Source organism: Macadamia integrifolia, unplaced genomic scaffold, assembly GCF_013358625.1.
Source record: "Macadamia integrifolia cultivar HAES 741 unplaced genomic scaffold, SCU_Mint_v3 scaffold86, whole genome shotgun sequence".
NCBI lineage: Eukaryota > Viridiplantae > Streptophyta > Magnoliopsida > Proteales > Proteaceae > Macadamia > Macadamia integrifolia.
In genome coordinates, this window is record NW_024870559.1 from 379,245 (window position 1) to 448,595 (window position 69,351).

Genomic DNA, 69,351 nt, shown 5'->3' on the forward strand with positions numbered 1-69,351 from the left:
CAGAAGGCCAAAGCCATGGAAGACAAGCCGAAAGGTGAGACATTCCTTACACCTAGGGTGTAGAAGAGAGCGAATCTGTATACGGATTTGGGTGGCCCGAGGAAGAATTTTTGTGGATCATACGAATTTGATCCTTCATATAGGCAGCCCTACGGGCCATCGGGTTATCCTCCTTGATCCTCTAGTAGGCCAAGTACTACATCTTTTCACCTGAATACTAGTACAGTGCCCATAGCTACCAGGCCACCTCGCCCTCTACTTGCTACAGGTCAGGCTCAGAGAGCTCTCGCTCTGGTTCAAGCTTCATAGAACTGTTGCTTTAATTGCCATTCATATGGGTATTTTGCTAAAGATTACCGAGCCTGACTAGCCTTACCAACAAACCAGACTTCTGGGTACAGACCTGCTTTGACTTAAGGGAGTCAACCACAAGGAAGGATGTATGCTTTGTTAGCTCACAAAGCTTAAGCTAGCACAGAAGTGGAAGCAGGTACAATTTAATTTGAGAATTTCCTTCTAGTAAATATTGATAACCTACTATACTTATGTGCATTGCTATATTAGGTGTCCTACCTGTATCAGGTATACCAGCATATTTCTTATTTGATTCATGGGCTTCACATTCATTTGCATCAAAGAGGTTTGTTGAGAAACTTGACATGACACCCAAGATATTAGAGCATAAGATGATAGTTAGCACACCTATAGGAAAAATTACATAGTTGAAGGAGGTATATGGGCCATGCACCATTGAGATAAGTGGAAAGCAGTTAGATGCCTAACTCATCAAATTTAACATGTAGCACTTTGATGTTATACTAGGCATGGATTGGTTATTAGCACATCAAGCAAGAGTGATGTTTGATGTTTGCTGAGAAACAGATCAAGGTGATCGATGATGAAGGGAAGGAAATGATATACCAAGCAGATATAATAAAGTACGCTAAAAGGATCCTCATCTCCGCTCTGCAAGCGATGAAGTTGTTGAAAAATGGGTTTCAGGGGTACCTAGCATCGGTGATTGATTTAGATGCAAAGGTCACACCTCTAGAGGAAGTAGAGATAGTTAAAGAGTTCCCAGAAATATTTCCATATGATCTAACTCAGCTACCACCTGACAGGGAGCTAGAATTTGCTATAGATTGGATTATTGGAATTGCCCCGATGTCCAAGGCTCTGTACAGAATGGCACCAACAAAATTAAAGGAATTGTAAGTACAGTTGCAAGATCTGTTGAAGAAGGGATTCATCCACCCAAGTGTATCACCTTAGGGTGCTCCAGTGTTGTTTGTTAAGAAGAAAGATGGGAGCCTACATGTGTGCATTGATTACCGGGAATTGAACAAGTTAACCATCAAGAACCGGTATCCATTGCCACGCATTAACGATCTGTTTGATCAACTACAAGGTGCTAAGGTATTTTCAAAGATTGACCTTAGACCTGGGTATTATCAACTCAAGATAAAGAGTAGTGATATACCAAAGACAACCTTTAGAACTCGGTACGATCATTATGAGTTCTTATTGTTATCTTTTGGGTTGACCAATGCACTAGTAGCTTTCATGGATTTGATGAACCGAGTGTTTCACGATGTTCACGAAAAGTGGGTCCTTATTTTCATTGATGATATCTTGATCTACTCAAAGTCAGAAGAAGACCATGCAAAACACTTGAGGATGGTACTACAGAGACTGAGAGAGCAACAGTTATATGTGAAATTCAGCAATTGTGAATTTGGTTCAAATAGGTTGGATTCCTAGAACACGTGGTGTCCGAATATGGAATCAAAGTGGATCCAGATAAGGTGAAAGCCGCAGCAGACTGAGAGATACCAAAGAGTGTAATAGAAATTATAAGTTTCTTGGGTTTGGCAGGTTACTATAGACGCTTCATCGAGAACTTTTTTCGGATTTCAGCACCAATGACCAAGTTGACTAGGATGGGTATAAAGTTTGATTGGTCAAAGGAGTGTGAAGACATTTTTTAAGAGCTGAAGAAGTGGCTAGTGTCAGCTCCAGTGTTGACTATTCCTGAAGGCACAGGTGGGATGACAGTGTATATTGATGCTTTCAAAATCGGATTGGGCTGTGTATTTATGCAACATGGCAACGTAGTAGCATATGCAACTAGACAGTTGAAGGACTATGAAAAGAACTACCCCACCCATGACTTGGAGCTAGCAGTGGTCATATTCACCTTAAAGATTTGGTGTCACTAATTATATGGGGAAAGGTGCGAGATATACAGTGACCACAAAAGTCTTAAGTACTTTTTCACCCAAAGGGACTTGAATATGAGACAAAGAAGATGGCTTGAGCTTATAAAAGACTATGATTTTGATAATCAGTATCACCCAGTGAAGGCCAATGTAGTGGCAGATGGATTAAGCTTGAAAGCTCAAACTGTGTCACTTGCCTATCAGTCTAGAGCTCGTACAGGAGGCGATGTTAATGGATGAAATCCTATTGTACGAGGGAGCGACCTTGGAACTAGAGTACCAGTCAGATGATGTCCAACAGTTGACTATGTCCTTGGTAGCTCTATAGGTACACTCATCCATCAGGGAAGAAATCATAATGAAACAACCTTTAAATCCTGAGTTGCAGCGGATTAAAGAGAAAATTCAAGAGCAAACAATGAATGACCCTAACTTTAAATTAGCTAGTGATGGGGAACTATTGTATGTGCCCTGAGATGAGGTGACACAAGATAAAATAGTAAAGGAAGCACACAATTCTAAGTACTCTCTTCACCCTGGAAGTACCAAGATGTACAAAGACCGAACGCAACACTATTAGTCACCAGCAATGAAGTCTACAATAGCTCTGTATGTGTCAACTTGCCTTGCATGTCAAAAAATCAAAGCTGAACGGCACCGACCTTTTGGCACTCTTCAACCACTCCCAGTACCTGAGTGGAAGTGGGATAACATTATAATGAACTTCATCACTGGACTACCACGTACACCCAGGGGAATGGATGTAATTTGGGTGGTAGTAGTTGACAGGCTTACTAAGACAGCTCACTTCATTCTGATTAGGACCAATTACTCCATGGATAAATTAGCACATCTTTACATGGATAATGTTGTACGCTTACATGGTGTACCAGTGAGCATTGTATCAAACAGAGACCCAAGGTTTACCTCCAGATTCTGGAAGAGCTTCCAGCAAGCCTTGGGAACACAATTAAACTTGAGTACGACCTTCCATCCACAGACAGACGAACAGTCTTAGCAGACCATATAAATATTAAAAGACATGCTTTGATCCTGTGCCATGAAAATAAGTGGCAATTGGGAGGAGTATTTACCTCTTATGGAGTTTGCTTACAACAACAGCTACCAAGCTACAATTGGGATGGTTCCATATGAAGCATTATATGGTAGAAAGTGCAGAACTCCTCTATACTAGGACGATGTAGGTGAACGCTAAATGCTTGGACCAGAGATGATTCAGATGACATATGATAAAGTTGATGTCATTACAGAAAGAATTAAAGCAGCCCAGTCACGTCAAAAGAGCTATGCAGATAGCCGTAAGAAGGAAATGGAATTCCAAGAGAGAGAAAATGTTCCTTAAAATATCTCCTACCAAAGGTCTACGTAGATTCCACAAAAGAGGCAAGTTAAGTCTGAGATATATTGAGCCATTTGAGATTTTGAAGTGAGTTAGGGCGGTAGCATATATGTTGGCATTACCACCTTCCCTCAGCAGTGTTCGCAATGTGTTCCATGTATCCATGTTGAAGAGGTACGTTCATGATCCATCTCACGTGCTACCTATGGAACCGAAATACTTAGAAGCTGATATGACATATGAAGAACATTCAGCTGAGATCTCAGATCGGAAGGTGAAAACTCTCCGCAATCGCCTTATCATTTTTATGAAAATTCAGTGGGTAAACCACCCGATCGAAGAGGGATCTTGGTAGAAAGAGGATAATATTCAAGCGTTGTATCCTCATCCTTTCGGACAACCAGGTACCATAATTTTGGGGATGAAATTTTTAAAAAGGGGGGGTAATGTGATACACTACTTTCTAAACCCGGTCTAATTACCCATATTGACTTGGTTTGATCATATAAGGGCTGAACCAGAGAGAACCGACACAAATACCATATGGAATATGGTAGCAAGAGTGACCTTGAACTAGGGTTGGCCTGGCATGATTGAGCGGGTACCAAGTGTAATATGTGCACCCAAGCCTTGCACTTGTGCACACCATGAGGCCATATACAAGGAGCAAAGGTACGTACTAGTATTTGTGGGTGCTTACGTAATTTAATTATGTGTGGGAGATTATTCCTATTGAAGCCTAAGTGGAACACTAACAAATGGGCTGATTGGAAGGTATGACACTAGGGAGCTAGATAGTCACTTGAGATATACTCACCTGAGATACCCACTTGTGATATACCCACCTAAGAGACACCCACCTATAACTAAAATATATTTTGGGGGCCCAGGTATAAAAGGGAGATATTTATTGCTTTCCTCCGTCATTAATACTAGTTGGTTGGTGGGGGAAAGTAAAGAAGAGAGAGAGAGAGAAAGAAGAAAGGAAAAGGAAGAAGAAGGGAATCGATCATAGAGCTTCACCAGAGCCTTGTCTTAGAATTTTGAGGCCGGAATGATGATTAGCTCTTCGGGATCTTCAATTTGAGATAGGTATTGTGCATATTCCAAGGATTCTTAGGAAAATCCCTTTCTTAAACCCTCTTTTGATTTTTGAGGAAAACCCCACTTGAATCTTGCTAATCCTACATGGGTAATCGAATCTAAGGTCTAATGGAAGGTGTTATAATGATTTTGAATGATTTGGAAGGAGTGTTGGTGAAGATCTAGAGTTTTTGAGAGTTCTAGAGCTAATGAGTGAAATTGAGGTTTCATTGGTGTTCTTGAGGAAAGAGGTAAGAATCCCATTTTTTTCTTTTGATTTAATCTTAGATTTAGGTTGTGGATGTATGAGTGGACCTTATATGAGGGATTGGCATTGTCAGATCGACCCCAAACAAGTTTCCCAAGCCGGAGAGAAGATGGGAAGATGATAGCAAAATTCCCGTTTTCTGGCTGGGCAACCCCCATTTATGATTCTAAACCTGATTTGAGTGTTCAATCATGGAGATTTTGACCCCAAAATAGTGAAATGATAAATCATTACATTTATGATAAGTTACACTCGTTATTCGCATACCCACACATTGGATCTCCTATGTACTGGGTGCAAGCACCGCATACTTATACAAGTAAGTGGGGAGTGGACTTTGATTTAATTTCGGAGTGTTTATGCATCACTTAACATGTGTTAGTCTAGACATGTCATCATGTCACTTATGTGTAGACTAGACATCACGCATCAAATTTGGCTTTAGAGATCATGAGATCAGACAAATACAATATGGCCCAATGAAGCAGCAAAGCAAGTACACTACAACGGCGGAGATAGCAGTAATTAGCTTGGAGGGAGAAGAAGACAACCCTTTGCCTCACTTACTCATTCACTAGTCTACTGAACCACTCCTGAACTGGACGAGTATTAGAGAGAACTTTAAGTTCACCCATGCTATTAAGTTAACCAACCAAAGTACCACTAGCATTAAATCGGTCGTCTAGTCTGTTGATGAACCTTATGTTTACAATTCTGTCATCGAGTCTTCTATTTATGAGTCTGTTGTTACTGTAGAGGAAAGCCAAGAGTCTATGTATGTTGGGTCTATTACTCCTTCATTCATAAATGAAATTTCCTATTCCGAGTATGACTTGCCTCCTTTTTCCAATGATTATCTCAATGAATATCAAAACTTAATAAAACAATGCAAACCAAAGAAAACCCAGCCCATCCTTGAGGATACCCAGGTTATTAATTTCAGAACGGACCAATGCCCTCGAGAGGTAAAAATTGGTAGCACCCTAGAAGATAAAGAAGCATAATAGATGATCAGCCTCTTGAAGGAATTTGCAAAAGTCTTTTCCTGGTCATATGAAGATATGCTTGGAATCGACCCCAATATTGTACAACATCATTTGCCGACTTACCCTAGGGAAAGGCTCATCAAGAAGAAGCTTAGAAGGATGCGTATTGAATGGAGTGAGAAGATTAGAGAAGAAGTTATGAAGCAGTGGAATGCTGGACACTTACAAGTGGTGAAGTACCCCTGATGGTTGGCTAACATCGTACCAGTTCCAAAGAAAGATGGAAGGATACGTATGTGTGTGGATTTTTGAGACTTCAATAAAGTGAGCCCGAAAGATGATTTCCCATTACCTCATATTGATGTATTGGTCGATAGCACCGCAAGGCATGCCTTGCTATCATTTATGGATGGATTCTCAGGATACAATCAAGTGAGTATGCACCCAGAGCATCATGAAAATACAACCTTCACTACTCCATGGGATACTTATTGTTATAAGGACATGCCCTTCGGATTGAAGAATGTCGGGGCAACTTATCAAAGAGCAACTACAACTATCCTACAAGACATGATTCACAAGGATGTGAACATCTATGTGGATGATATGATTATGAAGTCGAGAGATTGACTGGGGCACATTCTCGCGTTGAGACATTTCTTTAAAAGGATCAAGTATCAGTTGAGGTTGAACTCCAAGAAGTGTGTGTTTGGAGCAACAGTAGGAAAGTTGTTGGATTTCTTAGTAAGTGAAAGAGGCATCGAGGTATACCCCATCAAGAACAAGGCAATCCATGAAATGCCTGCACCTTAAACGGAGAAGCAGAGATGAGGATTCTTGGGTCACATCCAGTACATCAACAGGTTCATAGCCCAGTTGACTATGACCTATGAGCTGATCTTCAAGTTGCTAAAGAAGGATCAGCCCAACAAATGGAATGATCAATGCCAACAAGCTTTAGACAAGTAAAAGAATATCTTATGAACCCGACCGTGTTGACACAATCGATGGAAGGAGAACCGCTCTTGCTATACTTTTCAGTTGAAGAAAGTTCCATGGGCCCTTTGCTAGCTCAAAAAGAAGCAGAGAAGGGGGCAGAGCATGCCATATACTACCTCAGTAAGAAATTCTTGGAATATGAGACATGGTACACATCTCTGGAGAGAACCTGTGCTACATTAATTTGGGCCACTAAAAGGTTGCGACACTACATGATAGCATATCCAGTACGATTGATCTCAAGGATGGATCCAATGAAATACCTCTTCGAGAAACCAGCTCTCACAGGAAAAATGGCTCGATGGCTGCTATTGCTATCAGAATTTGACATCACTTATGTAGCTCAAAAAGCTATCAAGGGGCAGACTATAGCCGATCACTTAGCTACCTACCCAACAGAAGATGGAAGAGCCTTAGATGATTCTTTTCTAGATGAAAAGATTTCATCAATTGAAGAAGAAGATGCATCTAATGAATGGCAACTATTCTTTGATGGAGCAACCAATCAAAAAGGGTGTGTGCAGGAAATTTTTAGTCACTCCAGATGGCCTTTACTTACCTTCATCATTCCGCCTTGATTTGCCTTGTACCAACAACATTGTTGAGTATGAAGTCTGTGCCTTGGGACTTAAGATAGCCCTAACCATTGGAGTAAAAAGAATCAAGGTGTATGGGGACTCAGCCATTGTCATATGTTAGGCACAAGGAAAGTGGAAGACCAGAGATAAAAAGCTGAAGCCATACCAAGAACATTTGGAAGAGGTGATTAGATATTTTGAGAAGATCTCATTTGAATACTTCCAGAGAGATAACAATCAGTTCGCTAATGCCCTTGCAACCCTAGCTTCAATGGTAGAATGTAATCTGATGGCCAAAATCTGACCATTCTTAGTGAAACAAAGAAGCAAGCCCATCTACTAGAATACGATGAATTCTCTCACCGTGGATGGCCGATCTTAGTTTGCTCACATTGTGGACTTCATCAGGGAAAGGAAGTATCCAGTTGAAGCCACCGACAGGGAAAAGAAGTTCCTAAGGAGATATGCTACCCAGTTAATCCTCCAAGGAGATTTGTTATACAAAAGATCCTACGATGGGATACAACTATTGTGTGTAGATGAAGAGCAAGCTCAAACAATCATGGAAGAAATTCATCAAGGCCCTTGCGGACCCCTTATGAACGCAAAAATGTTAGCTAAGAAGATCCTTAGACTGGGATACTATTGGAATACAATGGAAACAAATTGTGTCATCTATGTCAAGAAATGCCACAAGTGCCAGATATTTGCCAACATCATACATATCCCGCCAATGGAACTACACTCACTCAGTTCCCCTTGGACATTCTCCACTTGGGGCATCGACATCATAGGGAAGATCAACCCCAAAGCATCCAATGGGCATGAGTTCATCTTAGTGGCCACTGATTACTTCACCAAGTGGGTAGAAGCCTAATCATATGCAGTGCTCACTTCAGCAAAGGTAGCAAAATTCATTCAAGAAAACATCATTAGTCGGTATGGAATACCGTAAGAGTTGATATCAGATCAAGGATCCCATTTATGGGGCAAGACTGATAAGATTTACATAAAGTTCAACATAAAAAGGCATCGCTCTACCACCTACAGGTCACATACCAATGGGGTAGTAGAAGCATCCAACAAGAACATTAAGACCATTCTCCGGAAGATGGCTGAAATACACAAGGATTGGGCAAACAAGTTACCACTTACATTATGGGCATATCGGACTTCTGTGCGTTCCTCGATTGGGGCAACTCCATTCTCCTTGGTATACGGAGTCGAAGCAGTGTTGCCAATAGAAATCCTAGTACCATCCCTAAGGATACTTTTGGATAGTTAGCTACCAGAAGGAGAATGGGTGGATTCTAGGCATGATGAGCTTAACTTTCTTAATGAGAGGCATATGAAGGCCATGGACAATCTAAGAAAGTATCAGCTAAGAATAGCAAGGGCTTTCAACAAGAATGTGAAGCCCCGACATATAGAAGAAGGCGAGCTTGTTCTTCGTGAACAAAGAGTCCCAATTCATGACCTAAAGGAAAGTTTCGGCCTAATTGGAGTGGCCCGTTTACTGTCAAAGAACTTCTACTAGGCAAAGCAGTGAAGCTCACAGACCACAGTGGTGAAGAAATACTAGGATTTGTCAACATGGATCAACTCAAGAGATATTATGTTTAATTGGGTGAATAGCCCAAACTACGCTAGACCTGATTCCCCCCAAGGGATATGTAGGCAACTTGACATATGCAAGTGCGGTCTTAACCATCTCAAGGCAAAAAATTGGTTCCCAGATTAATAATCAAGGTACCTAAAAGATCATCATAGCTTGTGTTCCACAAGAATCACCATTTGGCATACATGACCATTAGGACTCTGTCATTCCCCTATGGTCTGTCACATCTCATCTAGAATTTCATTTTCCCCAAGAATCACCATTCGACATGTATGGACATTAGGAATCTACCATTCCCCTATGGTCCTCCCGATACCTATCCAGAGTTTCATCTCTCCCCAAAAGGTCACCACCCGACACTAGTAATCAAAGCCGGCTCATTCTCCACCCTTGATTAGTCAAGACTTTGATGTACAGTGGTAAAAGTTTGGTTATGTCAATAGTTGAAGGATGTCATCACATCTCTTCTTTGCTTGCTTTGGTTTCAGGAAAGGTCAATGACTCTCTAAATGAGACATTGAGGAAGTGGATGTTGAACATTGGCATCTCTACTCCAAACCTGCTGAAATCAATGAATTTTTCTGTACTCGACCAGATCAGATGTATGGAATTGCACCATGGCTTACTCAAACAAGCACCTCAACATTGGAATGCTGATCACCATGTATCTTGGTTCGGAACTATTAAGATATGTCCAACTCCGGAAGAATTGATGGATTTTCATCCACCCCAAGAATTGTCTCCTCCCATTGTAGCTCATCTTTCCTCCCTTTGGTAGGAGAATTGTATTCATATAATCCATTTCCTTTCACTTGGTAGCAAAGTATGGTGGCATTTGAATTATCACATTCCTAATTGCCCTGATGGATGCTGGAGTTGTGGAATTAATCATGTCTAAATAACTAAAATGCAGAAAAGTTTCTTAAAATAAGAAATTCTTCATTACAAAAATGTCAAAGTACATGAAGAGAAGATAAAGTAAAGATAAAAAAAAAAATGAACAAACATAGGGAGGGAAAAGAAAAATCCAAAAAGAGAGCATTGTATCTGTGTCTTGTAGGGAAAGGATCGTTAAAGTTTAACATCCTTTTTTGTACCATATTCAGAGTAATCCATGGTAAGCATTATTACATCAGCCCCAAGTGTCCAAATCTCATTACATCGGCCCCAAGTGGTCAAATCTCATTGCATCGGCCCTAAGTGGCCAAATGATCATTACACCAGCACCAAGCAGGCCAACCTTGTTTGACAGGCCCTAGTGACCCTCAATCATTTGCACCAGTCCAAAGGAGTCTAGTTTCATTATACATCCAAAGCAAGACCAAATAGTCCAGATTATTTCAAAAGACTCAGCTTGGAGACCAGATAGCCCAGATTGTTTCGAAAGACTCAACCTGGAGACCAGATAGCAAAGATTGTTTTGGAAGACTCAGCTTGGAGACCAGATAGCCCAGATTGTTTCGAAAGACTCAGCTTGAAGACCAGGTAGCCTAAACTGGTTCAAAAGACCCAACCTGGAGACCAAATCCCCTAAGACAGGCATATGGAAGCCCGGTCAAAGGAAACTAAGGTGAATTTACTAAATCCCTTCTATAGAGGGGGTTTAAACCTCTGCAAACAACATTTCTGGAATGGTATTGTCCAAACCAGATCAATCTCAAGTACTAACATCTTTTCAGGAATGGTGTGAATCCCTATGAATGATGGCTCAATATCAACACCTTTTATAGGAATGGTGCGAATCCCTATAGGTAATGACTCTATTTGTTTATGGGAATGGCACGAATCCCTGCAAACGGTAATCCAAATCAAAAAATTAGGTATCATTCTAAACTATGAATAGTTAGAAAATATTACTTGATGTATTCTCAACTCTGTCGTTGTTGAGCAAGATGATGGCAGTACTGCTTTGGGTAACAAAATGTGATCGTTCTTTTCTTTGCCCTTCGGCTGTTGGCATAGGCAAGGCCAAAGAGAGGCATTCTGGAGACACCCAATTTTATCACCCTCCCTCGGTAATGATGATACTTGGATGATGGACGTGAATCTTCACTTCCATTTGAAGAGATGCAATTGACTGTGGTAGTCTCACCCTAACAGCGGGACTCATCCAAAAACCCTAAAAACCCAATGCGGGAAGAAAGTGGGTCTAATTTTGACTTTTTATATACAAAGGAATCCAGTAAAAAGTGACCCTATGAATGGATAGTACTTAGAAATATGATTCCAACGATATATGGTGCGTTAAAATAGGACTTATGGATCTCCTGTAATCATTCCCGGAAGTGGCCCCACACGAGCGTTCACACCCCGGTGTATGCACGTGCACAACCCCATGCACACCAGTGCACATACCCACATAACCCTGCCCATGTGTGCACATACTCATGCACACACATGGGAGTCACCCATGCACACAACCCCCTAACCCCGCCCATGCATGCACACACTCGAGCACCACCAATGCATGCACACGTGAAACATCGATGCATGCAACCCTACACCTGTACACAACCCAACCCTAATCAGTCTAAACCAGCCCTATTTAAATACCAACCAACCCCAATCAAACCCAGATCAAACACTATCAGCCCAATCCAGTATCGACAGACCTAGCCCAGCTCTGTGCAGTGCCTTTTTTAGGGCTGTGCAGCCCTGGATAGACCTGCCCGGTGCCCGAATTTTTCCCGATAGATTTTTCCTAAAAATGAATTTTTGGACCAAAATATATTTTCTCGACACTCTCGTGTTTTCCTAGAAAATCCCACTGGCAGTCTGGTTTTCTGTTAGAATCCCATTTTTGGAGAAAGATCCTTTTCGGCAATCCTGCAGACTTTTTTCGGCACTTTTGTAGATTTTTTGAAATTTTTCATATTTTCCCAAAAAATATTCCCGATAGTTGGGTTTTCTACTAAAATCCCAGTTTTTGTGAAAAGATTCTGTTTGCAAGAAAATATCTTCTTCACTTTCAAAAGCAAGAAAATATCTTCACTTCCCATCACACTTTGAATTATACCATTGGACAACAGGGAGAACTACCTCATATTATCATTTGGGTAAAGAATGTGTGTCCTCACTCATTGGTTTGCAAGAAAATATCTTCTTCACTTTAAAAAACAAGAAAATATCTTCACTTCCCATCACACTTTGAATTATACCATTGGACAATAGGGAGAGCTACCTCCTATTATCCTCTAGGTAAAGAATGTGTGTCCTCACCCCATTTATTTGTAAAAAAATATCTTCTCACCTTTTTGGGTGAAGAAGGATCTCCTCAAACTTTGAAATATACCACTGGGCGATAGGGAGAGTGCCCTTCTATTATCCTCTGGGTAAAGATGTGTGTCCTCACCTCATTGGTTGGAAAAACTTTAAATACCCCCCTTTCCTTGAGAAAACACACAAAATGCCTCCTTAAGAGCATTCTTGTAGGGAAGCTCTGCCCTCTCTCCTCCTCCCCTCCCCCTTTGAGTTTCTTTGGGTCTTCGGAGCAATCTTCGTTAAGATCCAAAATCTTGTTTGGATCTTCGAAGTGTTCTTCCGAACTCTAAAGGTCTTCAATCCAAGTTTTTAGTTCAATCAATTTTTTTCCAAAAATAGTATGTTTTTAGCTTCCTTCCTTTGAGTGTTCTTTGTTTCTACCAAAAGTAGAAATCCCTTCCCCTTTGAGGTTCTTCGGGTCTACAAAGAGATCTTCGTTAAGATCCGGAGTTCTGTTCGAATCTTTAAAGCATTCTTCGGGGCTTTGGGGATCGTCAATCCATTTTTTAGGTCAATCTATTTTTTACAAAAAATAGCCATTCCTAGTAGAAGCTCTACCCGAGTGTCCCTAGAATCTTTCCAAAAATAGCCATTCCTAGAGGAAACTCTATCGGAGTGCCACCTCAGCCTAGCCCTCTTATAGCTCATACCTAGCGGAAGCTCTGCCCGAGTGACCCTAGAATCTTTCTAAAAATTGCCACTCCCAACGGAAGCTCTATCGAAGTACCAACCCAACTTTTCCTGAAGTAGCTCATCCCTAGTGGATGCTCTGCCGAAGTGTCACCTCATCAAAACCCAAAAGTAGCTCATCCCTAGCGGAAGCTCTACCGAAGACAAGAGCCTAAAAGTAACCAATCCTAATCCGGACCTCCTTCCATAGATTACCACAATCAGCATCTCCCAAAATGGAAAGTTGGATTTCAAGACCATCTTCCCCTGAGTCGGGAGAATCCATTAGAAAAGTCAATATCAATCAGAGACCCACCCCTCTTGACCTGAAACAGGGGTAAAATTCAGGTATAATCTCTTTCCTCATTTAAGCATAATGTAGATATCTAATTAATCTTGTTTTAGTGTACATAAATAGTTATTTTTATTTAATGTATATATGCTTGATAATTTAGCCACGCATGCGAAATAGGAATAATTGTGGAAAATGTTTGTTCTTAAGCATCTAGTAGGAAGACCGGTTGAACTGAGTAGATTGGGTGCCTAACACCTTCCCAATTCTACAACCTGACTCTTACCCTAAATTTCTGGACCAGACTAACTTTTGGGCCGTTTTCTCAGGAATTGGGCCCATTCTCTATGCCCACAATCATAGGTGGTGACTCCACACCATTTTTGTATGATCCCAATCCCCCATATTGGACTATCATCAAACCTCGTCTTTATGATGAACCCGGTACACCTGTGAAATAGGCCTCCATATATTTTTGAGCGGTGATACGGTGGCACGGGGCCCGCAGAAGCACACACAACACTTTCCTTATCCACCCTAAAGGATATTAAGAGGGAGGGGAGAAGGCATGAATCCAATGGAGACACCTTCCCCTGAATGGGGGATGAGAGATCCGGATCCAAGGCCTACTACCCTCACAGGGTGAAACAGGGCTAGGTTGGGCCAGGTTTCTTAAAATCCTAACACAACCCTAGGTCCTCAAAATTCAACTCAGGCCCAACCCAACCCTGTCGGGTTCATGTTCAGACCCAATCCTTCTGGGTTCATACCAACCCAACCAGGCCCTAATTGACCCGATCTGGGCTGAGTTAGGTTAGGTTGACCTTGGCTTCTACAATAGTTGGATTAACCTTGATTGTTTTTTTTACCATTCAATTAAAAAATTATAGAAAAATAAAATACTGATTGGAGCCCTAATTTCTATTATAAAAATGTAAGGTTAAATTTTGGGCTAGGTTGGGTCAGGTTGGGCTAGGTTGAGGCCTCATGTTACACTCGTGTCCTAACCCGGTCTAATTTGAACTATTGTGATAAGTCTTAGAGCGGAGATCAAAAGTGCAACCGGGTTTTGGCTCGCAGTTGCCCATTGCCGAAGGGGAAGGGATGACCCCACATGTTTGTGCATCCCTTGCCAGTCTAACTGGAGGGGATTCGTACCTTCTGACCCCAGACGATAAGTGATCCGACACCCTACACCTAAATCCCAACACTCACCAAAATTTTCAGAAGACTATAAGCACGGTCGAGGGTAACTACCCGTGTGAGACCACCTGGTGGACAGTAAGCAGTCAAGATAGTAGACTGTCTTGACCATCAGAAATATACAATTGGAAACAGCCTGGGCCTGGATCCAGTGACTATTTTTTGTGACAATCAGGCTGTTGGTTGGGTTCTGATGCCTGTGGGTCCCACCAGTCGCATCGTAGACAACCCCAGATGATCCTAAATTCTCACCCACATCTTTTCTCTTGACATGAACATTCTATGGACTAAAGTGGTCGGGTCCACGATCCCCGAAGGTTGGATTAACCCGTTCAGACCCAACTAGTGCCAAACCAAACAGACCCTAAGGCCTGTTTTACCATATAAGTGGAAATGAGGATTCGTTTCCTCATTTATCACTTATGCACAAACATGGGAGAGGAGAACAAAAGAGGAAGGAAGAGGAAGAAGAGGAAGGGAAGGACTCACCTTGGTGCCGGCTGCCCACCTAGTTACCGGAATTCCTGCTGGAGTTAAGTGTAACCTCTTCTACTACTCTCTCTCTCCATTTTAACTTAGGAAAAGCTAGGTATAGGAGTGATCTTGGGCCACAAACCATGTTGAGCTCAGGGGCATGTTTCACCTTCCTGGTGCCATTGGGGAGCTCATACCGAGACCGGTGAGCTCTAGCAACATGATTGACCAAATGACCACGTAGGGTTTCAATCGTTCAATCGACGTATCTCCCAAACGGCTCAATGGAATCAAGATTTTATTATCTCACAGTGATGCTAAGAGCATCCCCCACAAACTCCATAGAACAAATCCCGATGATCGGGCTCGATCAGAAAGCCCTAATTCACTTGGGCAGTTCTGTACTACCATCAAAAATAAGCCACCAGAAACACTGGGTCTGTTCCAGTGGGCTGTTTTCGATGACCACCCGAGCCTTAGGTGCTCTCTATGATATCCACCAAAAATAGCACTAATATTTTCAGTGGATAATGTCTATTTCTGGGGGATGTTTTCGATGAGAGTATTATCACTGTGGAACTTTGTCTATACCCTTTGGGAGTGACCCATGTGGGTCCCTCCCAATGTTCCTGACACGTGTTGACGTTCGGTTACCTTTGTATCTAGGACAATGACACACACGAACCGCGAGGTCAGAATTCAGTTGAACGATCAATGGCCATACTTAAACCCTAATTCACATGAGCATAATCAAGGTGAGGTATAGTTGCTTTTATTTTGGGAATGCTTATTTATGTAGAATTGCTCACATATGTAGATTTACATATTTAATTATATTGTTCACATGATGACGATGTTCTATCATATGTTACATTTTATGAATATGATATGAAATGTTTATGGATATGTATGGCATGATCTGGTGTGGTCGAGGTGGTACCGGTACCGTGATCACCACGTGTGTTATATGTATGAACAAAATTTGGTATGGCTGTGGTGGTATCGGTACCATGATTGTCGTATGTCTGTTGCATTCATGCATTGATTATGTGCATTAGAGTTAGTTGTAGTCGTTTATTACACATTGTGGCCGATGTGTTATCGGTATCGTGTACTTTGGGACTGCATTTGAAAATGGATACTCAACTATTATTATGTATGATAAATTAGGTAAACGATCATGGGTTACACTTTATGGCTGAGGTGTTACCAGTATCGTGTACCCCGGGACTGTACTTGGAGATGGATTACACTTTGTGGTCGATGTGTTCCCAGTATTGTGTAATTCATACTAACTGTATCACTATAAAGGCATGTAGAATACTTGTGGTTAGGCATCACTCCCTATGCTACGAACCCTTACCAAGAGGGGTAAGGTATTGGATAACCCATTTGTGGTATGTTTGATGTGCCTTTTTGGAATGCTACACCCGTGGTACGATGTGATTGTTACCGGAGTTGGGAACTTATCCGACATGGCTGATGATTGGTATCGGTGTCATGAGGGGGTTATCAGGGGTTTGCTGGGTGACCCATGGTTGCATACGGGGATCGACAAGCTTCTATTCATGGCTAGGGTTTATATCGTTGTATAGTCGATTACAGTTCTAGGACCAGGGATACAACTTAATGTGCCATAGTAACATTTACTAGACTTAGTTGTATTGTTAGGTAGCTAATAAAATAAATGAATTACATCACGAGCATCATGGACCATGTGTTTAATTTCTGTACTCATGCATCATAAAGTATATATGTGATTTCCTTTGCTTGGTTGTGCATGAACCCCACCCCTCATTGAGTGAGCTATAAAGCTCACCCCACGTATACAACCCTTTTTAGATGATGATGCAGATATGGTCGTGCCTATAGCTTGTGACTCTCTTTCCTCCGAACCCGAGTATGGAGTGAGTGACTGGTGGATGCTAGAAGTGGAGGAGCATAGCCAGGGCTGTGTTTATGATTTCTGTGCATATGTGGCAACATGAGATGTTCGGCGTATTTTTGTTATTTTGATATGAACTTGTGGATGATACACTTTTGAGCTTATTATTTATAAGTCATGGATGACTGTAATGGAATAACTTGGTTATGTGTATATATATATATGATATCATCAAATGTTCCCCATTTTAATTATGATTCCGCTATTATACTCTGATTCTGCTATTATTGGTTGGTTTGTGATGTGAGATTGTGAATTGTTAAGGTACTACAATCAGAGATCTTGGTAGGTTCGTAAGACGAGTAAGCATCTTACTCACACCTTTGGTATTTCTACAAGGTAAGTTGGGTTTGCTGAAAGTGGGGTGTGACAGCTTGGTATCAAAGCGTGATGCTCTGCCTTAACTCATAATCTCAACTAAATCATGACTTGGGGAAAATTAGGATTAAAAATAAAAACTTCAAAGACAACAATTAATAGAATTGCACAACTAGGAGACAAGTATAGGTGTTAAAGCTGTTTCATTATAATTAAGAAATAAGTATATAAACTTACACCAATTTTCTCAAAATAAAGACAGAAAGTTGGAAATCCTAACTAGCCAAAATCTAAGAAAATTCAAATAACTAAAGCAAATGACAGAAAATAAATTACAATTAACATTTATAACATGGAATTTTAAAGAAAACACTGAAGGGAAATCCTAAGACCACAGTGGAAGAACAAGCCACTACTTTTACTGATCCTGCTGCTGCTGGAGCTGTCCTTGGCCTTGAGCTTGGCTCTGGTTCTGACCATGTACTCCTGGAGGTGGCACCGGTATGGCGAGATAGAAGACCATTGCCTGCATTTGTACTTCAAGGGAGGCCACCTTATTATTCATAATACAATAATTTCTGTATATGCCCTCAAGCTGGTTGTCCATCCTCCTCAGCAATTCTGTGGTGATGTCCAGGCGGGCCATCACATCATTGAGACCATAAGGCCACGCACCCTTAGTGCCATGAGAAGTGGAAGCAACTGTGGAACCCATAGTCAGTGGGTTAAGTGGTGGAACACCACCAACCCCTCTCCCAACACCACCAACATCACCAGCACCACCACCAACTCGTCCAACATCCCTCTCTACACCTCTGCCAATAACTCCAGCATTGACACCCCGCTGACCCTCTATCTCCATTAGCTAATCATCCTCAGCCTCAGCTGGTGATACCTCACTTATATCGGGGTCATCTTTTTCACGGAGTCTTGGTTGAAGTCTATGACGTCATCTCCTAAGTATCCTTCACATTCCAGGTCTACCCCAAAGCGAAGGAACACATCAGTTAAGATCCTTCCATAGCATAAGTTCCCAGCTCTATATGCCCCTCCCTCGGACTAAGTCACCATGGTCCACATCAGTAGGTAGGCAAGGCGAACCTACACACCCATATACACGCAGTATATCACGTAGGCGTGCAAGATAGACACCTCATCATAGTGTCCATAGGTGGGGAGGACATTCAGCTAAACTACCCTACAAATAACTTTTAGGGTAGCTCGGTAGTTGGCAGTGCGATCCCATCCAAAAGTAGCCTTTGTGAGCATGTTGTTCATCTCTTGAAGAACATCAGGATTTTGGAACTCATAGGCTAGAGTCTGAGGTGGGCAGTAGATGAGCTCTCTTGTGTTGTCAACCATCAAGATGTTGGCCAGCTATCTCATATCGAAAGAAATATTGACTCCCTTCACATAGGAGGTGATCCGCATCTCTTCAATGCCTCGGTTCACGCACTGGAGGTTGGAGTAGAATAACCTCACTAGCCATGGGTAGTACCTCTGTTGGGTTTCAAGATATGGTACCACCCAACTGCCTTGAAGCGTTGGCGAAGGCGGAACTACTGAAACTCTCTCGTCCTCATATATTTTCCTAGATCCACATTTCGGTATTCAAAGTTTTTCCAATGGTCTTGCTCGGCCACAGAGCGAAACAGAAGTGGGTTGTATTGTACCTCTTCGGGAATATCATGTTGCTATTGTACAATGGCACGGTGGGTACGAACATGATGACCAAACATGGTTTCGGTACGATTCCTAAGGTATTAGACAGTAAAACCCAAGTTAGAAAGGTGAAACCAGCTTCACGGAGAAGAAAATCTCAAAACTAGGTCAGAGAAAAAGAAAAACTCACCTTGATGCGTAAGCAGTGCTAATCGACAGTGAAATCACAAAGGGAAGATGGAGAATGAGTATGAAGATCCTCCTTAGCCGTTTCCTCTCCTTCTCCACAAGTTGGAATAGAGTTTTACAAAAGAAACCCCAAACCTGAGCCTTAAATAGCGATTTTAGATCCATCGAAAACACCTGGGCCTGAATCCGATGAGTGTTTCTAGTGAGTTAAAAATCCCCAAATCAGCCTCTGCTAGTCCCATCGAAAACAACACTGATATTTTCAGTGGAATGGCCCTGTTTCCAGTGAAAAACACCCCAGTTTTCGATGAACCTATTTTTGGGAATAAGTTTTTTATTTTATTTCCAAGTCTTTATTATTTAGTTGTTTCCTTATTTAAGGAAATTTTCTTGATATACGTGTGATCGGATCCCGATATTTGGTGAACCCCACTTATGCATACTCTAACCCTAAAATTTGCTTTTGTGTATAGGTGTGGGATCCACTATGTATGCATATGTTCCAATTACATGCAACCTTGTATATGTATGTGAACTAATCGGATTCTTCCGTGGGAGTCATGTCACTCTAGAACACCCGATCTAGATCCCAATCACTCGCATCACCTCCCGCTTCACCTACATGGAATCGGGGTAAACCCCGAAATGCACCCCGGATCTACCAGTGCTCACCGCTCATGATGTTGCCTCCATCATGAATAATATGATGTGGGAAGTTGAGAAAAGACAGAACCATTTCATGGCCGGGATCGATAATTAGATCCAAAGGGCAATGGAAGCCCATAGTACACAACCCGCACCCCCTACTCCATCGGCACCCGTTCTGGTACCCATCGGCTCAGCCACTCTTCAAACGTCCAGTGGGGCACAAGGGAAAGTGCATGGGCAAGGACAACAAAGTGTACATGGGCATGTATAGGATCCGACACCAAATCAAGCCTAGGTACATATAGAGGGTTGGACGGATCTGACAAAGATGATGGAGAAGTTTCAGAGGCTTAGACCCCATGCTTCTCAAAAGTGGGCCAGGATACATTATACCCATCAAGGTGGATTGGTGGTATGGAAAAGGTGTTTAGGCTAATGGGCTTTACCAAGGAGAAAAAAATTTTGTGTGCTGGCTACCAGCTGTGTACCGAGGAGAAAAAAATTTTGTGTGCTGGCTACCAACTATAAAATGAGGTTGATGATCAGTGGAGTGCTACTGAGCCCATTCTGAGGGCGAGTAACCCAAACCCTACTTGGGAGGACTTCAAAGGGGCCTTCTTTTGAGAACTATTTTCTAGAAAACTTCTGGGATAAGAGAGAGAATGAGTTCTCCTAGGTTCTCGATCCGTGCTTGAGTATCAGCAATGCTATGAGGAGCTATTCCATTTTGCTCTTGAGCATCTCTGAGGTGATAGGGCTAAGGCCCAGAAGTTTAAGAAAGGGTTGAGGCCAGGTATTGGGTCAACCATTGTCGGGTTGAAACTGTAAACTTATGCTGAGGTGGTCTAAGTGGCCAAATTTGTTGAAGACTAGCATAGAGATAACTTCTCAGCTCAACAAGAAACAGGAAAGAGGTCTATGAGGTCCACTGATTCTAGGGGAGGTAGCAAACCCTTTCGAGTGCCTTATATCAACCCAACTCTAGTATAATTCAGAAAACTTGAGGCTAGCCAGACTTCTCAGTCCTCCTGTTTGAGTGTCATGTCTCAGTCAGTGGGGTCGAGCCCAAGGTGTTTTCACTGTGATCAACTGGGCCATCTAGCAAGGACGTGCCCCCAAAGGAGGCTGGGTGATACACCCTACATTTTTCCACCTAGGGCCCAGCAGACCTATGTAGCCACCAGACTAGCACAACCCCCACAGGGCCAGAGATCACAAGGAAGGGTGTTTGCTATGACCGCTGAAGATGCAAAGGCTACACTCGGTGTAGTGGCAGATTCATTATTGATATCATTATTGCCTGCACATGTGTTATTTGACTCAGAAGCCTCATGTTCATTTGTGTCACTGGCATTCGCAAAGAAGATGGAAATTCCACCCAAAGGATTGACTCAATGTTTGGCAGTGAGTACCCTTACAGGAAGTATAGTCAGTCTGAACTATGTATATGAGCCTTCTCTAGTGACCATAGGTGGACATGAGTTGAATGCTCACTTGATCAAGTTGGATATAACCGACTTTAATGTGATTCTATGGATGGGATGGTTGTCCACATATAGAGCCAGTGTGCTATATGGCGAAAAGATTATCATTTTCAGATCTCGTGACAAGGATGAGTTTGTCTATCAAGGGGATAAGCCTAAGAAACCCAAGAAGGTTATCATATCAGCACTCCATACGAAAAAGCTGCTAGATAAGGGATGTCAAGGCTACTTAGCATCTGTGATGGATACAGATATTGAGGTTAGGCCATTGACCTAGCTAGATGTGGTGAGGGAATTTCCCAATGTATTTTTGGATGACTTGACAGGTTTGCCCCCAGACCGAGAGATAGAGTTTGTTATAGATCTACTCCCTGGCTCGGCACCAATGTCAAAGGCCCCTTACCACATGGCCCCCACAGAGTTGAAGGAATTACAAGTACAACTCCAAGATCTTTTGAAGAAGGAATTTATTAGACCTAGTGTATCTCTATGGGGAGCATCGATACTATTCATTAAGAAGAAGGACAGAAGTATGAGGCTGTGCATTGATTACTGGGAGCTTAACAAACTAACCATCAAGAACCAGTATCCTTTGCCAAGGATAGATGATTTGTTTGATAGTTACAAGGTGCCAAGGTATTCTCCAAGATTGACCTAGATCAGACTACCACCAGATCAGGATCAAGGATAGTGATGTCAGCAAAATGGTCCTTCAGATCAAGGTATGGACATTATGAGTTCTTGGTGATGTCATTTGGGTTGACCAATACACCGGCTGCATTTATGGATTTGATGAACCGGGTATTCTAGGATGTCTTAGACAAGTTTGTGATCGTGTTCATTGATGACATCTTGGTATACACCAAGAGTGCAGAAGAACATGTTGTTCACTTGAGATTAGTACTACAATGCCTGAGAGAGAAGCAGCTCTATGCCAAATTCAGTAAGTGTGAGTTCTGACTATCATAGGTGGCATTCCTAGGCCACATTGTTTCAGACAAGGGTATAGAGGTTGACCCAAGCAAGGTGAAGGTACTTCTAGAATGAGACTCTCCCAAGAATGTGGTAGACATACGTAGTTTTCTAGGATTGGTCGGATACTATAGGAGGTTTATTGAGTACTTCTCTAGCATTGCTATACCAATAACTCAACTCACATGAAAGGGTGTGAAATTTCAATGGTCAGATGCTTGTGAAAAGAGCTTCAAGAAGCTAAGGCAAAGGTTGGTATAGGCTCCAATTTTGATTACCCGATTGGTATAAGTGGAATGGTTGTGTATAGTGATGCCTCCAAACTGGGATTGGGTTGTATATTAATGCAGCATGGGAAATTCATTTCTTTATGCATCCCTCCAGTTGATGGATTATGAGAAGAACTACCCCACCCATGATTTGGAGCTGGCAGCAGTGATTTTTTCACTGAAAATCTAGAGACATTACTTGTATGGTGTGAAGAGTGAGATCTACAGTGACCATAGAGCCTCAAGTACTTCTTCACCCAAAAGGAGCTCAACATGAGATGGAGGCATTGGTTAGAGTTAATGAAGGATTATGACTGTACTATCCACTATCACCTAGGGAAGGCCAATGTGGTAGCTGATGCACTTAGTCAGAAATCCCAGTCACTGACTTGTGCATCACTGACCACCAATGAGCATCTCATAGAGAAGGCCAGGAAATTAGACTTGGAGCTATTAGTGGAAGGTGTCACCCTCTCACTATCGGCATTGGTGGTACAACCTAGTCTGGTGGACAATATCACTGCAGCTCAGGGTACTGATGCAGAGTTGCATAAGTTGATAACAAAATGCAAGGAAGGAACCTAAAAGGACCCGGATTTCTCTGTAACTGAAGATAGGATTCTCAAGTTCAAAGGGAGGTTATGTATGCCTAGTGACGGTGATTTAAGAGATACAGTTTTAAGAGAGGCACACAACTCTCCATACTCCATCCACCCCAGTAGCACCAAAATGTTTAAGGACCTCAAGGGTTCCTATTGGTGGAAGGAAATAAAGAATGATGTGGCCACAGATGTGTCTAGATGCCTCATATGCCAGCAAGTCAAGGCTGAAAGACAAAGGCCCCATGGTTTATTACAGTCACTACCTATTCTAGAGTGGAAATGGGAAAATTTTACCATAGACTTCGTCACAGGCTTACCCTGCACTCAGAAGGGTATAGATGCCATTTGGATAGTTGTGGACCACTTGACCAAGGCAACTCACTTTTCCCCGATCAAGGTCACATTTTCTATGGATAAGTTGGCCAAGTAGTATATTGACAACATCATCTGGTTGCATAGTACACTAGTTAGCATCATTTCTGATTGAGATACCAGATTCACTTCCAAGTTTTGGACATATGTGCGGAAGGCTATGGACACACAACTGAACTTTAGCACTGCATTTCACCCACAGACCGATGGTCATTCGGAGAGGACTATCCAGACATTGGAGGATTTACTTCAAGCGTGTGCCTTGGATATGAGTTATGGTTGGGATGAGCATATTTCCCTTATTGAGTTCTCCTACAACAATAGTTATCTGGCCACCATCAAAATGTCCCCATTTGAAGCACAGTATGGCAGAAAGTGTCGGACTCCACTCTATTGGGATGAGGTTGGTGAGCAGCATATTCTGGGTCCAGACTTAATAGAGGCTATCAGTGAGGAGGTGAATATAATCAGAGAAAGGATTAAGGCAGCTTAGTCTAGACAAAAGGGTTATGCAGATGTTAGGAGAAAGCATATGGAATTTGGAGTTGGAGACAAAGTCTTCTTGCAAATCCCCCCAGTTAAAGGGGTAATGCGGTTCGGCAAGAAGGGAAAACTTAGTCCGAGGTTTATGGGACTATATGATGTACTAGAGAGGATTGGACTGGTAGCTTACATGAAAGCTCTACCACCAGAGTTGGAGCGTACACACGATGTCTTCCATGTATCCATGTTAAGGAAGTACATTCCCGACTCCACTCACATCTTAACTTACATACCCCGTGAGTTGGACAAGGACCTTGCCTATGTCGAATATCTAGAGAAGATTATTGACCGAAAGGACCATGTTCTCCACAATCGAATTGTTTCCTTTGTCAAAGTGAAATGGATGAACCACCCAGAATAATAAGCATCCTGGGAGCGAGAAGATGAAATGATGAAGCAGTATACTGGATTGTTCAATTTATTAGGTATGTTCAATTTCGAGGGCAAAATTCTTATAAGGTGGGGGGAATGTTACACCCATGCCCTGACCTGGTCTAATTTAAATTATTGTGATAGGTCTTAGACCAAAGATTTGAAGTATAGCCAGTTTTGGCTCGTGGCCACCCATTGCCGAAGGGGAAGGGATGACCCCACATGTTCGTACATCACTTGCCAGTCCAACTGGAGGGGATTCGTACCTTTCGATCCCAGATGGTGAGTGACCCGACAACCTACACCAAAATCCCAGCATGCATTGAAATTGTCAAAAGACCATGAGCATGGTCGAGGGTAACTACCCATGCAAGACTAGCTTGTGGACAACAAGTAGTTAAGACAACAGATTGTCTTGACCATTGGAAACAGCCTGGGCCTGAATCTGGTGAATGTTTTCAGTGACCAATTAGGCTGCTGGTGGGTTTCGATGCCCATGGGTCCCGTCACCCGCATCGTAGATAGCCCCGGATGATCCCAAATTCTCACCCACACCTTCTTCTTGACATGACCATTCTATGGATCGAAGTGGTCGGGTCCATGATTGGATTAAGCCGTTTGGACCCAACTAGTGCCAAACCAAATAGACCCTAAGACCTATTTTGCCATATAAGTGGAAATGAGGATCCATTTCCTCATTTCTCACTCATGCACAAATGTGGGAGAGGAGAAAAGAAGAGGAAGGGAAGGACTCACCTTGGTGCTAACTACCCGCCTAGTTGTCGGAATCCCTGGTGAAGGTAAGTGCAACCTCTTCTACTACTCTTTCTCTCTTCATTTTGACCTAGGGAAAGCTAGGTATAGGAGTGATCTTGGGCCACAAACAATGTTGAGCTCATGTATTTCGTGTTTCACCTTCCCGGTACCATTGTCGAGCTCATACTTTGACCGGTGAACCCCGGCAACATGATTGACCAAATGACCACCTAGGGTTTTGATCATTTGATTGACGTATCTCCCAAATGGCTTAGTGGAATCAGGATTTTATTAGCTTATAGTGATGCTAGGAGCATCCCCCACAAACTCCATGAAACAAATCCCGATGATCGGGCCTGAGCCAGAAAGCTCCAATTCACCTAGGTAGTTTTGTATTGCCACCGAAAATAAGCCACTAGAAACACTGGGTCTACTTCCAGTGGGCTGTTTTCAGCTCCCACCTAAGCCTTAGGTGCTCTCTGTGATGTCCACTGGAAACAACACTATATTTTTGGTGGACAGTGTCTATTTCTGGTGGGTGTTTCCGGTGATAGTACTATCACTGTGGAACTTTATCTGCATCCTTTGGAGGTGACCCATGTGGGCCCCTCCCAATATTCTCAACACGTATTAACGTTCGGTTACCTTTGTGTCTAGGATAGTGATGCACAAGAACCCCAAGGTCAGAATTGAGTTAAGCGATCAGTGGCCATACTTGAACCCTTATTCACATGAGCATAATCAAGGTGAGGGATGGTTGCTTTTATTTTGGGAATATTTATTCATAATTACTCATATGTGTAGATTTATATGTTTAGTTATATGGTTCACATGATGATGATGTTCTATCATATGTTACATTTTATGAATATGATATGAAATGTTTATGGATATGTATGGTTGGATCCGATGTGGCTGAGGTGGTACCGATACTGTGATCGCTGCGTGTTTGTTGTATATATGAGACGGAATCCAATGTGGCCGAGGTGGTACTGATACTGTGATTACCGTATGTCTGTTGCATTCATGCATTGTTTATATGTATTAGAGTTAGTTGTAGTCATAGATTACACTTTGTGGTCGATGTTTTATCGATATCGTGTACTCTAGGACTCTATTTTTTTAAATGGATACTCTTCGTGGCCGATGGGGATATCGGTGTTGCGTAGTCCATACTCAACTGTTATTATGCATGCTAGATTAAAATAACGGTCACCGGTTATACTTTGTGGCCGAGGTGTTACCGGTATTGTGTACCCCAGGACTATACTTGGAGATGGATTACACTTTGTGGCCGATGTGTTCCCAGTATCGTGTAATTCATACTAACTGTATAGGGGGTAAGGTGTTGGATAATCCATTTCTGGTATGTTTGATGTGCCTTTTTGAAATGCCACACCCACGATACGATGTAATTGTTACCAGAGGCGGGAACTTGTCCAGTGTGGCCGATGATTGGTACTGGTGCCATGATGGCCAAGAAGGGGTAATCAGGGGTTTGCTAGGTGACCCATAGTTGCATATGGGACTGGCAGGCTTCTATTCACAGCTAGGGTTTGTATTACTGTGTAATCGATGGCAGTTCCTAGACTAGGGATACAGCCTAATGTGCCGTAGTGGCATTTACCAGACTTAGTTATATTGTTAGGTGGATAATGAAATAAATGAACTGCATCATGATCATCATGGCGCATGTGTTTAATTTCTGTACTTATGCATCATGAATTATATATGTGATCGCCTTTGCTTGGTTGTGCATGAACCCCACCCCTCATTGAGCGAGTTGGAAAGCTCACCCCACATATACACTCATTTTTAGATGATGATGTAGGTATGGTCGTGCCTATGGTTGTGATACTCTTTCCTCCGGACCGAGTACAGAGTGAGCGATTGGTGGATGCTGGAAGCGGAGGAGCATGGCCAGAACTGTGCTTGTGATTTCTGTGCATATGTGACACCATGAGGTGTTTGGCATATTTTTTGTTATTTTGATACGAACTTGTGGATGGTACACTTTTGAACTTAAATAATAAGTCATGGATGACTGTAATGGAATAACTTGGTTATATATATATATGATATCATCAGTTGTTCCCAATTTTAATTATAATTCCGCTATTATACTCTAATTCTGCTGCTATTGGTTGGTTTGTGATATGAGATTGTGAATTGTTAAGGTATTGCGATCAGAGATCCTGGTAGGTTCGTAAGATAGGTTTGGTATTCCTACATGGTAAGTTGGGTTTACTAGAAGTGGGGTGTGACACCTCAACCCTAACTTGTCAGGGTTGGGGTTTTTCAACCCACCTCAGGGTCAATAAACTTGGCCCAAGCCCTGTTCAGGCTCCAAGTGAGCCAAGGCGGGTTTTGATTGTTAGGGCCAAACTTTCACCCATACTTTTTACTATAATTTTTATATATTATTTTTCTTTTTATTTATTTTCTACTTTGTAAAGTACCTGCATTTTTCAGAAATTGCCACCTCTTTCTTTCTTCAATCGAGGGAAAGGGCACACTTACTAATCTCTTTCATGGTGGTGGAGCTACTTAGATGCTCTGGACCTCAAAGCTCCTTCAAAAATCTGTGCAGATGAACTTGACAACCTCTACCTCTGCTCACATCTCACTCTTACCTCTTCTTCTTCCTTCACTGTAGTTTTATATTTCTTGAATTCTTGCAAAACCTAGGTTTCAAAGATGAATATCGTTGCTGATTCATGTCTAAGATTTGTGTCTAGCCTTTCATTACATGAGAGTTGCTTTTGCTTCCATGGCAATCTTGTCTCGAGGAGCAAAATATAAGTTATTATAATTTCTTTGCTCATCTTCTTCTATGTGGAAAAATCTGATCTTCCTTTCTTGCTATTATAGTTGTGATCTTAGGTTTCTTCAATAGTTTTTTCCACATAGATCTATTTAGAATGATTTTCACTTGCTTTTCATTTCGCATTAAAGATCTTGTCTTTTTATGAACTGATTTTGCAATGAGAGCTTCAGGGCTAGAAGGGATGGCTTTCAGGCCGTCGAATATGCTCCATCGATATCCTCCTTCCCTTGATCCTTTGTCATGTGTTTAAGTTAAAAGGGTAAAACAGTCAATTGTAAATTCTCACTTAACAGAGACTAGGGGTGTCAATCGGTTGGTTCGATTTGGTTTCGATCAGGTTGAATCGGTTTCAGTCTAGGAATGATGGAGACCAAAACTAATCTGTTAAGGAACTTCAATTTTTGATCGGTTTCATTTTTTTCAATTTTTCAATATCACATTAATATCGGTTTAAATCGGTTTATTATTGGGCTTGAACCAAATGAAATCTTACATTCATAACTTGTAGTGATAAGATTTAGCTAAAAAAAACACTTTAAATTTATGATTAAATCATGGTTATCATTGAAAGGGAATGATAACTAATTTGAAACCAATGGATAACAAATTACTAAAAAGATAACTAATACTGAAATAAAAAAATGAACCCTATTATCCAATCATTCATTTAACTATCCAGGTAGTTTTGTATAGTGAACAAGGAAATCAATGGAAGCATTATTACAATTTGCAAATCAATTTCTCTCTTCATAACTTTATATTCAATGATTTGTAACAATTCCTTACAATAAAAAATATTATCACTAATATTTTAAAAAATGGATAGTCAATTCACCAATTTATAATCTCATAATCATTTCTTTTTATATCGGTTTTATTTGGTTTGGTTATTGGTCAGTTTGATTTGGATCAATTTTCAGCCGGTCCCAACATACCTCAGTCTAAAACCAATCCAATAAGAGTCAGTTTGGTTCGGTTTAGGTTTTTTCGATCGGTTTTGATCAGTTTTATCGGTTTGGGCTAGGTTTTGAAACCGCTAACAGAGACTGACGATAAGGGATATAAACATAATTTGAAATTATGCTGGGTCTCTCTAATAGTGACATTATCTAGGGGTGAGGGTGATGCTATAAATTTTCTTTTATCTAATTAATTATTTTTTTTTTTGAGAAAAGAAGAATTGGATTTACAAAAGAAAAATAAAAGAAAAAATGTTCGCCGAATGACTACTGTACCCCATAAATGCCCAAGAAGAGAGGTATTACTGACCAGAAAAGATAGAGGTGGGATTTTCTCATGGTATGATCTTTATTTTTTTTTTCGGTAAGAAGCAAACTTATTTATTAAAGTGCATAAAACACAAGGATTCCTTGTTACATAGGGCCGATAGCCAAGGAGTGGATAACGGCCATTGTGTATCATGTGCACAACTCACAGCCTTCCAGGCCAGGGAGTTAGCAATGCTATTAATCTCCCTAGGAATATAGTGAAAGCTACAGTCAACAAAGTACGAGCTAATGTGCTTGATATCCAAGATCACATTTACCACCTTAGTAAGAGGGGAAAGCTAGTCGGAAGAGACATAGGAGACAAGATCCTTGTTATCACAGTCGACCCTAACACATTCCACTGCTTTAGACATGCAATACAGAATACCGTCCTAAACCGCTAAAGCCTCTCCAAGAAGTACGGAATAGAAGGTTGATGGGGAAGAGACTACCAGATAGGAATGCCCTTGTAATCTCTAAGAATGAAACCAACTCCACCAGCACTGCCCTTAGTTGTTGCATTTATGTTGAGTAGGAGACGTGGGTGAGAGAGTGGGGACCAAGGGGATGGTTAAATGGATGTAGGCTGAACGTGGTAAGGTGTGGCATTTAAATGGGTGGACTATTGCAATTCAAAGAATAGGGACTCAAAATGGTATATAACATCAGCAGGGGAGTCTGTTGAATAGCTAAAAATTGAGGCATTTCTTGCCCACCACAGATTCCAACAAATAACCAAAGCCAAAGCACGGATCGAGCTCCTCTATGGACAAGGATATGGTGGAGAGTTGGCAGAGACAGCTTCCGATCATGACACGTGGATAGTGACACATGTCATGATCTGATGGGAGATGCAAAACATAGTCAACTGAAAACGTTAGCGGTTTAGGTTTTTGAAAATTTCCCCCTCTTTTTCTTCTTCCTCCCTTCCTCTCCCTGCGACGTTGCGCTCTTTGCAAACTTCAGGCATTCAAACAAAAGACAGATTGAAGCCCCATTTCTTCTCCATCTCTGCAAACATCAGAAATCAAGTAAGCGAAACTCCCTTCTTATTTTCTTCTTCTTCCTCCCTCTTCTTCTTCTTCCCCCCTCTTCTTCAGGCTTTATTTAGTTCAATTTTTGTAATGATTGTTACTCCTTCTTGCTTGAAATTTATTAATTTTTTAATTCCTTCCAAACGTATATGAAATCCATGCCAATTTTAATCAGCATAAAGTTAATACATAAGGGATGAACCTTGGGACTTGGAAGAAATTTATTGACTCAAAAGAGAAGAAAAAAAAATCCCAGACCAGTCTGACTATATAATCCAAATAAAACAATTAGTTATAGGGAAATAGATGAGAAGGAATAGTCAATAGTTTCGAAGTTTTTTTTTTTTTTTTGTTTTTTGTTTTCTTTTGTTTTATAATGTCGTGACTCATTTGGCCATTAATATATAGGATTCCCGTGAGTAGAAGACAAAATTCTTGAAAATAATGAGCGATGTTTGGCTAAGCTAAATATTTTAGATATTCTAGGCACAACTGGATTCAGGGTGGAAGACTAGATTAATGGAGTCAATTGTGGAATCTGTCTTATAGAAAGGGTTCTGATGATTCATCTATGTTTTTCAATCTAAAATGTCAAAGATCTTGATTTGAGCAATTATTCTTTAATCTGTCTTGTTTTATATTTGAGCATATTTTTTTTTCTTTATTATGTTTATATGCTTAGCCATATCAACATATCGGATTGGATCGGTCATGGTAATAGTGCATGATCGATCCAATCCTACATAATCAACTTTAAATATTTTTTGAGCTAGTAATTAACATTTTCAAGTATGGAATTTTTAATTTCTACATAAATTTTGAATTAATAGTTTTGATGTTGGGTTGACAGAGAAATGGGTTAGCTAATGCTATAGATATTGTAATGTTTGCTAGTTATAGATATGGATATGGGATTGCTGATGCTTGTTACAATGGGTTGGTCGAGTTTGAATATTGTTTCAATTCAGACATTCTTAAATTAGATGTTCTCAAAACTCATTAACTTGTAACTTGTTTCAAATTTCTGAAAAATCAGCTTATCACTTCATTTGTCAAAATATGGAGAAGGTTGAGTTAGGTGGGAATGTTGAGATTCCTCGGGTAGGAATGATATTTAATTCAGAGAAGGAGGCTTATGACTTCTACAATAGTTATGGAGGAATATTGGGTTTTAGTATTAGAAGAGATTTTACACATAAGAGCCATAAAAACAAGGCAGTTATAACTTGTCGGAGATTTGTTTGTAATAAAGCTGGTTTTCGGAGAAAAGATAAATGAGACATCCATACTAAAAAACCATGAGCTGAGACAAGAACAGAGTGTTCGGCATGGATGGGGATATACTTGATGGAAAATGGAAATTACGAGTGTTGTGATTTTGTGGAAGAACATAATCACTCCCTTCATTTTCTAGGTACCATGCATTTTATGTGTTCCCAAAGGAAGATTTCAGAGATACATTCATATGAAATAGATTTAGCAGATGATTCAAGGATCAACCCTAAGGCGATATTTGAGTTAATGGGTAGGCAAGCTGGCGGGACAGAGAATCTTGGCTACATGTGTCAAGATCAGAAGAACTATCTACGAACTAAAAGACAAAATTCCTTATCTTATGGTGAAGCAGGGAGTTTGTTGAGATATTTTGAAGATCAGAGTAGAAATAATCCTTTGTTTATATACTCAATGCAGTTGGATAGTGATGAACAAATCACTAATATTTTTGGGGCTGATCCAAAAATGAGAAATGACTATACACAGTTTGGTGATGTTGTTAGTTTCGACACCACATTTTGCACTAACAAAGCATATAGGCCATTTGGGATATTTGCCAGTTTTAATCATCATAGAGGGGTGATTATATTCGGGGTTGCACTTTTATATGATGAAACGTTTGAATCTCTTAATTGGTTATTAGAAGCATTCGCGAAAGCAAATGGGTAGAAAAAATCTATAACCATTTTCACAGATCAAGCTGCTGCTATGGCAAAAGCATTACATGAAGTGTGGCCTGAGACATGGCATGGGTTGTGTACTTGGCACATAATGCAGAATGGAATTACACATCTGGATAATATGATGAAAGATGGCTCTTAATTTCTCATAGAGTTGAAAAAATTGTATATTTCAGTATGAGGAAGAATTACAGTTCGAGCATTCTTGAGAAAAGTTACTTAGTGACTACAACTTGGAAAAAAATTCATGGTTGCTCCATATCTATGAAATAAAATATAAATGGGCAAAGTGCTATATGAAAAACACTTTCACAATAGGCATGCGGAGTACACAGATCAGTGAGAGTTTTAATAGTGACTTGAAAGAATATCTAAAATCTTCTTTGGATGTTGTTCAATTTTTTAATCAAAAGGGTTGTAAATGCTAAATGAGCTAATGAATTAAAAGTTGAGTTTAATTCAAGAAACAAACTTCCAAGGAACATGTTCGGGATGTCACTTGTTATTAAACAAGCTGGGGAAATCTATACTCCTTGCATTTTTTAGAGGTTTCAGGAGCAGTACAACTGGGTTAGTGTCTACAAAATAAATTTTTGAAATGAAGGCACTCTCGTTCATGAATATATGGTTAGTATTGTTGGTTCTGAATGTGAGTTCAAATGACTATTCAATGTAGTTGTAAGAAATATGAGACATTTGGCATTCTTTGTTGCCATTCCTTGAAAGTTTTGGATGTCCTAGATATCAAGTGTATCCCTAACAGTTATATTTTACGAAGATGGACACGGGTAGCAAGAAGCATGGTAGTGGAAGACCATAAGGGAAAACAAGTTGTCGAAGATGTGAATTTAGACTGTACACAACAATACAGATATCTTTGTCCACAACTTGTTAAGATAGCATTACAAGCTTCAAATTCAACTAAAGGATTTGCCTTGATAAAAAATGTTGTAAAAGAATAATGTCAACAACTTGAAAGTATCACTGTGTTTGATGGTCCAGAGACACTTGTCTCTAATAAGGTCTCCAGTACAAACAATGGACTAGTATTGAAGCAAAAAAATCCAGGTAAAAAAGGAAACAGAAGGAAGAAGAGTTGGGTAGAAAAACAAGGGAAGAAAAGGAAAAATGGAGGACCAAATATCACTCAGTCAGTTGCTGAATTTACAATTTCAAATGTACCAGTTAGTTTCACCGAAGTTCTACAGGTTGTTATTTACAATTGTGGTCCATTAGCTTCACAAAGTTGCCATTTTCAGTATTTTAAAATTTATTCATATTATTGTCATTATGCAGGGAACCTTGGATCAAGCTCTTTCTCAGTTTTCATCTCAAGCATCAGCATCATCTATTTTGCACCAATACTAGGAATGGGATTAAGGACATCATTTATCATCTTTGATCATTGATTTTGGTTGTTGAATTTGGATATTGATTTTGGATATTGATGGTTGTTCAGTTTTATTTATTTATTTATTTACTACATACCAATTGTTATTAACTTGAATATCTCTACTTATCTTTAGTTGGCTGGAATTTAGTATCTTGAAAACTTACATTTTTAGATTGTAGGTGAATCTTTAGCTCAAATTGGAAGAGCGCCTGGGATTTACCCAGGGTATGATGGTTCGAATCCATCAAGATTCTTGGATATGGTGTTGCTTGAGCTGAATTTTCAAGTGAGTGTGAAGTAATATTTTAAAATGGGGTTTTTGGACCTGGTTGTGATGGATTTAAGACCAAAGAAGAGAATGGTTGTTTAGTAATTTTCTGGCAAGACCGGGCCCTGTTTGCAGTTTCAGCTTGAAAGTGTAGTAGATTTGATTGATCATTTTTCATATGTCAGCTTTTCTTTTCTTCTGTGTACAAAGGATTTCAGGTTTGTTCTTTTTTAGTTTTTTTTTTTAGTTTTTAGTTTTTTGTTTTTTTCATTCCATAAATACATTGTAGTCTCTGGAAGGGTTTGAAGGTATTCTTCACCCTCTATTCTACATTTTGTTTTTTTATTTATTGACCTTTTCTTTTATGGCTTCCTTCTACACTCATTCTGAGCCTTGGTGTGCTTGTTTTAATACAAAATTGCCATTGCTTTGAATATCATAAATTATGAAGGTGTTTACAATATAGATGTTAATTTGCTTGGTTTCTAATTCTCTAGAAAGTCTACCCATTTTCAAATTTCTATTCTAGATTCACATATCAATATTCAATTTCAGACAAAACATATCATGCAAGCTTATGCCTACCATATCAGTTTTGGATTGACTTGAATGGTGAATGGTAGAAAGATTAGATCTAACCACAAAATTCTTGAGATTCTAATCCCACATAACCAGCACAGTTTTGTTGAGTATTGGTTAGTGGGTATGTTTGGATGAACTGATGAAGATCAATTAGTTGGTCTGATATGAAATTGAGACAAGCCATCAAAATGGACTTGTTTATAAATTGCTTTTCCATTTCCCCAACATTCACAAGACAAGTTAAAAAAGATGTAAAGTCAAATTACAAGAATCTTGATGGATTTGAACCATCATACCTTGGGTAATATTCAGGTCCTCTTCCAATTTGAGCTAAAGATTCACCTACAAATATAATTTGAGTACCATCTAATTGAATACTATAAATAAATGTGTAGCCTGATAAGCCCATCATAGAAGAACAACCAGCAACACTACTGCTATCCATAACATATCTATAATTAAGTAATAGAGAAAGGTAGTGAAAAAATTTACCATCAACACTCCTACAACCCAAAAAAAATTAAACTATAAATGGAACACTAACCCAATTGCATTGAAGAGGCAACAGTTGTATGAAGGAATGACCCTCCTGACAAGAATGCCTTCCATGCTATACTCGAAAACAAACCTAGAAGACAAAACATGCTCACTTCAAAATGCTATTCACACACAAAATTTAGTTTAGTGGCCCAACTGGAAGCATCAATTATGTTCTGAAAGAAGAATCAGAACTTCTTAAATTTTAAACTTGAATGTCCATAAAAGATGAGCTACGGAGAAGGCAATGTGCAGGAAAGTAAGTGCCGCTCATGGAAAACAAGTCAATCACCTTTAAAAAAAAAATCGTAAACTAAAATTAGAGGCTAAACTTCGTACTCGAACAAGAAACAACCCACGCAAACCCAACATTTATGAACCGAATTACATGAGAAACGAATATGAACTTCAAACCCAAAGCAAAAACGTCTAAAAATGAGAATCTGAAAGGATGAAACTGAAAAAAAGTAACCCACTAAAATCATATCTAAAAGGAAACTTTCAATTCACCAAAAAAAGATAAAAAAATTACTCTAGAAAGAAATAAAAAATAATCTAAAAACAAATCTGAGGAGAATTCAAAATTGAAGAACACAATACTTAATGGAAGAAATGTTTGCGAAGCGAGTATGTGTAGATGACAACAGTAGATTGAAAGAATTGAGATTCAGAGATTACTTGTACAAGAAATGAAGAAATTTAAGAATTTAATAGAAGGGAAAGAAAGAAAAGGAAATTCCTTAACTTTGGTAGTGAGTAATATCTCTTAAAGGATTCTGTTTGCTCATGTCCAATGTTTGCAGAGGGAGCAACACGGCGGGGATGCACGATCGATTATATGTATTCTATCATTAGAATGAGAGGGAGGAAGAAGGAGAAGCCCTAGTTCTATGACTTTTGTCTTCATGATTTGGAGAGAGGAGAGGAGGGGAGGAAGAAGAAGAAGAGGGGGAAATTTTCAAAAACCTAAACCGCTAACGTTTTCAGCCAACATGTTTTGCATCTCCCATCAGATCGTGACACGTGTCACTATCCGCATGTCATCATCGAAAGCCGTCTCCGCCGACTCTCCACCATATCCCTCTCCATAGAGGAGCTCGATCCCCAAAGCACTTAGTTCACGACCATTTTTAGAGCCCAAGCAGGAAAGAGTTTATTGAATGAATTGGGGAAGGTATGGGTTTAGAGGTGGGACATATGAGAGTGAAGATCCAAACCAAATGACTCTAGCAAAAGGGTAGTCCAGTAAAATGTGATTTGTGGTCTCGTCTTAGAATCCACAATGGTGACATAAAGAGTCTATAGGGATCTGACAATGCGAGAGGGCAATAGTTGACGCCAAGCCATTCACATAAGCCCTCCACAGAAGGCTTCTAATTTTAAGAAGAGTAGGGCATGACCAGATCCATTTCCAGAATTCTTCGGATATATGACAAAATGAGTGAGAAGTGGAGGAAGATGTGACTCTCTCAATCGGGCCATCGACTCTGTTACATAGAAGATGGTAAGCTGATTTTGTTGAGAAGCTACCATTCTTTGTTCCACCCCAAACGAGTAGGTCAGGACAAGGGAAAAGGCTCAAGTTGGTTTTAGTAATCTCTACGACATTAGAGGGGTGGAGGAGGTCAATGAGAAGATCCTTCCTCCAACAGTGGTTGTCCTGATCAATTAAGTCATAGACCTTTAAACCCATCGGTAGCCGAACAAGAGGAGATCTGATCTTAAAGTTAGGGTTGGTCGAGATCCACCTATCAAACTCAACTAAGATATCCATACCCAAACCAAAAGTCCAAAGAAGGCCTACCTGAAGGACCTTCCTTCCTTCAATGATACCTCACCACGCCTATGAAGGATTAGATCACAAACAAGCCTGAAGAAAGCCAACATTAGGGAAATAGAGCTGTTTCATAAACATGGCCCAATGTGAGGAAGGGAATTTCCAAAGACGCCAAGCTAATTGGCCGAGCAGAGCCCTATTATAAGCTTAGAGTCGTGGAATCTGAGCCCCCCTTTGTCTTTTGATTGACATAGGCACTGCCAAGAGATCCAATAGATCTTATTGTGGCCATCTTTCTCTCCGCAGTAGAAATGAGTAGAGGCCCTTTTGATCTTGACATGGTGGGAAGCTGGCAGCTGGATATGCGATGCTGCGAAAGTGTTCATTGAAAGACCCACTGATTTGATCATGACTTCTCGACCAACATGAGAAAGGAGATGCTGCTTCCAACCACTTAGGCGCTCTGATACCTTATCGGTCATTCCCTTGAAGAGTTGAGACTTGGACATCTCGAACTTAGTAGGGAGGCCAAGATATTTCTTGGGACCTTCAGAGTATGGCATCTTCATAATGATTAGAGAACCACCACTTGAATTTGGAAGCAGCATTTGGGCTGAATGTGAGCATGGACTTCTTACAGTTGATGAGTTACCCGTTGGCCTAGCAATATAAGTTGAGAAAGCCTTTGATATTCTGTATCTCTTGTAGATTAGCCTCGGCAAAGAGGAGGCTATCATCAGAGAATAGTAAATGGGTGAAGGGGACAGATCTGCTTCTCACCTTCATACCATGAATAAGGCCCAGAGATTCAGAATGGTTCAGAAGGGAACTAAGAGCTTGAGAACATAGCACAAATAATGCAGGGGAGAGAGGATCGCCTTGCCTAATACCCCCCGATGGTGTAACCGCTCCACGAATTGAAACTTTAATGAGAAGTGTTGCTGCCAAAAATCTATATGAGGCAGAGCGTCGATCCTGCAATAGCACAGAAGGTAGAGGCCCGGAGGTGTCTCTGGGATTAGTCCTCCAACGCCCAAGTTAGAGACCAACAGAATAGTTTTTTCACAGGAGTAATGTTTTGTGTTCCGACTTACCTCTCCCCTCTCCCTCGGTCCCCTCTTATAGGGTTCTCTCCTCTAGGGTTTAGGGTTTTTGGGAGTCCCACTTGGATACATCTTCCCCCTTATCCGAGTCCTACTCAGATATGTCCTACCCCCTTTGGGGGGGAATATTCCCTATCTGGGTATCCTCTCCTCACGTATTTTGAATCCTCACGGCCTCTATCTGTTGGGCGACACGTGTCCTTCCCTCGGATGCCATTTGTTCTTGCTTCACTGGGTGAATAATTCAAGCGTATCAATAGCCCCCTTACTTCCACTAGGAGGCTTTTCCAGTGGGAGTAACCATGTCTTCCATCATTTTCTTTCCCATTCATGTGCTCCTTAGGCCTTATTCCTTCGGCTTCGGCTTTCATCCTATCTTAGAAAAAGACCTTCGGTAGGGTCTGCTTGGCTTTGGCCTAAGCTCCCCAATAGTGGATTGGACCTTCAGTCAGGATCGCTCGGACTTGGCTTGAGCTCACAACCGTAGTGAGAACCTTTAGTCAGGTCAGCTCAGCCTTGACCTGAGCCCCCAACCGAGGTAGGTTCCTTTGGTCAAGTTTGCTTGGCTTTGGCCTGAGCTCCCAACAGAGGTAGGGACCTTCGGTCAGGTTTGCTTGGCCTTGGCATGAGCTCCCAACAGTGGCAAAGACCTTCAGTCAGGTCTGCTCAACCTTGGCCTAAGCTCCCAACCGAGGTAGGTACCTACAGTCAGGTCCACTCGGCCTTGGCCTGAGCCCCCTAACCGAGGTGGGCACCTTTAGGTCAGGTCTGCTCGACCTTTTCCCGAGCCCCTAACTGAGGTAGGGACCTTCGATCAGGTTCACTCGGCCTTAGCTGGAGCCCCTGACCGAGGTAGTGACCTTCGGTCAGGTCTACTCGGCTTTGGCCTGAGCTCCCAACCAAGGTAGGTACCTTCGATTAGGTTTTATTCCTCGTGTATTTGGCTTTTGTAATGCGTTGCTCGTGTCTCTAGCTCGAGCAACGTGTCACTCATGCCTTGCTTAGAGTGCCTCAGGAATCAATGGCCTCGAGCAGTTGGATCATTACTACCTTGCCTATATAAAGGGACTTCCCCTCATTTTAGGCAATTTTTCCCAAAGCTGTTAACCTTTAGTCTATTACCTTCCCCTTCATCTTCGAATTTTTTCATCCATCATCATCAGTAAGTTCCATGTCTAGCTCCTTCGGTAGTAGACCCTCATCCTCTGAGGGGACCGTCTCTAACCCCAAGTATCGTAGCCCCAAACATGTTTGAGGCATGTCCTTAGGTTCATCCTCAGAGTCCCATTCATCTTGTGTCTCCTCCTCTACTATGACACCTCGCGGATCTGCAGGTGCTTCGAGTGTGGAGGATATTATGGAAGGGGTTCTTGAATCCCGATTTCAGATGAATGAGTCTCTTCTTGTAGAGGCTAAGGACATAGTATCTACTATGTTTGAGGTCAAGCTTGATGAGCTTTGGGTATCCTGTAGTATCCCTGGTGAATTCGACCTTTGGCTCCCGAGGCCCACTGACAGGGCCAGTTATAGGGGCCCTAGTGAACTCTGCTTCTACCGAGATGCCTTCAAGGCAGGGCTTTGGCTTCCGCTCCACCCTTTCTTTAGCCAAGTGTTTCGGCACTATGGCATCTGCCTTGCCCAGTTGACTCTGAATGGGTGGCGACAGATCCTTAGTTTCATAGTGTACTTCTCTCGGGTTCAGAGGCCCATCTCGCTTCCTCATCTTCTCAACTGTCTGTCCCTCGGTGCCAGTAAAGGGGACTCAGGCTAGTATTACTTCAGGCCTTGGAAGGACATTAGGCTATTGAATGGGTATCCTTCGTCGATCCATGGTTAGAAGCTTAAATACTTCTTTGTGAGATCGTCCAAGGGTTTCCCCATCGGCAACGTATGGGACATCCTCGACCTGAAAGATGTGATCTCCTTGCCCATCCTCTTCGGGGTGGATGTGGAGTCATTGGCATTGGCCAAATATAAGCCTCAGAGTCTGTCAGTTGAGTTTGATAATCTTTAATCGGACGCTGTCCTGTTTCGGTTTGGGCTTAGACCCTAGTGAGTTAGGGTCACTCTCTAGGGTGGATGTTAGGGCTGCGGTGGCCGCAAAATAGGCTCAGGTGAAGGAGGCCAGAGGTGAAGGAGGCCCGAGCAGAAGCAAAGGCAAAAGGAGAAGAGGAAGGTTCCAGCTTCTAAGCTAATCGAGCCTTCTTCTAAGAGGAAGAGGGGTCTCACATGCGATCCTACCGACGGGGCCATTCAGGCCTTAGCAATGTAAGATCGAGATGCCTCTACCCCACTTGAGCCTTCATTTAATGTTTATTTCTAGAGCCCGACACAGAACCGAGGTAGGTGCGAGCGCGACTTCGTCCCTTATTGGTCTGTGAAGGAGGATGACTCTTTTGCCATCGGAAGGGTGTCTTGGGAGCTGGTACTGAAGGGGAACCTCCCGAGGGATGTTTTTGATGCCTAGAAGCAGGGGACCTCAACCATGGTGACCAACGCATGCTTTTACATGGGAGGGGTAAGCTTCCTTCAGTCTTTGGTCTTCAGATTTCCTTCTCTATCGTTAACTTATTTTTGTAAATGTTTCAGGCCCAAAACCAACTTGCCCAACTATCGTCTGAGTTAAGGCTATGGCTCAGGACTTGGAGAGATCCGAGTTGGAGAAGGTTAACCTGGAGAATGAGCGCTCTGTTCTACTTGAGAAGGTAGAGCACCTAGAGACTGAACTTCTTCGGGTTCGTCAAGAGCACGATCGAGAACTATCAGAGCTTAGGTCTCAAATGTCTGCAAGACCTGAAGCAGCTGAAGCCCGAGGGGTCAAAATGTACAACACCTTTAAAGACTTCTATAAAGAGGATAAGCAGGGTGCTGCTCCTAGGTATACGATGGGCTCGACCGAGGTCTGTGACTGGGTCCTCGAGCACTACCTTGAGGTATCCTTTGAGGATAATGGCCTAGTTTTTGAGGAGGAAGGTGGAGCCGCCTCGGCTCCTGCCCCTGTGGCCACTCAGGTGACCGAGCTCGAGGAGAGCGGTGATGAGGAGGTTCAAAGGCCCCATGAAGTCCCCCTTACTCCTGGTCATGACGATTCAGACCAATATATCCCCGGTGCTGTTGATAGCGAAGTTGTTCTCCCGATCGAAGCCCCTTGAGATGTCTGCCTTCGTTTTTTTTTTTTTTTTTTTACTTTTTGCCTTCGGGTATCCTTTTTATATCTTTTTGACTTATGCCTTTAGGCCTCTATGTAATTTTTGCCTTCAGGATTCTTTGATGAATGGAACACCTTCTCCTTTTAGATCCCCTTGTACTCTCTTTTTTTTGTTTTGGAATTCCGATGATGAACTTCGAACCCGAAGGACTATCACAGGGCTTTGGCACACAAGTAGGCATATGAAATTCGAAGCTCTTATGCAAGTGACCTAAGTGATAGTCATACCTTAATTACAAGGTGGGAGCATAAGGCCGAAGCTCCTACGCAAGTCAAGCGTTGTTTTCCTTCACGCCCAACCACTGACATTTCCTTTATGACCGAAGGATGAGGGGCATTGTTGGCTGCCCTCCTGTCGCAATGAGTGGACCTTCGGTTGGGCACTTTCGTCTCTGCCTGAGCCTTCCATCTTGGGGATCCCTTCTGTCAGGTCTACTCCGCCTTGGCCTGAGCCACCCCGACAGAGGGAGAGATCTTTGGTCCTAAGCTAGGCCTTGGGCTTAGCTCCCAACCAAGGGGTATCCTTTCGGTCAGGTCATCATGGCTTCAGCCTGAGTCCCCAACCGAAGGGTGCACGTTCCATAGCCATTATCTGGAAATAATTACCGTGAACCAGCTTATATATTATGAAATAAAAATCCTCTGGAGCACTTGAGATGGAGAATTACAACTTGGAAGTGCCTAAGAATTCAAAAAATGTTACCAAGTGAATGTAGATGTGCCTGCTACTACTGCTAGGCATGTTATTACTACTGGTAGAATTTTCTCAAGTTCTTCGAGTTCCATGATCGGGGTACCCTTTCTCCCCCCGTAGTCTCCAGGTGGTAGGACCCTGGTCGTATTACCCTTGAGACTCCGTAAGGCCCTTCCCAATTTGGAGCTAGCTTTCTTTGATTCTTTGGGTCTGATACCTCTGGCCTTCTTAGGATGAGGTCACCCACCCTGAACTCGTTCCTTTGGATTTTTACATTATAATACCTCACAACCTTCTGCTGGTAGGTTGTGATCCTTTCCCTCGATGCTTCTCGTACTTCCTCCAGAAGGTCCAAATTTGCTTGAAGCCCTTTGTCATTTTCTTCTTCATCGTAGCACTAAACCCAATGGATCATGGCTTCTACCTCAACCGGGAGCACAACTTCAGTGGTGTAAGTTAAATTAAAGGGTGTTTCTCTGGTGGTGGATCTCTCAGTCATGTGGTAATCCCAAAGGATGTTTTATAGCTCTTCTACCCATAATCCCTTGGCATCATCCAGTCTCTTCTTTATTCCTTGGAGTAGGGTATGATTGGTTACCTCCGTCAATCCGTTGGTCGATGGGTAATCAATGGATGTTTTCCTGTGGTTAATGTCGAGGGCCTCACAGAACGAGCCAAAATTTGGGTTAGCGAACTGAGTTCCATTGTCCGTTATTACCACCCAAGGGATTCCGAATCGATAGACCACCGCCCTCTCAAAGAAGTCCCTTACATTCTTTTAGGATATCGTAGCCAGTGCTTCGGCTTCTACCCATTTCGTGAAGTAGTCTACTACCACCAAAACAAACTTTCTTTACCTCATGGCCAGGGGGAACAGGCCCAGGATGTCCACTCCCCACATGGCAAATGGGATCGGGCTTGACAAGGAGAAAAGCTTGGTAGAGTGCTGGTGAGGGATGGGGGCGAACATCTGGCACTTAACACACTTCCTAACGAACTCCTCTGCATCCTTCCTCATGGTCGACCAGAATAGGCCCTGCCTCAACACTTTGTGGGCCAAGGCCTGGGCTCCCAAATGTTGGCCACATATCCCTTCGTGTACTTCTCGGAGTGCATACTTGCCATCGGTAAGGTTCAAGCATTTGAGGTAGGGTGTGGTGAACCCTATCTTGTACAGTGTCTCATCCTTCAGTAGGAAGTGTGCTGACTGCATTTGTACCTTTCTTGCCTCATCCCTATCTTTGGGGAGTACTCCTCCTTTTAAGTACCCAATTATGCATCCATCCAGCTGAGGCTGTTCTCGCCAATGGGTAACACCGGTCTTTTGGTGCTTGGGTAACACTTCAAAATACACCAATCGTCCAAGGTTCATGAAGTCAAAGATGGCCAACTGCGACAGTGCGTCTATGCTGGCATTCTCTGCCCGTGGCACCTACCTTATCTCAAACTCCTTGAAGGTTGTTACTTTCTCTCGCACCATCTTTAAGTACTTAGCCATCCTCTGTTCCTTGGCTCCATAGTCTCCATTCACCTGTCGCACCACGAGTTGTGAGTTACTATGCACCACTAACTCCTGTACCATCAAAGCCCGTGCCAGATTAATTCCAGCTATTAATGCTTCGTACTCAGCTTTATTATTTGAGGCATCAAAATCAAATCATAGGCATACTCAATTTTGAATCCTTCGGGGCTGACAAGTATGATCCCAGTGCCACTTCCTGCATTGTTGGATGCACCATCTATATACAATGTCCAAGTCTTTTCTGCTCGGGCCTCGACAAACTCTTGGGGTTCATCTGGGAGCATTGTCTCTACTATGAAGTCTACTAGGGCCTGTGCTTTTATCGCGGTTCTTGATTTATACTGGATGTCAAATTCTCCCAGCTCTATGGCCTAGTTCACTAGGCAGTCGGACATATCTGGCCTCTGTAGTATCTTCTTCAGGGGTTGGTCTATGAGCACGCACACCGTGTGTGATTGAAAATAGAGCCTCAGGTTTCTTACCACTATTACCAAGGCGTATGCCACTTTCTTCATCTTTCTGCATCTTGTTTCGGCATCCAAAAGGGTTTGGCTAACGTAATATATTGGCCCCTGTTCTCTTCCTTCTTCCTTTATCAATACCGCACTTACCGCCACTGGCGATACAGCTAGGTATAACTGCAAGGTATCCCCGGTGTTTGGCTTCGTTTGTAGCAGGGGTGTCGCTAAGTACTCCTTCAGTTGTTCATAGTACTTCTTGCATTCCTCCATCCATTCAAACTTTTGGATCCCTTCAAGGCTTTGAAGAAAGGAAAGCACTTGTCAGCTAACCGAGTCATAAAGCGTCCTAGGGCGGCGACTCTGCCTGCTAGCTCCTAGACTTGCTTCACATTCTATGGCGACCTCATATCTGAATGGCCTATTTTTGTATTGGTTGGCTTTAATCCCCCTCTTCGAAACAATAAAGCCGAGGAACTTTCCTGATGCTACTCCGAATGTTCACTTCGTTGGGTTCAACTTCATACCTTATTCCCTCAGTACTTGGAATGCCTTCTCTAAGTCTCGGATGTGGTGTTCTGCCTTCAGGATTTTCACAAGCATGTCATCTATGTACACCTCCATGGTCTTGTTAATCATTCCCTTGAATATCATGTTCACCAACCTTTGGTAAGTGGCCCCTACGTTTTTTAGCCCGAAGGGCATTACATCATAGCAATATAGCCCCCCTCGGTTACGAAGGATGTCTTCGGAACATCGGACTCACACATCTTAATCTGATTGTACCCTGATTACACATCCATAAAGCTCAACGCCTCATATCCTGAGGTGGCATCGATGAGAAGGTCTATCTTTGGTAGGGGGTAGCTGTCCTTTGGGCAGGCCTTGTTTAAATCCTTAAAGTCGATGCAGATCCTGCACTTCCTATTTTCTTTTGGGACCATAACTACGTTGGATATCCATTCGGGGTATTGGATTTCACAGATGACCCTGGCCTTCAGCAACTTCTCTATCTCCTCATCTATCTTCTGTTGTCTCTCAGGGGTGAAGGTCCTCTTCTTCTACTGTACCGGCTTTTTGGTCGGGTTGACACTCAGACGATGCTCCATTATCTCTCGAGCTATTTTAGGCATGTCTGAGGCTGACCAAGCGAAGACATCAGAGTTTTCTCAGAGGAACGAGATGAGATTTTCTCATTGTTTTCTTGGCATTGAGGCCCCAACTTGGAATTGGCGAGTATTATCCCCTTCTTCGATGTCAACTTGTATTAGCTCTTCCGCCGGTTCCCCCCTCTAATAACTGGTGTCATCACGCTAATCTTCTATCGGGAGCGCCTCACCTGCCTTTTTTTTTCCCCATAAGGTGGTGGCATAGAACTTACAGGATGCCTCTTGATCACCTCGACACTCACCGACTCCATTCTTAGTTGGAGACTTCGTCTTGAGGTGTGGTGTGGAGACGACGGCCTTTAAGAGGTTTAAGCTGGCTCTCCCTAGTATGGCGTTGTACGCCAAAGTGATATCCACAACCAGGAAGTTGATCATGACTGTTACTTGGCGGTCTCTGATGTCGGCCCTTACTGGCAACTCAATCGACCCCTCTACTTTGACAAGGGCACCCGAGAACCCCTGCAATAGGTGTTCGACCTTGTTCAACTTTTCTCTGTCCAAGCCCATCTTTTGGAAAGCTTCTAGGAACAGGATATCAGCTGAGCTGCCATTATCCACCAAGATCCTTTTTACACTGCAATCGGCTAGGGTCATGGTGACCACCAGGGCATCGTCATATGGTGTCTGTACCCCTTTCAGATCATCATCCAAAAAGGAAATAACCGTCCCCATCTTTGCCTTCTTGTATGATGTTTCGGCCACATGTACGCTTCTCACATAGGCCTCGCCTTCGTGGCCCAGACAGAACTTTCTCCAGTAGCCAGGCCTCCACTGATAGTTGCTATAACCCTGGTTGGGATTTTATAATCATCCTCAGGGTGATGGTCAGGTTCCTCGAGTGTCCGATCCCTTTGTTGTTCTTGGTTGCTTCTATGGGTTGATCCCCTTCTTTCACGATGGCTTCTATCGTCCCTTTGAAGGTTGTCCCCGCGGTCATTGTCGTCTTGGGCATCTTCCTTCTCGTGGTCTATAAATCGGCCCAGGTATCCTCTTCGAATCATTCCTTCTATTTCCCCCTTCAGGTGCTAACAATCTTCGGTGTCATGGCCGTGGTCTCTGTGGAAGTGGTATATTTGTCCATGTTGCACCGCTCGGGATGTCGGCCCATCTTCCCCAACCACTTCATGGCTCTAGCATCTGGGGAGTCTTTTATCTACATTAGCATGTCCGTCCGTCTCCGATTTAGCGGTGCATACCTTTCAAACTTCTTTGGAGGACTGGGTGCTCGATCACATCTGAACTTTCATCTTTTGCCTTCAGGAGGCTTATCATCTATTGAGGTCCTTTTCCTCCCCGCCTTCCCCTCAGCTTCTTCTTCAGCCTAGAGGGTTTCTTCCATCTGAATGTACTTATCACACTAAGCCCTTAACTTTGCTAGGTTTCGCAGTGTATGTTTTGTCAAAGACCTTTTTAACTGTTTGTCTTTGACGCCTCCCAATAGGGCCATGAACTCTTCTTTTGGGTCCAGACCTCTGATAGTGATCTTCTCCTGCTTGAAGTGTTTCATGTAATTTCGTAGCGACTCTTCCTCCTACTGTTTGACGTTAGTCAGGTTTAATGTGGTCTTCTGAAGGGGTTGGCTGCTGGGGAATCCCTTCACGAAGAAGTAACTCAAATCACTGAAGCTGTGAATTGATTTTTCGGCAGGTGGTTGTACCACAGCCTTACTGCTCTTCTGAACGTCAAAGGCAAGGCACATCATATGATGTTTTCTGAGACCCGATGGAATTGTATTGCGACCTTGAATCCTTCAAGATGATCGACGAGGTCCCCCAACCCATCGTAGGTGTCATACTTAGGCAGATGAAACCTGATAGGGAGTGGTTCCCTCATAACTTCGTCAGCTAGAGCCGTGTCATTGGAGAGGTCCAGCTCGTGAGTTCCTGTCTAGTTTTTTGCTACCTTTTGGATTTCATCATTTAGGTCATGGATCATCTACTTCAACCCTAGGTCTTCATGTCTCCGACCATCTCCTTGGCGCAGTTCTTCGTGCCTAGCCCCTGTGGTGCGCCGCGTCCTTTCTTTGGGTGCGGGGCTTTCCCTTGTTGCTCAATTTCAAGGATTCTGGCCAGACCTTATTGACCCTAAGCTACTTTGGTCCTCGTCTGGAACTCGCTTTGGATGGACATGGGAGCCTCGTGCTACCCCACTGGTCTTCTAAGAGACAGCCTTGGAGACCTCTTTCATTATCTCGGCTATTCGGTTGTACTTCTCCTGAAGGGCGTCGAACTGCTCCTTAGTCACATATTCCTGCACCCTAGGAGGGGGTGGGGGATTACTGTCTATGCGCACCGAATATCCGATCGAGAGTTGGTCCCTCGCGGCCCTTCCCTATTGTTGTTTCCTCGTTCCTCACCGATGTCCACTAAGGGGGGAGAGATTCTGAAGGCACTCTCTCGCTCATATTTAAGCTCAGCACTGCTCTTGTTTTCTTGCGATTGTAGGTCTTCCCCACCATTACTCTGTCGTTCCCACAGACGGTGCCAATCTGTTGCTACGAAAATCTGTATAAGGCTAAGCACCGATCCTGCACAAGCACAAAAGGTAGAGGCCCGGAGGTGTCTCCGAGATTAGTCCTCCGACGCCCAAGTTAAAGACTGGCAGAACATTTTTTTCACAGGAGTAATGGTGTGTGTGCCGAATTACCTCTCCCCTCTCCCTCGGTCCCCTCTTATAGGGTTCTCTCCTATAGGGTTTAGGGTTTATGGGAGTCCCACCTAGATGCGTCTTCCCCCTTATCTGAGTCCTTCTCGGATATGTCCTACCCACTTCGGGGGAAAATATTCCCTATCTGGGTATCCTCTCCTCACGTATTTTGAATCCTCGCGGCCTATATCAATTGGGCAACATGTGTCCTTCCCTCGAATACCATGTGTTCTTGCTTCACTGGGTGACTAATTCAAGCGCATCAAGAAGGTTGTAAGAAATTGATGGAATGTAGGACATAACAAGTGCCACCCATTTGGTACAGAAACCCAGCTGAAGAAGAACCCGTTCAATGGAAGCCCATTCAAGATGATCATACGCCTTAGCCATGTCAAGTTCGAAAGCTACAAGCCTCTATGTAAAGTTTGAAAGCTACAAGCCTCTATGTAAAGTTTGAAAGCTACAAGCCTTTCTTCCCCTTCTTCTTCCTCTTAATGTAATGAAAGGCCTCATGTGCCATCAAAATGTTATCTGTAATTAGATGGCCAGGCACAAAGGCCGATTGTGTCGGGAAAATGATAGAGTTGAGATAAACTAAGGCGGGACACAATAACCTTTGTAAGAACATTACAGAGACTTATCGGTCTGAAGTGGTCTACAATTTTAGGTTGATCATTCTTGGGTATGAGATATATCAGAGTCGCATTGGGAGCCATTGGCAGAACACCATTACTGAATAGTTCCTAAACAAAGGTGATTACATCAAGTCTAACTGTGTCCCAATAGCGGTGAAAAAAGGCCAGGGGAGCCCGTCGGGGCCTGCTAACTTCAAAGGGCACATGGCAAACAGGGCACCTTTAATCTCCTTCTCCTTTGGAATTCTGCAAAGGTCTTCATTCATTTAGGAAGAAACAACAGGCTGAATAGTGCTAAGGACAAAATGGAGGGCTTCATCGTCGATAGACTCTGAAGAGAAAATAGTACCATATCAGTCTACTATTTCTTTAAAGATCTCTAATTTTGAGGATGACCATGTCCCATTGGCCAATGGAAGTTTTAGTATCTTATTGCTGTTACATTGCTGCATCATCGTCGTATGGAAGAAGTGAGTATTAAGATCACCACTAGAGAGCCAGAGAGTTTTAGACTTCTGTTGCCATAGGAGCTCCTCACGTTGAAGCTCAATCTCCAAGTTTTTGGATATCTCATTAAACTTGGACTAGGATAGGGAAGAGGGATCATCCTGGATTTGAGCGAGCTTACGAAGCAGTTCTTCAATTTTCCTGTGAATATTTCCAAAAACTGACTTATTCCAGGAAGTAAAGGATTCCTTGCATTTAGCTATTTTTTAAAGAATCTTCTGTCGCTGATCTAAAGGAAGGACTGGACCGAGCCTGAGTAACAACATTCTTACAGTCCGGTTGGGTGAACCGATATGATTTGAATCAGAATGGGTGTGGTCCCGATGATTTACCCCCTTCAGTGAGCATAAGTAATGGGAAATGATCAAAACCAGTGATGGATCGGACAGTGATTGCTGTGTCCAAAAAATTTATTTGCCAGGCATGATTTGAAAGTGCTCTGTCCAGCTTAATTCTAATATTAGCAGCTCCTTTCCTCTTGTTGTTCCAGGTGAAGGAGGGCCCATGACACCTGATGTCCATCAGGAGACAAGTATCAACGAAGACGCAGAATATGCTAACGTCTCTATTAAACTTGGAATTGCCTCCCACTTTTTTGTGCCAAGCCAAATAAGAGTTGAAGTCGCCCAGGCATATCCATTCGTCGAAACGATGGCGACTGAATGAAGAAATTTCATTCCAAACCTGTTGTCTGCAAGATTTCACAGGGTTGCCATATACACAGGTCAAGAAAAAATGTTGGGAGGAGGAGGGGCTCACCTTGACGTCAATAAAATTACCGGAAGCTAAAAGGATAGAATAGCCACGTTATTGTTCCAGAACATGGTCAGACCACCTGAGGAACCCACAGGATCAATAGAGAATGAGGACTGAAGTTTGAGGTGGCGACCCACGTGAGCTAATTTGTTATTGGTACTCTTAGTCTCCATAAGGAAAATTATCTTAGGATGGATGGAGTTTGAAAGATACTGAAGTGAACGAAAGGTCAGGGAACTCCCCAATCCCTGACAAGTCCAGCTGAGGATTTTCACTGATAAGTCTGGGGTTGATTTTCCCCAACCACCGAGGGGCCATCCTCTGAAAAATGAAGGGATGAGCTTCCAGAAATAGCTTCAGGTTCATTGTCTTACTGCCCATGCTTAGAGCGTTTGGAACGTGGCCGAAGAACGCTGCAATCACTAACAGTCAGGCCACGGGTGTAAGAGGAGGGGGGACAAAGGAAATGCTTCTACCTTCAGTGGGGAAGCGGAGGAGGGATGTCACTGGGGTCTAGTGGTGGAGGAAGGGGATAGGTGGTGGGAAGATATTATGGAAAGTTGGCAGTGGAAGAGGGAGGAATAAATGTGGGTGAGGTCTTAGTTGCCTGGGCCGTGTGAGGTGCTGGATTAGGGAGTTGAGGTGGCAGTTGGCTTATGCTTGGTAGGTCAACCTGAGTAACGGATAGGTTAGGGAGTATTTTGGGGAGAGTACTCAAGGGTAATGGGTCAGTATTGGATATGGAAATCCCCGAAAGAAGGGGAGAAGGGCAATCATGGAATTTACCGAGTCAAGGAAAAAGTTCAAATGTAAACTAAGGGCTGCAAGTAGAGCTCTAGATGAGTCTTTGAGTGTAGGGTTAGCATTTTAAGGTAGATTAGATTGGGTCTGAGTGGGGTGGGCCAGCCGAGCAGACAAGTCCAACGGTGCAATCATTGGGTTGTTAGGAGGACGTAAGATAGAGAAAGCAAGACAGCTGGGTTGTTGTGGAGTGGTGGAGTGGCAGACTATAGTGGGGTAGGCTTGACAGGTGGAAGGTGGTTATACCTTCTGCGTGGAGACAAATAGGTGGTCCTTTGCATGCGCATGCATGAGGAGGCTGATGTGGCATCTAGGGGTTCACTATTATCTTCTCTGGGACGGTACTGATGTCCGTCGGAGGTAGCAGACATGAGGGGCATCGATAAACCATCACCCGACCTAGGTATAAAGTCACTGTAGGCTACTGTAAGAGCCTTATCAACTAATCGTTGCTTTGGGATCGACGCTCGAAGCCCACAGTCATAAGGTGCAGCGGGACACAAGGGGCAGGACTGGGCCTCCGAACATGGGTGACTCTGTCGATGATGTTTCTGGGGCAAGAAGAATGACTCACATCTCTTGAGTTCATGGCCAATCAATCAACAATGGTAACAGAACATGGGGAATCGTTCATACTAAACCTTAACTAGAATCTCCAAGCCGCTTCTACGTCACACTTGAAGTGTAGTCTTCAAAGGGATTCTCAAATTGACGGTAACACGAAAACGAAGAAAGTCAAGGGAGAAGGCTGTGCCTGAGTTCTAGATAAGCGTGGCCTTAACCGGAGTACCTATCTTCCTAGTAAGCTGGAGACCAAGTTCTGCCCTAAGCAACTCCTTTGGACTGCCTAGAGTTGAATCCAGAAGTTAAGAGAATGGAAGTGCTAGATGCCCTCAGGGTTCCACCGAACCAAAACTATAGGGTTACCTGAGACAAACCAGGGGCCACCGTCGAGCACATTCTGCACGTCCAGCTCATGGGTGAAATGAAAAATGAAGCGATGGGATTCTAAGGGAATAACCTCGACTCTATGGAGAAGATGCCATGCTTGAACAAGGGCTTCCATCACTACCTGTTGACGGTAAGGTTTTTAGTCAATAACCTTACCTACCAGAGTGAGATTTGCTTGAGCATCCAGATGATCTTCTAGTTCCTCATCAAGTAGGATAAAGTCACCTTAATCTTCAGGTGGGGGGTTGGAGGGAGGGGGTGAAGGGGTGAAGGGGCGTTATGATGGCCATGGTGAGCCCTGGAGGATTCCCCTCGCATGACTCAAATCGAGAAGAAGGTTGAATCTATTGGTGTACGATGTCTTATATTCCCATCACAGTTTAATCTAGGGAGTACTGGTGCAGTGCCTCAACAGGCAGGACGGCGGTCCCACCAGCTGATTAGCAGGGCCGTAGGGGTTGGTTGCAAGGGGGGCAGGAGGCCCCCTGCATAGCAGGGGGTGTAGGGGGTGCAGCCCCCCGCTCAAATTTTTTATTTGAGGGCAATTGTGTACTTTCCAGATTAAGGTTTTTCGCTCTATATTTGTAGCGAGGGTTTCTTTCTCTATAATGTAAGCAATACTGAGAGGTGTGAGGGATGATCACTATAACCCTATTCTCCATTGATAGTGAAGCAGGATCTCAACTCACCGGGGACGTAGGCAATCTTGCCAAACCTTGTAAATCTGTGTGCATTGCTTGTTCTTGTTTATCCATTATCTTCTGCATCGTTTTAGGGTTGCTTTTCTACAGAATCCGAGAAGAAAACCAACATTCAATAGGAGGGGAAGGGAAACACGCTCAATAGTGGACCAAGAGAAACAAGCTCAACAGTAGTGAGGTTAACAAAATGGAAATCTATGGTATGATCACATTATCAATGACAATTGAGGGGGGAATTCTTCCACTCAACCTTTGAAGGATCTTTATCAAGATAAAAAGGAACCGGTGACAGAAAACTTGTCTTTATTTATAGTTGTTTATTTTTTATTTTTATTTTTTTCTTAATATGTGTTCAAATTGTTTAGCAAAAAACAAAATAATGTTCTAGTTAGTCAAAAATGACACCTTCCACTTAAAAAAATAAAATAAAATAAAAAAATACACCCCTCAATCCAATTGTCGCTAAAGAGGGGTGATACGAGTCAAATTTCACCGTCAATAAATGCTAACCGCAGTTACACTTCCACACCGCACATCTAGCCCATCCCCCTTGCAAATACTTTAATTTGGTAACTCTCGCTCCCATTCCCACTCCCAATACACTCTTAAATACTGGTCGTAGAAAGTTGAATTGTGAAATGGATTCAAACAACGATGAAGTAGCTTTCTATCTTCCAAATTTTATTTGGATCTACAAGGATGGTTCCGTAGAAAGGCTCGCAAGAACTGAAATCATCCCCACCAGTGCTCTCGATCCTCAAACCGGTGTTTCCTCCAAAGACGTCCTCATCGCACCAAAAAATGGCGTTTCTACCTGGCTTTTTCTCCCCAAAATAATCACCAATTCTTCCCCTCAAAAGCTTCCCCTCTTGGTCTACTACCATGGTGGCAGCTTCTGCTTTGAGACCCCTTTCTCCCCTATTTACAACCGTTATGTATCATCTCTAGTTGCGAAGGCTAACGTGGTTGTAGTTTCTGTACACTTCAGGAGAGCCCCAGAGGACCCACTCCCCATCGCCTATAATGAATCATGGGAGGTGCTTCAATGGGTCATTTCTCATTCCAAAGGGAACGGCCTTGAAGCATGGCTAAACGAGAACGCTGATCTGAGTAGAATAACTATGATAGGAGATAGCGCAGGCTCTCGCTGACAAGCTCATAGCCGCAGGGAAACCCCTTGCCCCTAAGGATTTTAATCTTCACATCTTCCGTGCCCTTCGTCAGGCCCTTCAGGATGTGGTCCCAATGCTCATGGCTTGCCCTGATCCTATACCATTCCCAGAGCTTCAGAGCCTCCTCATCAGTCATGGGTATCTCCATTCAAGCACGGCAAGTAAGACCGACTCCACTGATCCTACTCCTACTCCAGAGGCTAAATCTCACACTGACTTCTCCTCCACCACCAACGCCTCTTCTGGTCGTGGCTCAGGATGGGGTCGTGGTGGATGTAGTCACGGTGGACATGGTCACAGTGGCCGTAATAATCTCTTTTGCACTATCTACTAGTGCACGAACCATATTATCGCCAACTGTTTATATCACCAAGCCACACCAACACAGGCCTACCAACCGCAACAAACCACCAACCATCAGACCTCCCACACCCTTTACAACCCAACCACCCAATACACAGTTCCTTACCATCAACACAACCCACCCCTTCTTCCTGCACCACCGCCCTTCACAGCCCTAACCTGGTATCCTGATACCAGTGCTTCTCACCATGTAACTTCTGACATCAGCTCCCTCTCCACCCATGATGCCTACACTGGTCAGGAACAGCTACACGTCAGTAATGGTAAGGGTATCCCAATCTCCAATATTGGATCTGCTTCTCTCCCTTCTTCCTCTCCTTCCTTGAATTTTTGGTACTTAATATTCTACATGTTCCCAGTATTTCAAAACCCCTTCTCTCTGTTCAGGGTTTTTCCCATAACAATAATGTTTTCTTTGAGTTTCATACGTCTCATTTTGTTGTCAAGGATCAGGTGACTAAGTCAGTACTTCTTTCCGGACCGAGTAACGGGGGTCTCTACACACACTCCACTCCTCCTCCTTTAGTTGCTAATGTTGTTGTTCGTACTTCCTTGGATAACTAGCATCATTGTCTCAGCCACCCATATGAGCGCCTACTTCAGTTCATGGTTTGCACCAATGGTCTCCCCTGCCAGTCTTCTTGTCTTCGTTCACTGTGCACTGCCTACCAAATGGGCAAGTCTAGTCATCTGTCCTTAGGTCCCTCACCCTCTCATAGTCTGTTTCCCTTAGATCTCGTCTACAATGATGTATGGGGTCCCTCCCAAGCTATATCTTCTGAGGGCCATCGGTATTTTGTAATCTTTATAGACGATAATAGAAAATTTATTTGGTTTTATCCCATAGTTCACAAATTTGAAGTTTTTGCAATTTTTCGTCAATTTCAAGCCTCTCAAGGGTGAATGCCATCAAAAAACTTAAGAAGCTTCTATCCGCGAAGAAAGGGAACAATTTGAGTTTTCCAAAAAATGAAATTCTTGGAAGATAATTTGATAGAGATGAAGTGGTGAGCAGCAGACAGGGCAGCTAAGTAGTAGGTGCTGAGGGCACAATGGCAGTTGTGAGTGGGGTGAGATCGCTGGCCATAGCTATTAAGGAAGGAGAAGAAAAAGAAGAGAGAGAGAGAGAGAGAGAGAGAGAGAGAGAGAGAGACTAGGGTTGGTGGAGGAGGGTGGTGGCCAATGGCTCTGACACCATGAAAAATCAATATGTTCACCTTATTATTTCTGTGATTTGATATTACAATATACATCAAAGAGTAACCCTAGTCTCAGAGGCTATACATGGAGAGTCCTCAATTACAATCAATTACAATCCTTCTCCAGAAGGAATGAAAATAATATCAATTCCTCAATTACAATCCTTCTCTAGAAGGAAGGAGAATAATATCAACTACAATATTTCACTGGATGGAAGGTCTTCAGTGAAGGTAGGTTTCCATATAGAGTCAAGCCCGATCAAGGAAGATTTCTATGTACAGCACAGCCTGATTGGAGATTCCATATCACATGTGCTATGGAATAGAAACTCAAGAGAAATCCATATCATATGTGATATGGGGTGATGCCAACTGTGCATGCCTAGCATGCATGCGCTATTACACACCCGAAGTTGGAGAGACGGGTGGCCGAATCTTTAACTTGTCAGTGTGAAATCCAAATCGGCTGCCAAAAAGAGGCTCGGCGAGGATGTCTACCAACTGGTTCTGAGTGGAGATGAACTGAACTGACAACTACCATTGAGCGACCCGTTCACGAATAAAGTGGAAGTCAATCTCCACTTGCTTTGTACGGGCGTGAAATACGGGATTGGTAGAGATATACGTGGCCCTCATATTGTCACACCACAAGATGGGGGGCCACTTAAGGGGAGACCAAGCTCGTGAAAAAGAGAGTCCAACCAGATGAGTTAGGTTGTGACATCTGCTAGAGCCTTGTACTCGGATTCAGTGGAGGACCTAGCCACTGTCTTTTTCTTGTGAGACATCCACAAGATGAGATTAAGGGCAAGAAAAATTGTATACCCCCCCGTGGACCGTCGATTATCACTATTCCCTACCCAATCAACATCAGTGAAAGCCTGTAGCTGAACATTGGAAGACCGCTCAATGAGAAGACCAGAGGTTGAGGTGTGCTTTAGATAACGGAGAACTCGCTTGACTAACTGCCAGTTGTCCTCAGTGGGAGTGTGCATGAATTTGACATGCCCTGTTCACAGTGAAGCTTACATCAGGGCGAGTCAGGGTGACGTACTGAAGGGCACCCACCATCGACCTATATAGAGTAGGGTCCTGCATAGGAACACCCCCTGGGGCCGATGGTTTGAGAGTGGTGGCCATGGGAGTCTTAGCTGGCTTGCAATCAACAATACCTAAATGCTTCAGAAGACCATCAATATACCTAGATTGGGAGAGAAGGAGACCATTTTGCTAAGCAATCTCTTGTATGCCCAACAAGAAATGAAGAGGGCATAGATCCTTGATAGAGAACTCCTTACTAAGATTTTGTAATAGGGTAAAAATATGGCCCTGAAAATTGCTTGTAATTAGGATGTCATCAACATAAATAAGAACATACACAGTGATATAATCCCGACAATAAATAAAAAGGCTAGGATCAGTGCGAGATGCACTAAAACCCAGACCAAGAAGGTACTGTGAGAGTCTAGAGAACCAGGCACGTGGGGATTGTTTGAGGCCGTATAAGGAGCGGTGAAGCTTGCACACATAATCCGGCTTGGTACGATCCTCAAAGCCTAGTGGTTGAACCATAAACACCTCCTCTATGAGAGCTCTATGAAGAAAAGCATTGTGAACATCTAGTTGACGAACAGACCAACCTAGAGACACAACAATAGCAAGGACGGTTCGGATAGTGGTGGGTTTAACCATGGGGCTGAAAGTCTCTGTGTAATCAATGCCATGCTACTAATGGAAACCCTTAGCAACAAGGCGCTCTTTGTTGCACTCAAGGGTACCATCAGCCTTCCGTTTAATTCAAAAGACCCATTTGCAACCTGCAAGATTCATAGAGGGAGTCTGTGGAACCAGTGACCATGTACCATTACACAGTAAAGCAGTGAACTCCACTGCCATAGTAGCCCGCCATTTAGGGGATTTGGAAGCTTGGATAAAGCAGGTTGGTTCAGGGGATAGCGTGGAAATGGTAAGGCCATGTGGGCGAGTGCGAAGGGTTATGGGGTGGGCACGGGTAGTTGGATTGGGCGGTGGGGGCTATGACAGTTGGGTTGGGGTGGGTGATGTGGGCATATATAGGTCTACTAGAGGGCAAGTATGAGTAGGTGGAGATGGAGGGGAGAGACCAGGGGGCAGTGATGGTGGTGTAGGTGTGGTGGGCAACAATGATGGCAGTGAGGGTGGGTTGGACATGGGATGAAGGAGGAGGTGAGGTGTTACACCCATGCCCTAATCCGGTCTAATTTGAAACTGTTGTGATAGGCCTCGGATCAGAGATCTAAAGTATGACCAGGCACGGCTAGGCATTGCCAAAGGGGTAGAGATGACCCCAAATGTTCATGCATTGCGAGCCTATCTAACTGGAGGGGATTCATACCTTTCGATCCCAGATGGTAAGTGACCCGACTCCCCACACTTGATTTTTGACACGCATCATAATTGTCGAAAGGACTTGAGCATGTCCGAGGGCAACCACCAGTGCGAGACCAACCCTGAGACAGCAAGTTGTCAAGATAGCAAGTCTTGACCACCAGAAACAAGCCATCGGAAGTAGCCTGGGATTGGATCTGGTGCATGTTTCCAATGGGTTGACATACTACTGTCGAGGTTCTGATGCCCGTGGCTCCCACCACCCGCATCGTGAATGACTCCGGATGATCCCAAATCATCCTCCACATCTTCTTGCTGATGTGAGCCCTATATGGACCAAAATATGTGGGTCTTCGTGCCCTGAATTTCATTTTAACTCGATTGGTTCAAAAGAGGTCCAAACCAAATAGACCCTAAGGCCCACTTAAGTTATAAGTTGGGAAATGAGGATTCATTTCCTTATTTCCCTTGTGCCCAACATAGGAGAGGAGAGAAAGAGGAGAGGAAGGAAGAATAAGAGGAAGAAGGAGAGGGTTGGAGGCCTACCTTGGTGCCAATTGCCACCTTGTTGCCAGAATCATTGCTGGAGGTAAGTACAACCTCCCATACCACACTCTTTCTTCATTTTGACCTAGAAAGCTAGGTATGGATGGAATCTTGATGTACAAACCATGTCAAGGTTGTAGGATGAGTGTTCTACCCTCTCGGTGTTGTTGCCAAGCTCGAACCAAGCCCGGTGAGCTCCTACAACATGTAATGCCAAAAGATGAACTAGGGTTTTGATCGTTCGATTGACGTATCTCCCAAATGGTTAGTGGAATAAGAATTTTCTTGGCTTAGAATGATGCTAGGAACATCCCCTACAAACTCCATGGAACAAAACCTGGCGATCAGTCCCGGGCCAGAAAACCCCAATATAGTTGGACTGCCCTAAACCACCACCAAAAACAGCCCACTGGATCCACTGGGTCTGTTTCCAATGGCATATTTCTGGTGGACATGGATCCTTATGTGCTCTTTGTCACCTCCACCAAAAACAGGACTGATATTTCTAGTGGAAATGCCCTATTTTCGGTGGTTGTTTTTAGTGACAGTACTGTCACTTAGGAAAAGTGTCTGTACACTTTGGGGATGACCTGTGTTGGTCCCTCCCGATGTTCCTAACACATACTGATGTACGATTCCTTTTTATCTAGGACAGTGATGCGTACGTGCCCTAAAGCTGGAATTGAATTGATCGATCGGTGGTCGTACTTGAACTCGAAAACACCCAATCGTAAAACAACTGAGGGATGGACTGTGTTTATTTTTGGAATGTTTATTGATATTAAATTTCTCATATGCTTAGAATTATATGTTTAATTGAAATTTCTCAAATGTGATGATGATATGTTACATTATCATTTACGATTATGATATGAATTGTATGGAGATGAATGACGGGATCCGGTGTGGCTGAGGTGGTATCGGTACCGTGATCACTGGGTGTTTGGTTGTGTGTGTGACAGAATCCAACGTGTTCGAGGTGGTACCAGAGCAGTGATTATTGTATGTATGTTATATTCATACATTGATTATGTGCATTAGAGTTAGTTGTAGTTGTGGGTTACACTTTGCGGCCTAGGTCTCACTGGTATCGTGTATCCTGGGACTACATTTGGAAATGGATGCACTTCGTGGCCAATGATTGGTACCAGTGTCGCGTAGTCCATACTCAACTGTGATATGTGTGATAGATTAGGTAAACGGCCTTGGGTTTCACTTTGTGGCCAAAGTCTCTCTGGTATCGTGTACCCAAGACTGTATTTGGAGATGGATTACACTTTGTGGCCGAGGTCTTGTCGGTATCGTGTAATTCATACTAACTGTATCACTATGCAGGCATGTAGCATATATGTGGCTAGGTATCACTCCCTATGCTACGAACCCTTGCCAACAGGGGTTGAGGTGTTGGATAACCCATTGTGGTATGTTCAATGTGCCTTTCCAGAATGCCACACCCGTGGTACGATGTAATTGTAGCTGGAGGCAAGAACTTGTCCGGTGTGGCCGATGTGGTACTAATGCTGTGACTGCCAGGAGAGGGTTATTAGGGGTTTGCTAGGTGACCCATGAACTCATATGGGAACCGACAGGCTTCTATTCACGGCTAGGGGTTTGTATTCTTACGTAGTCGATGTCGGTTTCGAGATGAAGGATACAGCCTTACGCGCTGTAGTAGCATTTACTAGATTTAGTCTGTATTGTTAGGTGCATAATAAATAAATGAACTGCATCACTAGCATCATGGACTATATATTTAATTTTTGCAATCATGCATCATAAATTCTCACTGCTATTGTCTTGCTTGGATGTGTTTGACCCCACCCCTCACTGAGCAAGTTAGAAAGTTCACCCCATGCATACATCCCTTTTAGAGGATGATGCAGGTACCGTGGTGCTAATGGTGGGTGACCCAGTATCTTCTGGGTTAGAGTATGATGTGAGCGACTGGTGGATGCCAAAAGCAGAGAAGCATGTCCATGACTGTGCTTGCGACCACTGTGTTTATGCCGCACCATGAGATTGTACATCATATTTAGATACTTTTGGGTATAACTGTGGATTGTACATTGTTTTTGAGATTATATTATACGTCATGGATGAATGTAACAGAATAACTTGGTTATTACTATTATATTATCATTAGACTTTTTCCCATTTTATTTATGATTCTGCTACTATACTCTGATTCCGCTGCTTATGTTGGTTTGTGATGTGAGATTGTGAAAAAGTTAAGGTACTGCAATCAGAGATCCTGGTAGATTTGTAAGACAAATATGTGTCTTACTCACACCGTCAGTATTCCTATTGGTAAGTTGGATCTACTGTAAGGTGGGCTATGACATGACGTGTGTGGGGTTGGTGGCTGGGTAGGGTTGGGTAGGGGCAGTGTAGGTAGGTGGAGTGGGGCTACTGCCCAAGGGGAGGGTGAGCATGTTGGTAAATGGTGTGTGGGTATGATAAGGGTTTTGAAGGGAAACTGGTTCTCAAAGCAAACATGTCTCGTGACATAGATGCCATTAGTTTGAGGGTCAAGATAGCGATAGCCGGTATGGGAGGGGCTGTACCCGAGGAAAATGCATGGAGTGGACGTATAGTCCATTTTGTGAGAGTTGTAAGGACAGAGGTAGGGAAAACACAAGCACCCAAAGGCATGAAGAAGGGAGTAATTAGGTGACCAACCGTACACAAGCTAAAAGGGAGAGGAGTTTTGGGAGACCTTAGAAATTCATCAACGTAATAGCGTGCATGCGCTATTACATTAATGAATCTAGTGACTTGTGTCAACTTGGAGAAGCTGGCATCTAAGAGGGTATTGGTATGTGTTGCTGAGAAGGATGGATTGAAAGAGAGGGGTCTATTTTACCATAAGATGTTGGGGAAGACTGGGTGGGGAGGGGAATTGGAATTGATGGAAGTTGAAAGGGAGGGTTATGTGTTCCACCTCTTCAATCCCACCTCCAAGAAAGTTGTAGCCATGATGATGATGTCCCACTTAGTTTCCTTCCTCAACCAAGACCGTACTCCTGAACTCCTTAGTTATTAGCTCAGTAAGTCCCTCAATAATTATTGCATGATGAGTGATGACTCTCTCTGCTTTCATCTTTGATCATTTTGACCTTGAAAAGAATTAATTAAGCTCTATCTTGATCCATTGATTTGTACTGGATTTTTAGGGCGATAGATTTTCACACTAGGAGTAGGAGGTGATGGAGACATCTATCTGAAAAGGTAAATCGTGTAGAGAAGATTTTGCTCATGACTTTGTCTTGGTTTTTTATTTGAACAACTTTTGTCTTTCTTCACAGGATGGTCTCTCTCTCTCTCTCTCTCTCTCTCTCTCTCTATGACAAGGTTTAAAAACTTGGGATTAGACATAAGATCGACCTCAACTGCTCATGGGAATCACCCTAAAATTGGTCTAGAAATTGAAATCGAGATGACGGTAAGTGGAAAAAAATAAATAAATAAATAATCTGAGGATTTATTTATAGTCTTACTATTTTAATTATAAGAATGGACAAATTAAATAAAATCAAGAGATACCTATCGTTTGCTTGGCCATCGTGTCAGCACATAGAACAATTCAAGATTGTATAGAGATATATTCAGTGCATGGGATGAGGTAACACAGTCTTTTCGTACTAACTTGTGTCTAGGTATAGGGACAGTGTTTTTTTTTTCCCAAAAAATAAATATCAAAGAGCTTCCATGAGTAAGCATAGGCCACAAAGATTGGTTCCAATTCTCTCTCTTTATATATAGCGAAATTTACAGCGTCACCCCCTAGAGAATGCGACTATTATAGAGACACCCCCTGCACAAGACCAAATTACGTTCATACCCCCTACTATCAATCATTGTTAGGGAATATACCTTAAATGTTGACATCAACTGATTTTTTTTTTTAAATACCAAAATACCATAATAATAAGTAAACTACCAAGTATGCCTTTATCATTCTTCTTTTTCTTCCTCAAATAAAAAACCAATGTTGTTTTGAAAATTTGCCACATAGCGAGAAGTTCCAGCTCAAAGTTGTTGGAGCAGTCAACGTTATTGGGTCTCCAAGAAGTTCCAACCGTCGATCCTTGTAGGGAATGTGCATGAGATTTTTGGAGGAGAAAGGACGCTATATGGGATTATCCGAACAAGGCAGATCAACTTATGTAAGTATAATCGAACTCTTACATCGATTTATAAAGTTGTTGGCACAAAATCTTCCTGGTGCGTTACGGTCAACTGACCGTGCTGGAGGTTGCTTGGGTGTGCCAGAATCCTTCCTGATAGGATTCACTAGTAAATCTGACTTCGATCAAACAATTTGAGCTTTCCTCTTCCCCTGATCTCTCTAGGGACTTTGATGATCAAAACCACCAATGGATAAAGGAATAAAATAGCAGTATATTCCTCAAAGGAAGTTTCAATACAAGACACTAAAGTCCAATAGATGGACGCTATAAAGGGAATTCGAAATAAGACAAAGAGTTCTACTCTACATCTAACTCTAGAGAATCAAAAGTAAACGAATAAAAGAGTTACATTGTTGTTGGGTTGTTGTATGATTTGTTGATTGTCCCTTTTTTATAGACCTATTCCTCTTTATATAGCTTGTGGGTTAACCGCCTCTCCAAGTACACCACTAATCCATTATCCTTATGAAGTTGGGTCTCTAATGCACTCATGACACCTATCCCCATAACCATGGCTTTTAAGCACATGTCTCTAACTGTCCTCATGAGTTGGCACCACATTCTATGGCAATGGACTCCTTGAACCATTAGGCCAGCCCATCTTTCTTTCCTATGTACGAACTGCCACTGCCATTACCACGTCATTGGGTGCACATTTTCAAATTTTAGCACCAACAATTGCCCCTCATAATCCACCATACGACACCATTACTTGGCCGAAAGTGTGGATAGGGTTTTTTAACATCAATAATCAACAATCATTTGGTAATGGCTCGTATATTCGCATTTTCAAAACCAGGCTACCATCGGATCATATTTCCTTGTGGCCTTTAAATGTCCCATGTGTGCCGGTGCCATTTTAGGATCAGATTACCATGGATTAAGATTTTTGGTGGCATCATTTAAAAAAATTTTAAACCCTAGGTGATAATTATCCTAACCATACGTACTTCAATCAACCTTCCTTCTTGCCTATGTCATAGCACCATGTGTCCCTTGACCGGCGTAATTCCCGTAAGATATTTTACTCCATCTCTTTGAAACTAGATTAGCACACACACGTACTATTCACCTTCTTCCTCCCGAAATCTTCTTACAGTTACCTCTCTTCCTTTGTGTGCCCAAAGACAATATGAGTCTGTCTATTCCCCTTACTGATGAACCACGCTTGGAGGACCAACTCGCACGTACTAGGGATCTCTTTGTGCCTTATCGGTCAACCTGAGGTACTAATTTTTTAAGACTCCTACTTTTCCCTTGGCCCATCCTGCCTTCTCCATCCTTTAAGGTCAATTTTTTTTCCTGCTACAGGAGAGAGGAACTCCTCTTTCACTAGACCAACCTAGTTAGGGATGAGGCGAAGCCCAAGGTCTGGTACCGCTTCTAGCCTCATTACTAGGAAAGCTGGAGCAACTGGGTGAGCAGATGATTGTGGTCAAGTCTACTGAGTGGCATTCGATGGGGATTTTCCATGCCATACAGCTGACCAAGCGTTCCATTCCCCCTTACCGTCCCCTTCTTCAAGCGGCCTTCTTGTCATGCTTCACTGATGCCTTTCACTTCCTCTGTGGTATGCTCAGTCCCACTCTTTTGGATATAAGAGCCCTTTATGCCTCAAATCCCTAGGCCAAGAGTGTAATGGAGCCACTTACAGTCCCGTTGATGATCATGGCCTAGAGTTCACCAAGCGCTATACCTACCCCTATTACATAGAGACTTAAAGAGGCAGGGTTGGCCCTGTCACTAAGTAGGAGTACGTGGCATTCTTTCTCACTTGGCTCTGTTGATGTATGACCTGCTAGTGGTCAGAGAAGATCTACAAGGCTTTCCTAAAGCTGGCCAATGCCTTACCTAATGGCCGTTTTGTGGACTTGGCTTCCTTAGTCCTTTCCGCCTTGTACCGAGGGTGCAACGTGGTCCTTGAAGAGAATTTTACCAACGGAGACATCCTATTTGGGTACTCCAATTGTGGCTCAGGGCATACTTCCTGAAATCTACTTTGATTTCAGGAAGTGGGTAAGGGTTATTCTTCCATCGTCATGGGTTATTCAAAGTAGATTTACTTTGAATTGGTAAATCTACTTTGATTTACCAATGGAGACATCCTCTTAGGGTCCAGAATTCTTCCATCGTCATGGGTTATTCTTTCGAGAATATGCTAGCACCTCCTCCCTCTCATAGGGTCTACTTTGATTTTTTTCTCAAATCTTCTGTTTGGCCGTCCTCATGATATTTTTACTCCCTTTCATTCTCTCAATAATATACCAGAGTGGTTGGCTACTACAATTTGTGACCCTCTGGCCATGGCTAACTTATGGGCTAGTTACATGACCTGTCGCGGTTTGCATTTTTGGGATCACCCTTGAGCATTCCAAAAAGAACATGTGCGGGGCGGAATGCTACAACCCCCACTTCATTGTGCAACAGTTTGGTCTAATTTAGTCTGCACCTTATCCTTGCTACCACTCCCTGACTTATCAAAAGCTTGATCATCTCGTGCTGTTTAATGAAGGGGATATTCAGAAGATCATAGATGTTAAGGCCCTCGCCCTCTCTGAGTTCATACCCTTCCACTTCCAACTATATCCCTTCGCGACTGATGAGTTTCAGTCTTGGTGGAATTCTTACTATGTTGGGGATTTGGATGCAGTTCTCTCATCGTGCATCCACTACCTCTGCTCACAGTGATGGTTCTAACGCAACCTTATTTTCTGATATAAAGAGCCAGGGTGATCAGAAGCTTCGTCTTTGATCAACAAAAGGTAATCCTCTTTACAATTCCATTGTAGAGTATCAAAAGGCCTTCCGCATCAAGTATGACCCAAACTGTCAGGAAATGAAGGACAAACGTTGGAAGATCGTAGAGAGGTTAGAGCGTTTGAGCGCCATGAATATATGGCATGGCCAAAGAATGCGAGTAAGTTTCTCCAAGACCTTCCCATAAAGTATGACCGTTTCAACCGCAACTTTGCACGTTTGATGGAGAATAAACCTCCTCTGCCAAATGCTCCTTTTGCTATTGCTGACGCAATGAACATCCCAGCTTATGAGGCTATGGATAATGTGTCCTTCTTGGGTCTGTTGGCCACTGATCATGTGTGGCACAGTGTAAGAGACCATGGTATCACCCTAGCCTTAGTATTTGTTTTCCTTTTGCAGCCACCCTTCCTATGAGTGCTGCCCAGGAGTCCTCTAGTGCTTCTGATGAAGTCCAAGTCGTTGAGGAGCTATCTGACCTACCAACGAATGATCATCCCAAGGAGCAAGTCTCCTTGAAAAGGCTAAGAAGAGGGAAATAGCCAGATGCTACTCTAACCAAGTTGGCTTCCATGGAATCCAGGTGGTCTAGGTCAGAGGTGCTTATGTCCAGGTCTCTGTCCAAGAAATTTGAAGAAGGGACCATTGTGCCACTGTATCACCCTGTTGGGACTTCTGATGTTTCTGGTGTGCCCAAAAGTGAAGACAAGCCTTCCCGTCAGATCATTACTCTACCTGTGATCCCAATGGCCTCAACTCCTACAGGCTCTGCAGAAGTAAGTCCTTTTATCATTAACCAGTCTCTCCTTCCAATAAGAAAGGGAACTAGCTCCTAGTTCTTTTGCAAACTTCTCCTTCTCTCCCAGACTTTGGCAGTATGCTCACCTGTCTAACCATCCTTAGTTCCTCCAAACCCCTGCGATCTGTGTTAGCTTCAGGCGAGTCTTCTCATGCTTCATCTATCATTGACTGGACAAAAGACTTGTATCAATCCTTGGTCAGTCTGTCCGTGAGGGAAATCTGGACGAGTGAGCAAACCACTGCTATGGAGCGTGTTGCTAATAAGCTTCTGGCCGATCCCAACCTCTCAGTAAAGCAACGCGATTGTGCAGGGTATCTCAAGGACTTGAGCAGGATGATAGGTTGCTCTATCCCTGAGGCAGTCAACATCATAGTCAACTAGAACCCTCCTCAACGAGCACAAGGCTTCCTCTCAGAAGGTAGACGTTGGACAGGCCAAACTGGAGGGCCTTATGGCGGCTGCCACAGCTTTTAAGACCAAATTCAAGGCCTTAGATAAAGAGATCAGTCGCCTCCAAAAGGAGAAGAAGAAAGAGAAGCAGTTGATGGAGTTCAATGCTCAGGAGTTCAAGGAACTCTGTGAGGAGATAGCCCCGCTGGCTAAAGACTTACAGGTCTCTGGTCCACGAGTTAAGGTATGGGAAAGGGACCTGTTTGAGGCTAACCACCTTATGTCTCAGATAGGCTACAAGCTCAAAGTTGTTTGGTCCCAGTTGGTTGACCAATTTAAATTTAGGCTTACGAGCCATAAGAGTCTAAGGGGAATGCCTTTTAGTGCGCTCGGATGATCATCTCCCTTTCTTTCTTTTATTATGCCTTGTTTCCTCTTTTCTTGAATGTTTTCTTTTGGCCATTTTGGGTGTGTTCGGTAATGAAGCCATTACTCTTTTGCTCTCAAATATCCTTCTTTGTCGGTCAAGTTTATGTATGATGGAATAGTGACTTAGTCTGTAGGCTTGAATAGATCACCTCCTGGCCCGTTACATTGGTTCCCACAGGGCTGGGAAGTACCTCTTCAGGTATTTCATATTGATTGGCTTCAGCTGAATCTATCCGTCTAGATTCTGTAGCATGTATGCGCCTCCCTTTAGTTTGGTAGGCTTCAAACGGCCCTTACCAAATAAGGGACCACTTACCAAATCGGTTAGTCTTAGTCCCAATTGGTAAGACGGATTTTCATACCAACTAACCCTTTTGGAACTCTTTAGGCCTAACACGATTGTCATATGCCTTAGCCACCAACATTTTTTGAGCTTGCATGAAGTCCAGTGCTTTAACACATTCTTCACATAGGTCTTCTAATTCGGTCATCATGGCTTCACTGTATTCTTGTGTTGTCAAGTTATGTTGGTGTGTCACCTGCAAAGACCTCACGGTCACCTCCATGGGAAACACTTGGTCATAACCAAACGCTAGAGAGAAAGGGGTAGTACCTGTCCGTTTGGTAGTCCGAAAAGCCCAGAGGACTTTAGCGAGCAATTTGGGCCAAGTAGCAGGATTATCATTGATAACCTTAGCCAAATTTGCCTTCAGAACCTTGTTACTCGCCTTAGCTTGACCGTTCCCTTGGGCGTAATAAGGAGTAGAGTGAATGATAGTAATTCTATGTTCCTTAGAATAGACAGTCCCATTGTCGCAAGTTATGGTTTCAAGGAAACCGAACCTGTAAATGATCCCTTGCTTTAGGAACTTGATCGTGTCTATTTGGTTTACCATCTTTAAGGGAACGGCTTCTACCCACTTTGTGAAATAATCTGTTGCAACCAACATAAAATTGTGGCCTTAACTAGAAGGAGGGTATATTTTTCCAATGATGTCCATGGCCCATCCTCTGAACGTCTATGGTTTAATGATAAGGTGTAAATCAATCGCTGGGGTCCATTGGATTAGTCCATGCCTTTGGCATACTGTATTTAATCATCTACAATCATTGGCCAATGATACCCATGCCACCTAATCAGCTGATTTCTTTATGAGCTTCAACCTTGATCTGTATAGATTCGTTTACTCCCACACACTGCAACAACATACCATCCTCTCCTTTTCTTTAGAGCTGATCTCCTCAAGCCACGTATCCCAAAGCTTGGTATCTCATTTTCTTATCAGTCTTGCTATTAGGGTTTTGTAAAAATTAAAATAAGGGTGTTCTCCAGTCAGGCTTCAACTCCTCCAAGCTGTTTTCTTCATCCAAAGCGCATTCTGCGATTGAAGAGGACATCTTCTTTCTAAGAGTTATAACTTGCTCGCATTGGCCTTCGCTTAGCTTTGCGCCTGAAGTGGCCTAGGCCAGGTTGTTGGCCATTGTGCTCTCTCTCCTTGGGATGTACCTGAGGGATACATCTTGGAACCTTTTGATTAGATCTTTAACTTTGGCAAGGTAGTCAATTAATGATTCACTCTCGCATCAGTATTCCTTAGCTATCTGCTTAACTACTAATTGGGAGTCCCCAATTACTTCGACCACTGATATATCCATCGCTAGGAGAGTCTCTATGTCGATCAGAAGGGCCTTATACTTTGCTTGATTTTTAGAACAACTGAAACACATCTAAAAGGCCATGTGTGTCTCAATGCCATGTGGTGAGATGATCACCACTCTTGTTCCAGCTGATCATTCCGTTCTTGATCCGTCGAAGAACATCTTCCAAGGGCAAAGGCTGATTACATTTTCTTGGGAATATTTCCAATAGTGGATGATTAGCTAGAAAATCAGCTAATGTTTGCCCCTTTACGGCCTTCTGAGGCATATATTGTAAGGAAAATTCAGTCAAGGCCATAGCCCACTTTCCAATCCTTCCTTGTACAATAGGCTTATTAAGCATATGCTTGATCAAGTCCATTTGGCACAGGACGTTTACAGTCATCGGGATCAAGTTGTATCCCAACATAGTGCAGGATAAATACAATGACAAGCATAAATTTTTGATGGTCGTATGTTTTATCTATGTGTCATTTAGAGACTGAGTTAGATAATACATAACCTGTTCATGACCCTTTTTTTTTATCTTGTGCCAATAAGCCAGCTATGAATTTTGATGCGGCTGACACATACAACTTTAATGGGATCCCCTTTTGCGGGGGTATCAACACAGGAGGGTTGGTCAAGTATCTCTTTACTTCTTCAAATGCAGCCTGGTGATCTTTTTCCCACCTAAATTCTTCCTTATTTCTGAGTTTTAGTAAAGGGGAGAAAGCCCTTCCCCTTCCCGCAGAATTGAAAATAAACCATCTAAGGAAAATGACTTGACCAAGGAATTTCTACAATTCTTTTTCATTGCAAGAAGGTTAGGTCTCCCTTATAGCCCGGGTCTTATTCCTATCTACTTCTATCCCTTTCTGCTGTACAAAGTTACGCACGGATACACCAAAGGTGCATTTGACGGGATTGATATTCAGATTATGGACTTTTATCCGATCAAACGCTTTGCCTAGGTGGTTGAGATGTTCCTCCTTGTCGTGGGACTTGACTACCATGTCGTCTATGTATATGTTTGAGATTTTAAATGTAACCGCAAGCGTACAAATCAGTGTAGGTATGGGTCGAACTCAGGGAAAGCAGCCACTTTATATTTTTCTTCTTTTAATAATGCGAAAGTGAATCTATTAATGGTTGTAATCTAATTTTAACAACCGTCCTAAACATATGTATCTAAAATAATGTCCTAACTATTCGTCATCTAAGAATTTAAAGACGCAAGTCACGCAATTAAAATTAAATAAATAAATAACAGAAAATAAACAACCCACGTAATTAAAAAAAACAATAAAGGGAAAAAATGTTGAAATAAAAATTAAAGTAAAATAAATGGGATAAAGCTAGAGAGACTCACAAGTAGGTTTCTCTACTTAGCCCGAGGGATGTATCATAATATAAGCTTCCCTACTTGACCAGAGAGTCACTCTTACAAGGGTTACTCTACTTGGCTTTAAGGAAAGGGAAACAATTAAAATAAAAGTAATAAATTGATGGTTCTATGGCTAGGGGGGCAAAGCCAACACATACACTAGCTATGAACCTTGGG

The 69,351-nt window shown here is 42.7% G+C and overlaps 3 protein-coding genes across 3 annotated transcripts; 2 read left to right on the top strand and 1 right to left on the bottom strand.

Moving 5' to 3' along the window:
* Positions 1-31,603: 31,603 nt before the first annotated feature.
* Positions 31,604-32,215, top strand: LOC122070228 (protein FAR1-RELATED SEQUENCE 5-like). Its single transcript, XM_042634354.1, has one exon. It carries the CDS (start codon positions 31,604-31,606, stop codon positions 32,213-32,215), a length of 612 nt encoding a protein of 203 aa, XP_042490288.1.
* A 20,357-nt stretch (positions 32,216-52,572) lies between these two features.
* LOC122070229 (probable carboxylesterase 4, mitochondrial) lies at positions 52,573-60,624 on the top strand. Its single transcript, XM_042634355.1, has 3 exons — positions 52,573-53,074; positions 53,217-53,411; positions 60,353-60,624. Exons 1-3 carry the CDS (start codon positions 52,573-52,575, stop codon positions 60,622-60,624), a joined length of 969 nt encoding a protein of 322 aa, XP_042490289.1.
* Positions 60,625-66,514: 5,890 nt separating this feature from the next.
* On the bottom strand, positions 66,515-67,045 carry LOC122070230. Its single transcript, XM_042634356.1, has one exon. It carries the CDS (start codon positions 67,043-67,045, stop codon positions 66,515-66,517), a length of 531 nt encoding a protein of 176 aa, XP_042490290.1.
* Positions 67,046-69,351: the final 2,306 nt, after the last annotated feature.

What these genes read in the sequence shown, in the direction of transcription:
- LOC122070228 (XM_042634354.1), top strand. Translation starts at nt 31,604, where the DNA reads ATGGGGATATACTTGATGGAAAATGGAAATTACGAGTGTTGTGATTTT.
- LOC122070229 (XM_042634355.1), top strand. Translation starts at nt 52,573, where the DNA reads ATGGATTCAAACAACGATGAAGTAGCTTTCTATCTTCCAAATTTTATT. An exon ending in TATGATAGGAGATAGCGCAG is followed by an intron (nt 53,075 to 53,216) that starts GCTCTCGCTGAC and finishes TACCATTCCCAG; the next exon opens with AGCTTCAGAGCCTCCTCATC. An exon ending in TGGACATGGTCACAGTGGCC is followed by an intron (nt 53,412 to 60,352) that starts GTAATAATCTCT and finishes TAATGAATCTAG; the next exon opens with TGACTTGTGTCAACTTGGAG.
- LOC122070230 (XM_042634356.1), bottom strand. Translation starts at nt 67,045, where the DNA reads ATGGTAAACCAAATAGACACGATCAAGTTCCTAAAGCAAGGGATCATT.